This window comes from Cyprinus carpio, chromosome B17, assembly GCF_018340385.1.
Source record: "Cyprinus carpio isolate SPL01 chromosome B17, ASM1834038v1, whole genome shotgun sequence".
NCBI lineage: Eukaryota > Metazoa > Chordata > Actinopteri > Cypriniformes > Cyprinidae > Cyprinus > Cyprinus carpio.
Genome location: NC_056613.1, coordinates 1,416,913 through 1,489,001, shown reverse-complemented (window position 1 = coordinate 1,489,001; position 72,089 = coordinate 1,416,913). Strand labels below are relative to the sequence as shown.

Sequence of the window (72,089 nt, the reverse complement as noted above, 5' to 3'; positions counted from 1 at the left end):
CAGAACAGGCAAAGATAAGATTCCAGGCAGTCTCTCCACACAGGATAAAGATGCTCTCACACAGGAACGAGTGAGCACAAAATCAGTCATCAGAAGGAGTAACAACGTGTGCACGGCCAACACGCAGAAAAGAAAAGCAAAAACAAAAGACACGTGCAGGAGGAGTGACAGATCAAACCTGCGACCTGACATATAATTACAGTACAGTATGTGATAATATTCACTTTATATATTGTTGCATGTGTTAAAACCCCCCACATCTTTTCCAAAGTATAATACAAATGGTTTAGAATAGGGGGAGTTATATCAAATCACAATGTACACACATTCAAATATGTGACCCTTGACCCCAAAACCAGTCATAAGGGTCAATTTTTTGAAATTGAGATTTATACAGCTTTCTATTGATGTATGGTTTGTTAAGATAGGACAATATTTGGTCATGATACAACTATTTGAAAATCTGGAATCTGAGGGTGCAAGAAAATCAAAATACTGAGAAAATCGCCTTTAAATTTATCCTAATGAAGTTCTTAGCAATGCATATTACTAATCAAAAATTACGTTTTTATATATTTACAGTAGGACATTTACAGATTATCTTCATGCAACATGATTTTTACCTAATATCTTAATGATTTTTGACATAAAAGAAAATCAATCATTTTGACCCATAGCTATCGCTAGAAATATACCCCAGCGACTTAAGACTGCTTTTGTGCTCCAGGGTCACATATAAAGTCTATACAGATAAGGCCTATATTTGTAGGACACAAATCTCTTTGAAATTGCTTTGAAAGTACTTTTCAGTATTGTATTGAGTTTTAATAGAGCATGAGCTTACTGCTTCTTGTGAGCGAGAAACTAAATCTTCCAACAGGTGACACTCAGAGACTCAAATGTCAAATCAAAATTCATCAGTTTTAGAACAAAAAAATAAAAGTCTGTGATGTGTCTCATTTAGATTGAAATCAAAGTGTGTGTTTCTATACACACACTGAAATTAAAATTAGAAAAGAGAAAGAGTTTACAGCTGTGTGAGTTAAAGAGAGAGATAGTTTTTCACTCAACTGTGTCTCAGTTTCTCTGAAGAGGTTGACTGATCTCACACAGAGACACTGAACTATCATAATCAACCCCAAATCCAGCATAGAGAGGTTCAGTGAATGTGGTGTTGAATGTGTGTATGTGTGTGAATGTGTGTGTGTCAGAGATGCTGTAGAAGGACAGAGTGCCGGCTGACCAGTCCAGATACACTCCTACTCTGTTAGAGCATTTTAAACTGAGAGATAACAATCTGCTCTCACTATTGTGTTTGACAATGAATCTGTTCATTACACAGTACAGACACCAGGATATTTCATTGTGTCCAAACCAACAGTCTTCCGTTCCTTTCCTCTTGATTCTTTTATATGCCATTGATATAAAAATATGACCACTGCTCCATTTAACCTCCCAGTAACAGCGTCCAAACAGACTCTCTCTACACAGAACCTGAAGACATTCATCAAATCTGTCTGGATGATCAGGATACGGCTGCTTCTCTCTCACATATGTCATCTTTCTGTTCCTCTCAGACAGAGTGAGATGAGTGTTTGCTGTGTTTGGATCCACAGTGAGATCACATGCATCTGAATACAAAAGAGATTATAACATTTATAACAAAACAACAAGTTAGCTAACATACTTATAAGAAAAAAAAAAAAAAAAAAAAAACACGAACAACCACGTAATGCAAGTAAAAAGTCTGAGATTTTTTTTATATTTTTTTTATTTTTTATTAGAAAAGTAAACAAAAACCTGGTTATTCCATGGTAGTGATGCCGAACATAATCATTAGTGTACCTGACTATTGAGTATCCTTTATGTTTGTTGTGATGTTAATAGAGCATTAAAAACCCCATTGTAGTACAAAATGTCAGCAGGAATCTTGCACAGATTTTCTACATCCATTTTCTACAGATGCAGCATTTTAACTGCAACACTTATACTTCGGCTGCATATGATGAGAATACTTTCTTATATTGTTATCTTTCTTGAACCAAGAAATTATATTTTCTTCTCCCGTAATGTAAAAGGCTTGCACTGGCTGCTGGGATCCTCAGAAAATGACACTTTCTTGTCATATAGTCAGACATGCACTCTTAAGCCAACAGAATTCAGGCTAAGAAATTTACATGCATGGCGAAACTGGGGTAATGCGCAAAAGCCTAGCAGCTGTATTGATCGGTTTCTGCCTAAGCCATTTATGACCTTTACCCAATGAAGGAAATCACGCAATGGCTTGAGTTGTCACTTTTGATCAATTTTAGTCTTAACTGAATATTTGTTTTGTAAAAACCTCACATTAATCTAAATATAATTTCATTATAGAAACACAGATCAGGCGTAAATCTGAATCAATCTATGAAATCAGACAATGCATAATTCAGAATTAGAATCAGAATGAGAAAGAGTTTAATTGCCAAGTGTGTTTACACACACAGGGAACTTGTCTTGGTGTTGGGATTCAAACGGGTTAATGACTAAATAATGATTTAATAAACCCCACAATCCAAAACGTTACAGTGTTCAGAGGTAGTGTTGGGTTAGGTTATAGAAAACATTGTTTGTTTAATATAAAAACAAAAGAAGACTTTCTCTCTCTGTGTATGTTTGTGTATGTTTGTGACCTACATTTCTGCAGTCCTGGTTTAATCCTGATCTCTCCTCCATGATCCACACTACAAAACACAAGAGGTCAAAATCATTTTATATAACCTTAAAAAATAGCAAATACTTTAAAACTGATCTCCTGAAATCAAATCAAAATACACAAATTAAGTTTTAAAATCAGCAGTTTTTTGCAGAGCTCCAAAATAAAATGTTATTGGAGGTAAAATATTGTTTTGGGTGAACTACAGAGGTGTGTAGAGTACCCAAAAACTGTACTCAAGTAAAATTAAAACTACTTATAGAAATATTTACTCAAGTAAAAGTAAAAGTAATAGTCTGAATAGTTACTTGAGTGAGAGTAAAAAAGTATTGAATACAAAAAAAACAAACAAACAAACAAACAAAAAAAACTACTCAAGTAGTTGGTTATTAGTTACGTTGGATCATACACTGTATATAGTCTATTTTTATTTAGATATAGATAAAACTTATGTAATGTGTGTGTGTATATATATATATATATATATATATATATATAAATATATATATATATATAAACACACACACACACACACACACACACACAGACACACACACACACACGTTTTAATGGGTTTTTTATGTAATTTATTTCAGTGATGCAAATCAGAATTTTCATCAGCCTTTCTGTATGGTCTATATTTTCTGCTAGTCTTCTGTGTCACATAATCCTTCAGAAATCATTCCAATATGTTGATTTATTATCAATGCTGTTCTTTTTAGCTTTCTATTCATCAAGGAATCCTGAACAAAATGTCACAGGTTCTAAAAAATATTAAACAGCAAAACTGTTTTCAACACTGGTAATAAATCAATATAGCTGTCACGAATCCTGTCCATGAACTTCTGTCAACTTGTCACCAGGGGTCACCCTCCCATTATATTGACTCTCACACCACACAGACTGTTACACAACACCCTGGACTACATTTCCTATGCTCCATTGCACTAATCACAAGTTCTAATCACAACTTTACGGAGCCAGTTTCCTGTCCTAGTTTTCTGAATCTAGTTTAGTCTTGTTATACCAGTGTCTTGATTCCAGTCTGTTTATCTCATCCTGTCTATCAGCTGCCTGCCCTGGAATTATTAGTTTGTCTTGGACTATCCCTTTCATCTTGCTGTTTGGACTGTGTTTGCACCTTACTATAACTTATTTTGTCAGATTACCCCTCTGGATACTGTTAGCTGCCAATCGACCATGCCCACTTTGGATTACTCTTGTCTTGCCCACAATATACCTGTGTGCCATTGACTGACCCTTGCCTGTTTTGAACATGTTTAAGAATAAAGCTTTGCAAATGCATCCGCACGCCTCTTGTCCCAGTCTCTTCATAACAATAGCCAATTAGAATGATTTCTGAAGGATTATATGACTCTTAAAACTGGAACATCTGATGAAAATTCTGATTTGCATCACTGAATTAAATTATATTTTAAAGGGTTACTCCACCCAAAATTAAAATTTTGTCATTAATCACTTACACCCATGTCGTTCCAAACCCCGTAAAAGCTTCTTTCATCTTCAGAACACAATTTAAGATGTTTTGGATGAAAACCAGGAGGCTTTCATTAATTTGTGGACGTGCGTTCACAACAATATCATAACGTAAGCGTGTGGTGGTGCTGACCCAGATCCGGCGTGATGACGTCATTACGCCAGATGTGTGCCAGCGCCGCCACACATTTGTGTCATGATACTTTCGTGAATGCACATCCACAAGTGACGCAGTAGAGATTAAAAAGTGGAATAAAGTTTTTATTTTTGTTTTTTTTTTGCACAAAGAAGTATTCTTGTAGCTTTGTAACTTTACAGTTGAACCACTGATATCACGCGGACTACTTTGTCGATCTTCTTGGTACTTTTCTGGACCTTGAACTTGGTAGTTACCTTGCTGTCTATGGGAGGGTTAGAGAGCCCTCAGATTTCATCAAAAATATCTTAAATTGTGTTCCAAAGATGAACAAAGGTCTTACAGGTTTCGAACAACACAAGATTGAGTAATTAATGACAGAATTTTTATTTTGGGGTGAACTAACCCTTTAACATGGGTTCGGCAGGGAACTGAACGAATCATTCAAACTGATTCGGGAACCAATTCACTGGTTTGCCAACTGGTTTGATCAAACCTTTGAAGAGAATAGACTCAAAATAATGACTCATTCATGAATGGGCATCGCTCATTGCCTGGAGAAAAGTAGATGGCGCATTTGGATCAAACTGAAGCATTTTTTCACTAAAAATTGACTTGAGTAAGAGTATCTTTAAAATAATAGTTAACCAAAAAATATACTCATGTTACGAAGTAAATGTAACTCGTTACTACCCCCCTCTGGTGAACTACATCTCCAAACTCAGGCAGATGTCTCTTATGATTCTTTGAGGGATCCTCAAGATCCTCTTCTTAACACTTAAAATGATACTTAAAATTCCTAAGACACTTATTTCTCTGCATTTTATCACGTTTTTATGTAAGCTTTGCATAAATTAATACAAATAAAAATGGTAATTGCAATTTTTTTTTATCTCATAATTCTGACTTTTTTCCTCGCCATTTCAAGTTTACATCTCACAGTTCAGACTTCTTTTCTCAGAATTGCGTGATATAAACTATAAACTTGCGAGAGAAGGTCAGAAATGCTATATAGTTTATATATCTAAATTCTGACTTTATAACTCGTAATTGGGATTTTATCTTACAGTTCTGAGAAAAAAGTCAGAATAGTGAAATGTAAACTTGCAATGGTGATAAAAAAAGTCAGAATTGTGAGATAATTAGTCGCAATTACCTTTTTTATTTTTCATTCAATGGCAGAAACAGACTTCCATATCTTTTAGTCCCTCTTTTAAATGGAATGACAGGATGATTAAGTGTTGAACATACCTGAGTTTGTCCAGTCTGTAGTTTGGATCAGAGAGCAGCTTGACTAATGATTGTCCTGGGTGATTGTAGCTCAGATCCAGCTCTCTCAGGTGTGAGGGGTTTGAACTCAGAGCTGAAGCCAGAAAACAACAGCCTTCTTCTGTCACCATACAGCCAGATAATCTACATTTAAACACATAAGACCCAATAGATAAGGACCAGAACAGAGAGCATCTTTAATTTCATAACCAAGTGAATTTTAAACCGTTTTTTTTTTTTTTTTTCTTTTTTTTATTTATTTATTTACCTCAGTATGTTGAGTTGACAGTGTGAACTCTTCAGTCCATCAGAGAGCAGCTTCACTCCTGAATCCTGTAGGTCATTGTTACTCAGGTCCAGCTCTCTCAGTGAGTTTGATGATTGTAGAGATGAAGACAAACTTCCACAGCACTGGTCAGTAAGATTGCAACATTTCAACCTAAATTGAACAAAGAATAATTATTCTCATGTATCTTTCCAAAACATGCAATTCATTGTTTTTTTATTTCATGATTTTAATTAATCAGTAACGACTGCCTCATATTTTGAAAAACACTACAGTAGCAAAAATTGATATGTCAATTTACTGTATCTCAGGGGAGTCTGAACTTGGTACTGGAGGGCCGATGTCCTGCAGAGTTTAGCTCTAACCCCAAATAAACAAACCTGAACCAGCTAATTAATCTCTTATTAGGCATAGAAACTTTCAGGCAGGCATGTTAAGGCAAGTTTGAGCTAAACTCTCCAGGACAGTGTCCCTCCAGGACTGACTTTGGACACGCCTGCTGACAGAATTACATTTTACTGCAAATCACTGACCTCAGTATGTTGAGTTGACAGTGTGAACTCTTCAGTCCATCGGACAGGAGCTTCACTCCTAAATCCTGCAGGCCATTGTTACTCAGGTCCAGCACTCTCAGCGAGTTTGATGATTGTAGACATGAAGACAAACTTTCACAGCACTGATCACTGAGATTACAGTAAGCAAGTCTATGACACAGAATGAAACATGGTTCAGTAAAGAGATGGTAAGTTGTCGCTGAACCCTGACAGATATACATGTTAATCGTTATAAGTGGCGATACATTTTTAGGTTGTTAGGTACAGTGTGGAAACATCCCATAGCTGTTTTAATCACTGTAAACATGATGAAAAAGGTCACCTTTTCTATTAATCTAAAGAATGATGTGTTCCTGGAAATGGGCTGAATTTATATGAAAAAAGCCATTATTTTGTTTTTATTCCCATTTTGTCAATTTTGTAAAAGAAAAAAAGAAAGAAAGAAAGAAAAGGCCTAACTATATAAGGTCAATGCACAATTTTTGTTTGTTTTTGCTTTGTCATAATGTATGGACTGTAGATCTGTGTTAAAAAAAAATAAGTGAAAAAGAAAGAAAGAAAGAAGTGTTATTATTTTTTTTGGTATGTGCATTTTAAAAAAGTTTAATTGGTATTGGTTTTTTTTTTGAATGTGAAGTATTGGAGGGTTTAATTTGTTTTTGCTTTAAAAGTCAAAGAAGGAAATACTAATGATAAATTTTGATGTAGAAAAGTCTGAACATTTTTTGCTGTTCCTGACTCTGGACTCTGTGCATAATCTTAGGGAAGTCTAACATTTATTCTTAAGGTCATTTCAGTAAATATTTTAATCTGACTTTTACAGTCTCTATGGCACAACCTGCTTTTAAAATTGCTGTAGTTACCCCAGTACCAAAGAAGACAAATATTGATTATGAAAACCTTTCTCATTTTCGTCCCATATCCAATCTTCCTTTTCTTGTTAAAATTTTGGAGCGAGTGGTTGCTTCTCAGTTACTTTCTCATTTAACTGAAAACAATCTTTTTTAGCCTTTGCAATCTGGCTTCCACGAATTTTATAGTACTGAAAGTGCTGTGGTAGAGGTGGTCAAGGATTTGTTAATTGCTTCAGATTCTGGTAATCTTTCAATTTTGATAAACCGAATGATCTACAGTGCCGCTTTTGACACTGTAGATCATTCGGTTTATTTACTCGGCTAGGAACTGTTTTTGGGGTCTGTGATACTGCACTTAATTGGTTTAAGTCCTACCTCTCTGATTGTAAGCAATTTGTGTCTATGGGTGGATTTAGGTCTAAAACTGGTGCTGTGCAATCTGGAGTCCCTCAAGGATCTATTTTGGGCCCCTTGCTTTTTAACATCTATATTTTTCCAGTTGGTCAGCTTTTGAGATCTCTTGGTCTAAAATTTCACCTTTATGCAGACGATACTCAGATTTACATACACACTAAACCTAATGACACTGTGCCTGTTGATTTTATTTCAATATATATTTTTAGGATAAAAGAATGGATGTCACAAAATTTTTCTTTGTCTTTTGATTTTATAAACTGAGGTTATGCTCACTGGTTCACCCCACCAATTACGTAAAACTGGGTCGGTTACTTTGCCTGTTGATGGTTCAGTTATGGAGTTTAAACCAAAACTAAAGCATTTAGGGGTGATTTTCGATTCAAAACCTATCACGATTTTTTGATCAATTTTGCGATTTCGATTTTAATCACGATTTTCATACACACAGACATGCTTTACAGTCATAAATGCATTCAGTATAAATTTGAAACATATTTCCAAAAGAAAACCAATGAGAGCTTTATCAAAAAGTTGTAACATGCCTCTAGAACAGACAAAGGTCAAAATAATCACTAAGCAAAGGTGTTACAAAATGTTTAGACATATGGCAAAATAAAATAAAATAAAATCCGTGTCCATGGCTTTTTTTTTTTTTTTTTTTTTGCCATGCATTGGTCATAGAGCTCATTGTTGCGGTGCCTCAGGTGCTGAAATATATTTATTGCCCAAGGTTCACAGGTACTCCATCTGCAGTTGCGTGTACAGTATGCGTATGCGGTTCAGAAGCAGCACAGCGAGAGCGCGTTACTGTAAGGCGAAAGCACATTCGATTTGGTGAGCTGGCTTCGAATCTCTCCGCTCGCACGCAGATTTCCTTTGCTTTGTCACAAAACAAGACATGCATGCTCAGATACACCCTGCTCTGGTGTACTCTCTCTGGTCTCCGGAGAGAGTACGCGCACTTAAAACATGTCTCCTCTCACTCACTCACAACTCTCTCTATGCTCATGCGCTAGATATTCATTCTTTTCGAACCTCTCGATTAATAACCTTTTCTGTTCACATCTTTTACCGCGTGCAGTGTGAACGTTCTGATCCATTAACATGGGCTCGGAAAAAATACGCATCTCAGACAGAGTGTGTGAACCTGGAGTTAGGCATATGCCCAGTCTGTTCTGTTCTTGCGCTCCACTTAATGCGCTGCATTCTGATTGGAACGGATAGCATAGGCTACTGCAGGAGGTCTAAAGCGATTTAGAAATCGCGCACCCTCAAATTGTGATTTTATTACGATTTCGATTAATCGCACAGCCCTAGTTAAAACCTAATTTTTTCATCTTAGAAATACAGTATGCTGTCTTTTTTCTGTTGCTGAGAGGTTGATAAACACTTTTGTGTTTACCAGGATTGATTATTGTAATGCCTTGTTCGGCGGGGGGGTCAAAAGTTACCTTAAACAAATTGCAGGTAGTGCAAAATTCTGCTGCTAGAATCCTTACTAGAACTCGGATGAGAGATCATATTACTCTGGTCTTGGAGTCTTTACATTGGCTCCCTGTTAATTTTTGGGGTTGATTTTAAAAATTTGATGCTTACAAGGCTTTGCATGGGTTGGCACCTCCATATTTGTCTGTGCTTTTAATTCCTTATACTCCAACACGTGACCTTCGCTCATCTGAAACTGGCCTTTTAACTGTTCCATTAACCCGTTTAAGATTGATGGGCGATAGGGCTTTTTCTACATTTAAAGGCGCTATAGAAAATAAAGTTAATTATTATTATCATTATTATAAGAGGAAAACTGCCTGTTTAACTGTAGGAGTTTTATATTAATTATATGAGGAAAACTGCCTGTTTAACTGACATGATTTTATGGAAAACTTTTACTAAACTGGCACATTTGCAGAGGTGTTCATAAAAGGAAGAACATATTCACTTAAACTAAAATACAGTTTCATCTTCAGTATCTTAAATACTCACATAGCTTTTCTGCAGTTCACCACAGCTGGTATCAATCTTCTTCTACCCTCATCTGATGTGTTGTATTTCCTCGGATCAAACTCATCCAGTACCTCCTCTGATACCTGAAGCATGTAGGCGATTGTTGAGCAGTGAGATGGCGAGAGTTGATTTACTGAGCGAGTGTTTGATTTTACAAACTCCTGAATCTCTCTGTACAGAGTCTGATCCTTCATTTCCAGCAGACAGAGGAACAGATTGATGCATCTGTCAGCTAAGAAAAGTTGATCACCCTTGATTGAGTCTTTAGTGTACTGTGTGATTCTCTTGATTGTCTCTGAGCTGTTCACTGTGTGTGTCAATAAATCCTTAATGAGTCTCTGATTGGACTCCAATGAGACACCCAGCAGAAACCGCAGGAAAAGATCCAGGTGTCCATTTTTACTGTTTAAAGATTTATCAACTGCTGCTTGTAGCAGCTCATACAGAGAGATTTCATTGTTTTTAATTTTTTTCTTTTAGTATTTGTTACAGGTTGTTTTTAGTGATTTTGTTGAACCTTTTCCTCAATTCCATATAAAGCAGATAGAAACTCCTGAAAGCTCAGATGAATGAAGCAGTAGACTTTCCTCTGATGAATCACAGATTCCTCCTTAAAGATCTCAGTGCAAATCCCAGAATACACTGAGGCATCAGTGACATCTATCCCGCTCTCAATCAGGTCCTTCTCGTAGAACATCACATTGCCCTTCATCAGCTGTTTGAAAGCCAGTTCAGCAAGTTTCACAATCATATCTCTGCTGGACTTCAGGAGTTTCTCTGGATCTCTATGTTTTTTTTTATGATTCTTTTGTTTTTATTTGAGTCAGCAGGAAGTGGATGTACATTTCAGTCAGAGTTTGAGGGATTTCTGCACTGTCATCTTGTTTCAGGAGGTTTTGAAGCACAGTGGCTGAGATCCAGCAGAAGACAGGTATGTGGCACATGGTGTAGTGGCTTTTTGATCGTCTAATGTGTGAGATGATTCTGCTGGCTTGATGCTCATCACTGATTCTCTTCCTGAAATATTCCTCCTTCTGCGGCTCATTGAATCCCTGAATTTCTGTCACACGGTTGATGTATTTTGAGGGGATCTGATTGGCTGCTGCTGGTCTGGAGGAGATCCAGATGAGAGCAGAGGGAAGCAGCTCTCCTCTGATGAGGTTTGACATCAACACACCCACTGATGAAGACTCATTCACATCACAAACTTTCTCATCATCTGAAAACACCAGTGTAATTCTGCTTTCATCCAGACCATCAAAGATGAACACAACTTTACACTCCTCATAAATCTTTGGGTCCAGATCTTGAAGTTCAGGATAAAAGTCCAGTAGAAGTCTGTGAAGACTGTACTGATGATCTTTAATCAAGTTCAGCTCTCGAAATGGAAGAACAAACATGAAATCTACATCCCGATTGGCTTTTCCCTCGCTCCAGTCCAGAATGAACTTCTGCACAGAGACGGTTTTTCCAATTCCAGCGATGCCTTTAGTAAGAACAGTCTTGATTTCATCTTTCTCCTCATGTCCTGGTTGATTTAAGGGTTTAAAGATGTTATTGCAGCAGATGGAAGTGTCTTGTGTTCTGTGTGTTTTCTCCATCTGTAAAACCTCATGTTCTTCATTCACTCCTTCACTCTCTCCCTCTATGATGTAGAGCTGTGTGTAGATCATCTTCAAGAGGGTATGGTTCTCTTCTAGTTTGATTCCTTCAAATAATCTCTCATACTTCTTCTTCATGCTGGTTTTGTTTTGGCCTTTGACTCTCTGCAAGACATCATTCACTGGTTGGAAAGAATTTTGCTGCATGCCATCAGTCTCCTCCAGTAATGTGTCTCTCTGCAGGGCTGCTGCTTTGATATTCTGCTTGCTAAATTAATAAATAATAATAAAAAAAGTATAATTAACCTAAACTGGTCTAAATAACTGTTGCCCCCAGCTTACTTGGTTATCTTAAAGGTAAAATACAAGTACCCCAATACTAAAATACAAAAATCCAATCATTTAAACTCATCACTTCAATGTTTTCACCACAATCTCTAATGTATCTTGTTGCAGTTGAAAGAATATGTCATTGAAAGTTACACTGCAGCAGTTCAATCATGTTCTTACTCACTCGGGGTCAGAAGTCACTGCTCCATCTCTAATATTAGGGGGGTTTCCAAAAGATTTGTTACTCTTCAGAGACACGCTGGGTTCTAGACATACTTCTTTATGTTTCTGAACAGCGTCCTCCTCTGCAAAGACACATGGTAAAACACCTAGAACCAAAGACACTCCAAACTATTATTAAAATAAAAAAATAAAAACTATTATTATTATTATTATGTTGAAAACACCTAAATAGATTTAGTTCAGGTTTCTTTAATGGATAGAAAGTTCAGAAGAATAGCATTTATTTGAAATAAAAGTCTTTTGTAACATTATAAATGTCTTTACCATCAGTTTTGATCAATTTAATGCATCTTGGCTAGCTAAAAAGTATTAATTTCTATAATTCATAATTGAAGAATAAATATATAATGATTTAAATAAACTGACTCCAAGCTTTTAAATGGTATAGTGTATAATGTTACAAAAGCTTTTTATTTCAGATAAATGCTTATCTTTGTATCTTTCTATTCATCAAAGAATCCTGAAAAAAATATACTCAGTGGTTTTAAATATTGATAATAATAATAATAAATGTTTCTTGAACAGAAAATCTGCATATTAGAAGGATTTCTGAAGGATCATGTGACGCTGAAGACTGGAGCAATGATGCTGAAAATTCTGCATTGTCATCTCAGAAATAAATTACATTTTGTAATATATTAAAATATAAAGCAGTTATTTTAAATAGTAAAAATATTTCACAATATAAGTGCTTTTGCTGTATTTTGGATTAAAAAATAATTCAGGCTTGGTGAGCAGAAGAGAATTATTAAAAATAATAATAATAATAAAAAAAAACATTAAAACTTACTGTCCAAAGACTTTTTGACTGGTAGTGTATAATGAAATTTTAAAAACCTTTACATGAATCAAAATGGGACAGAAACATTAAAACAAGACCGTTCTTACTAAAGGAATTGCTGGAATCACTAAAATTAGGGGGGCTGCCAATGGATTCGAAGCTCTTCATAGACACAAGACCATGTTTTTGAGATGCTGCTTTATATGTCTGAACAGCACCCTCTTCTTCTACAAAGACATAGAGAAAACAACAGTCAGAACACAGGACACACCAATCTACTGCAATGGCATCTTTAAAACCTGAGATGACCCAGAATACAAGGAAGACATAATCAAGCTTTTCTTACTAAAGGCATTGCTGGATTTGGAATCACTAATGTTAGGGGGGCTGCCAATGGACTCAAAGCTCTTCATAGACTCAAGACAGGGTTTTGGAGATACTGCTTTATTTGTCCGAGCAGCACCTTCCTCTCCTCTTCTCTCATTGACACTCATTGTAGAGGCAACAGTCCAGGAACTCACAGAACAAGATTATGTAACAAATTACTTAAGATATACTCAAGGAATATTAAAAACATATAACACTTTGGTGCCCTTTAAAGTGTATTGTTAACATGTAACACTAATAAACACACAATACAATAATAATGATAATAATAATAATAATAATAATAATAATTAAAAATAAAAAAGATCCTATTTGTATAACATGCACAAACAAGTTGAGAGGGTTAAAGTTCTGTTTATTTAATAAGGTCTTTGTATATAAAGTAAGGAAAACAGATTTGTATAATTACCTGTCAAAACCAGATGCCTTTTTCAGTCCAGCAAAACTCAATACTTTCAGACACTGCTGCTAGAAGAAACTTTGATATTCTTAAATCTTATATTCGAATGTGAAACATTCTATTTGGATAAATTTTCACAGCATAGTTCTGTTATTTTTCTGTATTAATACAAAAGGCACTCACTAAATATAGATTAATACACATAAAAATACACTGACATTACAGTAGTCAATGAAAAAAAAAAACATTAAAGTGCAGATTCAAACAGTAAATGAATATTATTTTTTTCAAACCTACCTCAGTCCAATCATTAATGAACCAACCATCGTTCCATTAATCTCTAGACAGCAGCATATCAACTAAAAGCTGTTCACATTTCTCTTGTGATTTTCATAAATGAACTCTGAACAGATTTATATTTTTACAAGCTGCTCAGCTAAAATTTAACCATAAGATAAGGCTGACGTGTAAAGTCGATGTTAGGTCAAGGTGCTCATTAGGAAGACGCATCAGAAAATCAAATCAAGAAATCAAAGCCATCTCGACAGATTCTACACAGTCACAGATAATGCCCTAAACAAATAAAACATGAAATCATAAAAAATATATATTCATTTATTAATAGCCTGTTTACTAGGTTTTTTTTTTACTGCCCACATGGAATTAAAAGGGATTGAATGGTGACCATATCAAAACTAATGTAGAATACCATTTAATAATAATAACAACAAAAAATAAAATAAAGAGTTAAAATAGAAATATGTAGCCACAAAACCTTCAGTGTTTTATGTCAAACAGTGAATACATGATTAGCTGTGTGTTCATAAGTCCACATTATGAATGTCAGAGTTTTGCTTCATAGATAATTTTTAAATAAGGAAGAGAAACATGCATAGCTGTGTGGGCCTCATACAGTATAGGATATACTGCATCTATTTTGATACCATTTTGTACTTTCAACTGTTTTTTTGCTCATAAACCTGCTCCATGTAAGAAAATGAAAGCACTAGCAATTTGTCAATCATGTTAATAAATGTTTAACGAATGAACATAATTCTGTCCGATGTAAATTTGCTCATAAGACAAACAAGCATAATTAAGACCATGACACATTTTCTATACACACATTAAAGTGAATATGAATTTCATAATGTGTTTGTGTGTGTGTGTGTGTGTGTGTGTGTGTGTGTGTGTGTGTGTGTGTGTGTGTGTGTGTGTGTGTGTGTGTGAAACGCTGTAGAAAGACAGAGATTTTTGTAAATTCTATCCAAACACAGTCATCACTACTCTTACTGGTTTTATGAAAGGAAATTTAAAAAAAAAAAAAAACTTTTAAGTCCAAGTGAAGCAAATTTATAGAATCAATATGTTCTGTAAATTGTTTATATATATATATATATATATATATATATATATATATATATATTTATTTATTTATTTATTTATTTATTTATTTATTTAAAAAAATAATCAGAATGGTAAAAAACTAGGTATTTGTGGTACCTGTTATACACATAAATATATATAAATTCAAAACCTAATGATAGTAATTATATCTAAAAACACTCTTTTAAGCAACTAGGAATACATAGACCTAATTAAAGGCCTGTACTAGCAACTAGTGGCTACATCTTGCTATTACATAAGAATTTCTTTATTTCTCTTCCTTCCACGCATTGGATTTTATGTAGCTACAATTGCTCTGTTTTTAACTTGAGCACTGTATTAAGATAAAATAATATAAAATATTTTTCTAATATTGTTTTATTTTATATAGAAATAATGGTGTAAAATTTAGAGGTGGATATTGTCTAGTAGCCTACTATGAAATATAGGCTACTACAAAATATTGACGAATACATATTATTTAAACAACAAAACAATTATTTAAACAATATATAGTACATTCATTACAAACAAACATTAAGCTTATTGTTTTTAGTTAGTTTTGCCATCTTGCATATTTACTTTAAATCACCGATGTTATGAGGTGATATTCATGGCTCCAATTTAATCCATTAAAATGCTTAATAGCACATTCAAGTCTTTTGACCTGTTACAATATTTTATTGTCAGTGATTTAGTTTACTGATACAGTTTTTTATGTTTACTTTATGTTAAAAGCTATGAGGATTAAAAAAAAAAAAAAAAAAAAAACGAATCCAGATTAGAAATTCTAATTTAGAATGTTGAGCAACAAGTTCTCAACTATGATGTCACAAAGATTCTTAAATTCTCGTCAGCACAGGCTCTCCACAGAGTTCACTAAACATCAGATTACTTCAGTCAGAGTTTGATCAGTTTGAGCTGAAGTTGGATTGCTGTGATTTTGAGCTAGAGGACATGGAGCACAAAATAAGTGACACAGCTTTTAACGTGTTTGATGAAGTTCGCTTACGGGGCGAACACACTGACGTCATCATCAAGGTTCAGGACACAAATTTTAAAGTGCACAAGATCATCCTTTGTGGCTGCAGCCCTTATTTTAGGTGAGGACAGACACTTTCAAAGTGTTTTATATGTGAATATCATTTTCAGAAAAGTGTTTCATCTTTAAATTTGCTCTACAGGACGCTTTTCTCCACCCAGTGGATCAACACGGAGGAACAATTCTACGATATTCCAGGAATGTCCTCAAACACCATGTCTCTTATTATTCAATACGCATACGCAAGACCAGTCCTCATTACTGAAGAGAACGTGCCAGAGCTCTTAGCAGCTGCTGATCAGTTTTTAATCTCAGATCTTATAGATGCCTGCTGCCAGTTCTTGGAAGCAAACTTATGCCCAGAGAACTGCATTGGCGCCTGCATGTTAACAGAGTGTTTCCCCTCCTGCTCAATGCTCCACCAGAAAGCAAGGCTTTATGTCCTGCAGCACTTTGAGGAGGTGCTGCAAGTATCTGAGGAGTTCCTGGAACTCCCGCTGGGACACCTAGAGGAGATGATTGCTCAGGATGAGCTGAACGTCAAACAGGAGGAAATGGTTTTTGAGGCCATCGTTCGTTGGATTGGACATGCACCTGAAAACAGGAGAAAACACATTGCTGTGCTTCTTTCAAAGGCAAGACAGAGATACAAATTCATCATGTTAATCATAGTTTTGCCTTGTGCATTATGCTTTAACGTTACTGTTTTTTAAACCAAGACTCCAAGACCAAAACCCATTTTATGTTTGTGCATATAGTTAGATTTTTCCCATAATTCATTTACTTTGCTTCAGGTGCGAATGGGGTTGATGTCACCAGACTACTTCATGACTGACATCAGAAACAATGCATTGGTGTTGGAGAGCGAAGCATGTTCGGACATTGTCATCAATGCAATGAAGGTCATTTTTGACCTCCACATGGAGGAACCCGCCAGCTCAGAGCTCGTTAATCAACTGACACGCCCACGTTTGCCCTATGAGATCCTATTGGCCATCGGGGGGTGGAGCATAAGCAATCCCACCAATGAGATTGAGGCATATGATGCGAAGGCAGACTGTTGGGTCAACGTGACTCAAGAGGATGAGCTTCCCAGAGCCTATCATGGCTCGGTGGTCCTGGATGGGTTCGTCTACTGTCTTGGTGGCTTTGACAGTGAGAATTATTTCAGCAGCGTGAGGAAATTCAATCCCATCACTCAAACTTGGCAAGAGGTGAGCATTGTTTCCTGTCCAAGTTTCAGTTAGTTTGATTTTACTACTGTATTAACAGTTGTTGTGACTATAGCTTGTGTAAAGGTTTTGGGAATAAAAGTGCTCGGGCAGTGTTTCAAATACCTATATCTAGATAGCATTTCAGTACATCATGGTGCATTTGAAAAAATGTTGTTTAGGTTGGCAACTCAGATTTTAAACAGCCAAAAATGGCTGTGATGGTACCATGGCATCAGATGGTAAAGTTACTGTACTTTGATATATACACTTTGTTAATATATTTATATGGTATTTAAATGGTACAGTAAGGTACTTGGTAATACCATGGAAAAAAAGGAAAACTATACACATATTTAAAAATGATTAAATTAATCAATTAAAATATGAAATGAAATGAAATGAAATGAAATTAAATTAAATTACAAGTAATAAAAAGGACAAAACACAACAACATTATTCAAACTTTAACTCAAATTTAAAATGGAAATGGAACATAAAAATAAAATAAAAAGTGAATTTAATAATTGATGATAATAATTATAATTCAAAAAAACTGAGACTAATTGTGTCTCAATACTAAAATAACTCTAATTTGGAGTAAATACATGGCTTTTTGAATGACAGTGCTTTTCAAACACGAGCTGCCTAACTAGACAGTATTGCACAGTAATGATGTTTATATAGGCAGCTTGTTTGTTTTGATCGCAGTCATGATATGCAGGAGAAACAACCAGTCAAGTGATTCGTTGATATGTGCATTACACAACAGGTGGCCCCCATGTATGAACGGCGATGTTATGTTAGCGTTGCTGTCCTGGATGGCCTCATTTATGCTATTGGAGGTTTTAATGGATACGGACGACTAAAAACAGCAGAACGCTACGACACAAACACCAACCAGTGGACAATGATGGCATCCATGACTGAACGGAGGAGTGACGCCAGCGCCACCTCACTGCAGGGCAAGGTAAGCACCTTTACTCATGACTCCACACTCTACTGTTTAGAATAAGTATTGCTGAAGACATCTCGGACTCTGTCAGAGTGTCATACTGTATTTGTGTGTGTTTGGCAGGTTTATATCTGTGGTGGTTTTACTGGGGTCGAGTGTCTCTTCTCAGCTGAGAGCTTTGACCCCGAAACCAACCAGTGGAGCCTCATCGCTCCCATGAGAAGCCGCCGCAGTGGTGTTGGTGTGATCACTTATGGAAATTTAATTTATGCTGTGAGTACCACTGTTATTTTTGTATCAGTGATGTACTATTATAATTTTTCATATTTGTTTTTTAATTGTTTTAAATTTTAAATTTTCTTTTCTCATTTTACTGTTTTTTTTTTTTTTTGCCTTATTTTTATTATTTTTATTTTTAAATATGTATATTAAGTTTTAATTTTTAGTTTAAGTTTTAGCTACTTTATTACTTCGCTTAAATAAAAAAAAATGTTGCCTTTACAGTTAGCTGAAATAATTTGTATTTAATTTTTTCTAGTAAATGTTTATTTTGTTTCAAGTATTGTTTTGTTATGGGATTAACTTTAGTTTATAATAACACATACAGATACATACATAACAAATAATACATTATGCACATACAGAAATATGAAAATACAAAATATGGTGTTTTTTTTAATTAAATGAAAATGTTAATTTTTTTCTGGTTTCAGTTTTGTGTTTCATTAGTTTAATTATTATTTTTAGTTTTGTTAGTTTTTATTAACTCTGAGTATTATACATACAAACAAAACATGGTGTTTTAAACTTTTGCTTTTGCAACAAACTGAAATAAAAGTATATTATGGTTTTAATTCTAGTAAAGTTCTAGTCTAATTCAGTTTGGTTTAGTTTAGTCATAATAACACTGGTGAGTATTATACATGTGTACAAAAATACAAAATATGGTGTTTTAAGGTGCCACAATGATTGACTGTACAAATATGGATACTAAGATATGCATGCATGGGTGCATTTAAAATAAAATATTTTAGATTTAACATTTTATATTTACAGATAAATGCACATTTCTGTTTCAAGGTTGGTGGTTTTGATGGTGCCGCTCGTTTGCGAAGTGCCGAGGCCTACAACCCTCTTAATGACAGCTGGCATGATATACGGTCCATGATTAACCCACGCAGCAACTTCGGCATTGAGGTGACATTTAATGTGATTCTGCTGAAATAGCAGTTTTTGAAGTTTCTCATTGATACATATAGTTATTTGATTGGCTAAACTTTAGGTGGTGGATGATCAGCTGGTTGTTGTCGGGGGGTTTAATGGAGTCGGCACCTGCCGGGATGTGGAGTGTTACGACCGGATGACGAATGAATGGTAAGGTTCACAAACACTACAGCTCATTAATCATTTCACACTGCATGATGTTAGGCCTACAAGTTAATTATGACCTAATTGTTCCAAAAAGAAAGAAATTGTTCATAAGTTGAATTTTTTAAATGGAGAGTTTTGATTGTTATTGAATGCCCATTTTTCCATCATAATGTGATGCATTTCTGAGACAAATGGGATGTTAAATCAGAAATAAACTGACAGGAGTTGAATTTATCTGAGTAGAATTGATTGGCTTTTGAAAAGTGTCTTTATGCAACTTTATCTACCCTTTTCTGCAAAGGGATGAAGTCTGCAGCATGAGCATTTCCCGCAGTGCTGTAAGCTGCTGTGTGATATCCGGGTTACCTGATGTCACACAGTATGTGGTGGATCGAGACTCTTTAGAGACATCGGATGAGGAGTCTGACAGTGACTGATCGACCTCCAGTGGATATCTGACATTCGAATGAGAATGACCACTGAAACATCACAGCAGATGCTATATGATATAAGTAAATGCAGTTTAAAAAAAAAAAAAAAAAAAAAAACGTGTTGGATTGTGCACTTTAAACTTGAGGAATCGTTTCTTCATTGGAAAAGATTTGGAGAAATGTAGCATTCCATCAGTTGCTCACCAACAGATCCTGTGCAGTGAATGGGTGCCGTCAGAATGAGAATAACAAATCACAATAATCCACAAGTAAACCACACCATTCCAGTCCATCAGTTAATGTCTTGTGTGTTTGTAAGAAATAAATCCATCAAGGATTCTGGCCTAAATGCTGATTGCATGATCCACAATAACGCTTCCTCTGACGGCACCCATTCACTGCAGAGGATCCATTGGTGAGCAAGTCATGTAAAGCTAAATTTTTCCAACTCTGTTTCGATGAAGAGACAAACTCGTCAACATCTCGGATAGCCTGAGGGTGAGTACATATGTTCACAATTGTTATTTTTTGAACGCACATATTTTTTACAATCAGGGATGCTGTAGTTAAGTGGTTAAAGATCAGAGTTGATCTTCAAAACCGGCAATGGGGTATTTAAAAAAAATGCATGCAAGAAGTGAAAGAGCAAAAATATAACAACAAATGTCTTGTTTACCAAGTAAACAGTTCTTTCTAAAAGCTTTCTCTTAAAGTCTCTTAAAGGTTTCTTTAATAGGATTTTAAATTGACTAGTTTCTAATATTTTATCTCTTGGAATTACAAGAAAAATGTCAAGAGTTGTGAAATAAAAAGTTGCAGTTTTTAATTAATAAATACTTTTTTTATTCATGCGGTTTATAAACAGGCTTCCATGGGAAATCTTCCATTGTTTATATCTGTCAGTATTTTCTGTTTCTGTATAGTGGACTGAATATGTTATTAGGTGGAAAATATGTGCTGACATTCACTATATCATTTAACAAAAGTGTGGTACTGAATATCGGTATTAAATGTGAATTTTGGGTCTGACAGATTTCTTGCACGATATTTTGCCTAAATATATTTTGCAGCCTCTTTCTTGACTTCTGGAAATGTCTTAAAAAGGGCTCATTTCATTTAGTGATCTATAAAATACTGCAGAAATTGTAATGCGTGACATTTCTCCACTCTTCACTACAGTGTCGATTTACTTTAACCACTTACAGCATTTGAAACCAAACACACCTGTCAGAGAAAAATAACATTACTTTAGAGCAGATTTTTGCTGTTTTAACTGATATAAGTCCAGAGTTTTATATAAAATATGGCACTGATACCAAAAACATGGTGTGGGTGATCATTTATTCATTTTTCTTTGAATAAATAACATTAATAAAATGTATCAGTAAGACTTGCCATCTATCCTACATTTTTGATTCCCTGTCAGTCATACAACATATTAGATGGTTTAATATATCAGATTCAATTAACATCATTTAATTACTGACACAAAGTGTAAAGCTGTTTATTCTCCACTAAAGGATTTACAACAGTGTAAAGAAATTTAAAAACCAAGTAGCATTTAAACTGAAATTATAATTCATAGGATCTGAATGCCCAAAACAACAAATGCCCCGTATCCATGTGAAGCAGATTAAACATAAAATCACAAATAATACCAGAATAAATCAACAATCAAAACTTATATATACATATTCAACAACTCGATCTGCATTAGAAAATCAACGCTGTCTGTAATCTGTAATATCACACTGTGAAAAATCACTTGAGCTGAGCACTTCACCACCAAAGTGAGCAAGAGACGCTATTCTACTGATTATGAAACATGCAACGCTTAATTCAACCACTAAAGCAAATACTCGGACAGAACTGACACTGCCACATCAACAAAGACAATGTGAGGATGCATTTTAAAAGCCAATGGCACGAAAATGCATCTAAACAGACAGCAGAAATAAAGTGCACTCACAAAATCCTGGTATTCTACAGCACATAAACACACTTTTAACATTTATCATGCATGACAATGCCAGTGACAACACTGAGGTGAACATTAGAAAGAGAACAGCTCTATGGGGTCTCACATGCCACACACACAAGTACAAACAACGGTGTACGGGAAAGATTTCCTCATGGTGAAGTAAAGGGATAGAGAAATGCCTTTATCCATATTAATATTCTATATACTTCTGTTTTCCCAAATGCAATGCAAGTTGCATTTGAACTTTCCAAGAAATGGTTTATATTTGAGCTAGTATCAATACAGAAATGTTCAACCAGATTGTCACACATATACGATACGGTAAGAAATTAAACTAGATAGGATGCCACAGTATTTTTCTTGGACACATCACTTGAGGTCGCCGCCATCACCCTGGATGGTCTTCTTGATACGCAGCAACATTGTGGTCTGCCACTGGTCAAGACGGGAGATCGAATCAAACTCCTTCACCTGGAGAATTAAACATATGATTTATAGATGGCGCGCCAAAATGAAAAAAAAAAAAAAAAGAGTTAAATATACAAAATATTCTACAAATCACACAGTGATTTAAAAACATAAATAAATAAAAAATAAAAATTAATTATTTGAATCAAATAAAATAAATCAATTATTAAAAACTTGAATATATTAATTTAAAATTTAAACTAATTTTACTATTTTTATTTTAGCTCATTTTAATTTATTTTTATTTTAACTTGATGTACTAAACTAAAAATATAAACTAAAATTAATTAAAAAAGTAACTAAAAATTTCAATGAAAAGAGAAAATTATATATATATATATATATATATATATATATATATATATATATATATATATATATATATATATTATATATAGATAACTATTTTTAAAAGTTTTCTTTTTTTTTAAATATATGTATAGACTTTCAGAAAAAGCCAAGAAAAAAAATTTTCCGCTAAATTTAAACTATTATGTAAGCCAAAATTAAACACAACAGCAACAATGTAAAAAGTAACACAAAAATATCAGTATCACCCAACATTAATGTACTAAATAAATTTGTATAAAAGGTATAAACAAAATAATCATTTTTGTAATTAGACTTTTGATTCAAAACCTCATAGCTACTGCGATATAACCTGTGACAATTAACCCCAGTCACTCTTATACAGTCTAATCATGCAAAGCACCGTTCATTTAAGCCTTTATAAACTTACGGCTTCAGTGAACGCCTCATTGTTCTGCTCCTCATGAGCCTCCAGTAGTTTCTGTAAGGAAAGACAAAACCATCAATGCAAATGCTGCTAAATGTAACAACCACATTACTGCACTCGGTATGCACTGCTCAATTTAGTATGCATACTGACTAAATGTCTTATTATATTATTTATGTTTACCATTGCTAATGAAATTAGACAAATGCACTTACTTTCAACAGCTTACACTCTCTTGAATCAGAGAATGCCGGAAACATCCCTTCATACTTTTCAATGGCAAGCTGAAAGAAATCAAACAGAATATTTATAGGTTAGGAGAAACTACTGAATTCATCACGGCTGCACATTTCTACAATGCAACTGGCCAATGAAAATCTTTGCTGCATTAACGCCACTAGGTGTCAGTGCAAGACAAGACAAACCAGCTAAAACTACCCAGTGCTCTTTTAAAAACAAGAAACTATAACAATGTTTTAATTAAATTAATAGCCTACAAATAGATAACAAGTTAAAAAGACTGACCTTTGCGTTTAATTCATCCACTATGAAGTGGCAGAGAGCTGCTTTCCAGAAGTACTCTTTGGCGTTGTATTTCAGCAGAGGGTTGTCCATCGTGCTGGTTGCAACCTGAATGTGAAAAGACCTTTAACTTTCTTTCCCTCTGTGCTCATTTACAGAGAGAAGATATGATTAGATGTACAGTGCAAACATGAAGGTGCGCTGGAAAGCATGCTGAAATCTTTTGCGAACCGCCCTTATTTTTCATACGAGTCTGCTCCAATAATGTTACATGCTCCATAAATGTCAAACAAACTTTCTTGCTAATAATACAGTTTTGCTTCCTCCTGGCTGGTGCACTCAAAGACAAAAATATTTATTTGACATGAATTTCTCATTCTACAGTAGGGTTAAAACTCTTGATCTTTTGGTTAATAAGCCACTTCATTACCTGTAGCTGGTCTGCAGACATTCGACTTCTCGTTCTCAATCTCATTTCCCTCCAAAATCTAAACGAACTCCAAAACACATGGAACCCCTAATCTATGGAGTAAACTCTAATAGAACCTCAAATAAATCTAATCAATTTAAAAGGAAACTAAATTATACATTAAAAAAATAATATTATTAATATGTAAAAAAATTATTTGGAAAATACTTTGTTTCTGCTACATTACATTATTGCATTTTCATTTCTACTCACTATAGTATTGTATGGATTATTTATTTTATTTTATTTTATTTTATTTTATTTTATTTTATTTTATTTTATTTTATTTTACAGGGCTATTAAAGCAACCTAAACCATTATTATTTTTTTTTTTTATTATTATTTTTTTTTGTTAAATGAACTTTATCTGAAATAAAATGTAATACAAATTTTATTTCAACTAACTGCAAGGAAATGTTTGGCTTTAGTTTAACTTGATGTACTAAAATAACTACATTTAAAACTAAATATAAAATTAATTTTAAAAAATGACAAAAACGCTAAAAGTTTACCAAAAAATTTGATGAAAAGATAAAAATAAAAACTAATTCAAATTATTGAAGTGATTCAAAAATACTACAATAACACTCAATAATAATAATAATAATGTATTTATTTATTTACATTTTTAATAGAAACAAATAAGTAATAATTAAAGCTAACCTGCTCAAAGATCTCGATGGCTTTGGGATACTGCTCGAGCTGAGCGCTGTACGAGCCCACCTTCAGCAGACACTTATTAGCAGAGCTTAACGAGAACACATAAAGCAATACAGATGAGCATCTACAACCCACAATAAAAGGAAATGGAAGATAATTACAAATACAAAATTTGGATTTACACAGACAAACCTGTTTGACTCTTCGCCTTTGTAATAGTCTGCGGCCTGCTCGTAATGGGCGATGGCCTAAAACAACATCACAGCCCAGTTACAGTGACATCCAATAGCATTTCTGGGAAAACGATGCATGAGAAAGCATCTAATAGATGCTTAAAGGCAAACAGCACCTTTTCGATATCCACTAGCTCGGATTCATAGATCTCTGCAATAGTCATGTGATGCTTTGCAGCGATCGTGAACCTTCCCTGTCAATCACACACACAAATGAGAGATTAAATGTTATGTAACATTTGCATGTTCAGTAAACAGGCACATTCAGGTTAACAAACCATATTGCATAATATGCATTAATTTTATGCATCAATATGTATACATGAAAGCAAAATCCTAGTCTCTTACCATGTCTGTATAAATATCGATGGCTGCGTTTAAACAGTTGATAGCCTCTGTGTGATTCATTCAAACAGAAGGGAACACAATATCAGCAGTGAGTCAAACGTAATGCTTACTAAACAGCTCTTCAGGAGCTCATCTTCACTCATAATCTCATTCAATCAATTATTAAATCAAGCAACAAAACTTAATCCAAGGAATTCACATTCTGGTGTCAATGTAGTACAGATATTTTATTTTATTTTAGTATTATTGTGATAATTCATGCATGCACATATTATCACAACGATACTACAAACACATTCTATAAATATGTTTTCTTTTTACTTTTTAGTTATTTTAGTTTTAATTTTTTTGTTATTTGTTTTTAGTCATATTTCTTTATTTTTGTTTTTTTATCTATTTTTTATATATATAATTATTTTTAATTTAATTTTAATCTAAATCTATTTATATAGTATTTATTAATTTGTATTTCAATGAGTTATTTTAGTACTTCAACATTGTAAAATTGTGACAATTTTTGAATTTTTAAATATTTAAATGTTTATTGGAGTTTTTTTTATTTTTTTTATTTTTTTATATTTTTTTTAATTTTTTATTTTTTTTGCTTTTAAAATGCTTCATGTTTTCCCTACTGTTTTGTAATTGTGAAATTTAGTAGCAAATAAATAAATAAATAAAACATATTGCATTTAATGTTTATTTTATTTCAAGGAACAAAAATGTTTTTTTTTTTTTATTTTTTTTTTTTTTTTTTTAGTTAACAATAATTACCCTGATCAAAACACACAATTTATCACATTGATATTGTTTTTTTTTTTTTTTTTTTTTTTTTTTTTGTTTTTTTAGCAGCGATTAAAGAAACTCTCTCACCTTGAGGATCTGCCTTCTTATAAGCATTTCCAGCATGCAGGACAGCCGTTAAATGAAAAGGGGCGTAACGAAGACTGGTGGCTGAGTCCAGTTTGTTCTGCATCTGCATGTGAAGTCTTGCAGCTTGGCAGAAAGCACTGCCTGCAGCTACAGCAGCAAAACACATCAATCTTTAGATCAATGACAATAATGACACAGAGGCAGAGTGAATGCTTAAAATAGATTAAATACAAATCAACGCACAATGATGACAATAAAAGTGTAATGCAGTTAGATCACTTAAAATAAAAGTGAGACATTTGAGCTTAAAGTTGACTGTTTTTTACTTTGAATGTGGCTTTTTGATGATTTTATTGTGGCTTTTAAATGGATTTATTATGTAATTTGAATTAGATTAATAATTATTTAGTTTTAAATGAAGTATTCTAGCGTCCTTATGCATACCACTCAGTTTTGGCCATCTGTTTATAAGACGAATGTTGGCAGCTCTGGCATACATTTGACAGTGCTCTTATTTACAGAGGCCACAATCTCATGATCAAGCTGGAAGAAAGAGAGCCGGGCTCCTCAACCTTACTGATTTGCATGTACTTGTAAAACCTGTGTAAGTTTTACAGGTAGTGGTGTGGCAGCACACGCTTGTTTGGAGCAGACACAGACAGCACTCCCTCAGATTGCTGCAGTGTTCTTACTGCTTCTCGCTAACAAGGTTGTGTGGTCAGAGAGCCCGTCTCAAGGTCTTCCTCGTCCTGTTTATCCCCGTTGATGATGTAATGAAGCACAGCGCAGCAGCAGAATCAGCTGTGTTGAGATGATATAAGTGTGGGGTGCAATAATTGTTAGAACAGTAAGTTTGAACAAGAAGCTTTGCAGTTGTTTGACTTGTACATGTCTGTATTTATTGTGATGCTAACATTTATACAATTCTTTTGTAATCATTTAGAACAGTTTTCTTCTTGTTGTCAGTAAATAAAATATAAATATTTGATCTATTCATGTATTAATTGCTTGACTGAAAAAACTGATGTATCACATCAACGGCATTAGTATATATCATGTATAGCTATGTGACGACAGAAAATACATTTTGTTTCTTTTACTAAAATGTAATTTTAAGGAAAACAAAATTATATAATTATTGGTGTGGCATTTATCATTATTATTGCAATGTACGTGTTGGGGTGAGGCATTTAGATGCAATTCTTATGGGGTAATGTTAATTTTTTGAGTAGTAATACTTACATTTTTTAGGAGTATAAAAACAACAATCTTCTCCAAAGGTGAGATCGTCAAGCAGCAGATGTTCGATGTTTGTTGAGTGTAAGATATTGCAGAGGAGTCATTCTGACCAAAGGTGAGAAACGAGTACTGTTCGGGACTGTTGAGATATTAGTGATTGCTTATGTGAGGTGGTGAGTGGACCTGTAGTGGGACCTGTCCCTTTTTATTATTATTGCCAACAAACTATTACATAAAAGATCATGGTAAGACGGTTGTATCTAACAATAACAATCATAACGCCAAAAACAGTAAATAAAAAAATAACGTGTTCATCAGATTAAGATACTTATACAAGAAAAAAAATTCACCATAAATAATTGAAAAAATATTCGAGATAACGATTTTGGGTTTTCTAATTCTATAAAAAAAAATCAACATTAGTGGAGTTAAAAATATAAAAACTTTAAATTAACAGTATTGGCTTATACTACAATCGTCATTATCAAGATCCAAATACATTCATTAAACCTTCACTCATATCTTTTAAGTTTTTTACGGCTCGTTTTAACTTTGTAGGTCACATGATCAACATAGCGGATGATGAATATCCAAATCGCATTAATGGCTTCATACACAATACGCATTCAGGCTGTAAAGTAGTACTCTACTTTATCGCTCGTTAATTAGGTCCTTATTGAAATTAAGTGCCTAATTAAAGGGTATGCAGGTTTTTCGAAGGCAGCGCCGACAAAATCTCGTTTTGACATCTCGCGTGGTTCTGTGTGATTTGGACAACTTCAAGTTACGCCTCTTTCGTCAAGTTACGCCCACTTCAAGTTACGCCCCTGTCTTGCAGTCTGCGCGCGCTCTTCAGGGAGAAACTGCGACACCATTTGGTTGAAAGCGTAGCCACGCCCTCTTATTATCATACACGCAGCGAGAAACGCATGAAAATTAATAAATACAGAAATATTTCAATTACGAAAACGTATATAGGCTATAAAGTACGTTAATATAATAGTTAAAATATATAATATATAAATTAACAAATAAAAAAATAAACAAATGGGTAAAAAGACGTATTTGGAAAGCAATGTATTATTATAACATGAATTTTCTAAATTAAATGGCATTTAAATGTAGTTTAGTAAAGTAAACTAAACAAACAAAGAAACAAATAATATTAATAATAATCTTTACTCGATGTTCTCGGCTATGCGCATGTACGGAAGTGGCGTCATATTAGCGCCAAACTTGAAGCCTGATCAAACGTCACTCACTGAGAATGTAAACAAACGGTGGCTGTAGTAAGTATTTCTGTTAGTTAGATCGGTTGTAATATATTTCTTAAATAAAATATGTTTTCATTTCTCTCAGTTAATTTCATGTTAATTCTTCTAACGTTAATTCGAGCCGTTGTAAAGTAAGTGACAGCAGTAGTCGTATTCTGTATCTGCTTCATTAATTTGGCTCATTCTAGCACGGATTTCACTGATATATAGATTTATTTTAGTCTCCTAATTGTTATATTATTAGAATATTACACAGTATAATATAACTCATGTTAGGTTTTTATAATAAACCAACAAACCGCTATTTTAAGAGGCGTGTGCGCAGTTATTCAAGCAGTAATCATTCTTTCTTTTTTCTGATTATTATTAACAATTATTAGCAATTATTAACAGAGCCTACAATATTCGTAGTATCCAATGCCAGAATTTCTAGGAAACATACAGTATGAGTAAATATATAAATAATTTTGTATTTAAGAAATGATAATCTATTACTGATTTCTTTTTGTTTGTTACACTGACATGTGCCTTCAGAGTTTCTGTGAGTCTTAAAAAAAAAGGCTTATTTTGCACTTCCACAAATTAAGGCCTTGAAAGTCTTAAATCAGAGCAGAAAGCCTTTAATTCAAAAAGACACGGAATTAAATTTTGCATGCAGGTTAAAATCGTCTTGAGTATTTGTGTTTTCAGGTTCAAATATTTAAACAAATATCTTCAAACAAGATACATTAACGATTGCAAATGTAAAATGAAGTCTTGCAAAACTGAACCAAATTATTTGTTGTTTTTGTTTAAGCCAAAAACAAAACAGGGAATGAAAACTGGTTTTCATTTGATTGAAGTAGATTTTTCTAATTGCTAAATATTTCTTCTTGATTTAATCATGAAATCACTTTATTTTGAACTATCTATCTATCTAGAAAATTAATGGAGATCTATTGGAAGCTGTATTTTTAAACTTTGAAGGTTTGCTAATACAAGACATTTATTTTTAGAGACCATATTGATTTGTTGTTTCATTCAATTATTATTATTTTTTTTTACTTTGTCTTAAAAAAGGTCTTTAAAATGTCTTAAATCTACCTTCATAAAACAGAAAACCTGTCCCACTGTGATATTTTCACATTTCCTGTTATGTTTAAACATTTGTTATTGACCTGTTAAATACATGTCTTAAAATATTCTTGTGATTTGGATTTGTTCCTCCTCCTATGTTGAGAAGATCAAAGTGTTTGAGCAGTACCTCACATCTCAGATTGATCTTTATGATAAGGTATCAGAATTCATAGCATGGTTTTTCCTAATTCCTCTCATTTAAAAACAAAACATTCTTCTCTGATTTTTTTTTCATCTCTCAGGATGAGATTGAAAGGAAAGGCAGCATTTTGGTGGACTACAAAGACCTTCTGTCTAATAAACTGATTTCACACACTCTATCCGATCTTGCCAAAGATCTTAAAGAAATGCCTGAGAAGATACTGGACTGCTTGGGTGTCGCAATTCATCAGGCGGGTTTGTGTTATGCATTTACATAAATGTGAGTTTGACACTGACTGCTTTTAGTCTATGTCAGATTCTCTTAATATCAAGCTAAAATTAGTTTTTGTTTTCCTCCACAGGTGCTTACTGTGGATCTGGAGAGACGTGCAGCAGAACTGCTTCCTGCTGGTCTACGGCCCATAATCATCATCCCTCACATCAGAGCCAGGTGAGACTGTTAACTTCTATATGAAAGCCATATCTAATTTATTCACAATGCACATTGTTTCAAATCCGCTTTACAGAAATGCACGATGTTAGTATTTATATTAAAGTTGCATTTAGCAGATTAGATGGGCAATAATATTGTTTACACTAGTTGGGATTTTCTATATAGCCCTACGTCAGCAAACTCTATGCATGGGGATAAAGTTAGACATACTTATGTATTCAACTTTTTATAAAGAGTTGGGTGATTAATATAGTTACTTTCTTTTCAAAAAAAAAAAAATCAACTCTAAAAATGTTTTCATTTACTGTTTTGATTATTTCTCTCTTTTAGGGTGTATAACTACGAGCCACTGATTCCTAGGAAAAGTCTAAGAGCGAATTTGTACGGCAAGTTTGTAGCGATCAGAGGCACCGCGGTGAAAGTGAGTAACATTAAACCGCTCTGCAGTAAGCTGGCGTTGGTCTGTAACAGCTGTCTGATGGGAAATACACCATACCCTCTAAGGTACAGCATGCTTCCAGCTTCAGACAAACATTACTTGTTTACTAAATGATGTTAGTCAAGTTTTGTGCAGTTTCACCCATATATATAGTAATGCAGTGGAATAAAAACTCGGTCAGAGCAAATTAAAGATAGAACAAAGGATAATCTGTAAACAATACACATAAAATTGGATTTATTGCAAATAGTAAGTAGTAACTATAACAGACGTTTGCTGTATTAAGTGATGTCCAGCATTGTTTATTTTTAATTATTTTTTCCCTTTCAGTGTTTACAGACAGAATGCCGTGGTCACGCGTTCCCTTAAAACAGAAGTTCACCTTTAACACAGTAAAGTATGTAAATGTATAACTATTAAAATTTACCTGAGCAGAACACATTTCTTCTTCCTTTTTTTATACAGATGTTTTTAATTTTTTTTCTTTTTTAAGCTTTCAGTGTAAATGCTTGTAGAATATTCTCATCATCAAATATATTCAGCTATCTTTTCTTAAGCATCATTTTTTTTTTTTATTCATTTCTATTATTCTGGTGAGTGTTTGCCAGTGTTGATTTAGTATTATTTATATACTATGATATTATGCATTAATATTTTGGATTAGCTGTTATTAATGTTTTAGTTTTTTGACATTATTATTTTTTAATAAATAATAAATAGTATTTATTTTTAGTAATTGTAGTACTTTAACTTGAAATCATCAAAGCACAATTTCTATTTTTCATTTAAGTTTTTTTTTAATTTCTAATATAATAGTAATGTTTAATTTGAGCTTTATTTCTATTTTTATTCTTTTTTTTTCCAAACAATAAAAAATGTGCACAGTAACAACCTTGGTGTGAGAGGTTTTAGAGAGCACCATGCCTCATTGGTTTCCCCTGCTGTGCTCTTCTCAGGGTTCAGGAGCTGATGTCAGGTGACCAGCGTGAGTCCGGTCGAATCCCGCGCACCACTGAATGTGAGCTCACGCAGGACCTCGTGGACAGCTGTGTGCCTGGAGACATGGTCACCATCACGGGGGTCATTAAAGTGTCCAATAAAGAAGGTACGAGACATTGTCCACACTGTCAGTGCAACGATCTTTAGAAAGCTGGTAGATTCTGATAAGGTGCTTTTTTTATTAACAGTTGATTGATTCTCATGCATTTAGCTTCTCAGTAGCAAGGACTTAACGGAAACAATCATATTACAGTCCGGCAAAGTTCTGCTAGTGCTATTTTTGCATCTGACCTCAATGGGCCGTACAAACAGGACAGCCTCGGGTGGCCTTCTGTCTGATTCAGTTGTTTCATGATGGTCACATTCACCGTGTAGAGAGGATCTGCTATACCTCTCACATAATATGATTATTTAGACTGAAATTAATATACTATATCCATTTATTTATTTATTGGAGTGCCTATTTACACTAAATGTAATCCTCATTTGTAAGTCGCTTTGGATAAAAGCGTCTGCTAAATGACTAAATGTAAATACTTTTCCCCTTTTCTTTTGCTATTTTCACTTTGTGTACTATCTTAGATTAGAGAATGTCCAATATTATTTTTATGACCCAATATTATTTTGTCCAATAATGATAGTTGAAGGTGAACAGACTGCTTTTTATACTATTACTGTGTCCCGGATCATCATTTTACATCATTTTATTCAAGACTGCTCTTTCCTGTTTTATGATTTTTGATTAATTCCGTTTTCAGGAAATGGCAGAAACAAGAAGGACAAGTCTATGTTCCTGTTGTATATTCAGGTGAATTCTCTCAGAGCGGCGTCTGATTCTGAGGGCCAGGGACCTTCAGTGGAGTTCTCCATCAAAGATCTCTACGCCATTCAAGAGATTCAAGCGCAAGAGGACTTATTCAGACTCATAGTGAAGTGAGTAAACATCTAGTGAACACAAAGCCAGTCATGCCATATTACAAAAGAAAAGGCTAATTGACTTTCTTTTAATTGCAGCTCTCTTCGTCCTGCCATTTATGGCCATTTGTTAAGTGTCCAAATATTGTGTTCTTATGTAACTTGAATTTGTTCGGATTGATGTGCTTAAACAGGACACTAGAGGAAAAATCATTGTTTTGTTTTTTTTTGGCATACCTTCGGTGTTAAAAGTGTTGCCTGTGTCCCTCTAGAATGGGAAGTGTGCTGCTGTCCAGGTTCGATCTGGTCTTCATCTTGTTGGACACGCCTAATGAGGACCACGACCACCTGCTGTCCGAACACGTGAAGGCCTTGTGTGCAGGAAAGAACGGTGCGGTCAGCAGTGCTGTGGTCACACGCTACAGCACACATTCTGGAGGTGTCCTCGGAGAAACCCCTCGCTGACACACTCAAAGTAATGCCACTTCACTGATTTATTTCTTAACCAGTTCCACTGAAAACCCTTTATCATAACAGTTACCCCAAATACTCCACCCCAAAATGAAAATTTTGTCATTAATCACTTACCCCCATGTCGTTCCAAGCCCCATTAAAGCTTCGTTCATCTTCGGAACACAATTTTAGATATTTTGTATGAAATCAGGGAGGCCTGTGACTGTCCCATAGACTGCCAAATAAATAACAGTGTCAAGATCCATAAAAGGTATGAAAGTCATCATCAGAATACTCCATCTGCCATCAGACGTGCGATCTGGGTTATATGAAGCAACAGGAACACTTTTTGTAAGCAAAGAAAACAAAAATAACGACTTTATTCAAAAAGACATGCACTAAAGGTCTGATAAATAAATAACATTTTGATTTCATGGGGTCTAAATAATAAATTCAGGGTCTCTGCATGACAGTCAAAAAATTTTTTCTCTTTCTCTGCAGGCCAGAGCTCATGTTGAGCTTAGAGAAAAAGCTACAGAAAGCTACACAGAGGATGTTGTGGAGATCATGAAACACAGGTGACTCATAAACACTGCACTTTATATAGTTACATGGGTCTAAATAAATCTGCATTATTCAGTAACAATCACAACACCCCATTTTATATATAATTTAATAATAAAAAGGAAAAAATACTAATTTTTGCATGGTACTATCTTCATTGTCATTAATAAAAAAAAAAAATTATATTTCCTCAGTTGTTTAATTGATAAAAATTGTTAATTATTCTTTCATGCAACAGTAATTGTTCATGTGTTTCTGTGTTCAGCTTGGCGGACACTTACTCTGATGAGTTTGGCCGTCTGGATTTTGACCGCTCTCAGCTGGGCTCTGGATGAGTAACCGCTCCAAAGTCAAGAAATTTGTCACGGTGTTAAACAGACTCGCTGAACACACAAACAAAAACACATTTGAGTTCCAGGAGCTACGACAGCTCGCCAGAGATCTGCAAATACAGGTGAACTTCATCTACATTAAATAGCATGCTTTCAGATGATGCATTCATTTTTTTAATGCTCTTTCCACTTCTGCTTTCTCAGGTTGTGGATTTTGAGGGCTTCATCGGTGCACTCAATGAGTGCTGAAGAAAGGGCACAGGAAGTATCAGCTTCAAACCATATAAACCAGCCATCTCTTATGATGTTTTACACTCTTATTGTGTCATACTGTTTCATTTGTTTTTTTTTAATGCAACAGATATTATATTTATAACATACAGCATTGCACATGTTTACACAAATGCTTCAGTATTTTCATGTTATTAACTGTATATTGTTTTCATGTACATAAATAGACTCTTATTAAGTATTAAATACATTTTTATTTAGACATAATTGTTTTAAATAGTATTTTCCTGTATATAATATGTACAAAATCAAACAGTAACCACATTTATGAACATTTAAAACAATGTTTAAGTAGTTTTATGACATTAGCTGTGTCCTTTCAGTAGATTCTTTTGAGTTCAATACTGAATGTTTAAGTCTGTTTTATACTATTATCGGTAACAGTAAAATAACCGCACAAGAACCTACATGTGTGCAGCTGATAAATTTAATTGCAATAGGTTAAAAAATAAAAGAACATTCAAATGCATATGAATGCTGTATTCCTTAAAAAAGTTGCAAAAAGCCATCTAAATACATTTTTTTTTTAAATCTATCAAAATGATAGATACTGCAATCCTATGTTAACTACTATTAACTATTATGACATTTAATATTGCATTTATTAGCTAATAAATTATATATTATTCTAATTATATGTTCTAATGGTTTAATTATACTTATACGCTGATAAATATGAATAAAAATAAAAGTTACAGTGCTACAATTAAAGATGCACCATTACAACGCTAGAGATGTTTTTACTACAGTGAAAATGTGGTAAATTGGTATATGTGCTACCACCAAAATCAAAAAATATATATTATATCACTTAATATGTCGCAATCAGATGCTAATTCCGTTTATTTTTTGTGTATCATATTAGAGTGCGTTCCCTTTAATTCCCCGCCCCCTTTTGGCAACTGTCGTAAACATTTAGTTCGGAACACGGCAGGACCGAAACGTGTGAAACGAGAGATATGAATGTCTCAAATTTAAAGTAAAATGAACTGATTATTTTGGAAATATGCTGCTGGATGCTCGGTTAGACAGTTCGGAGATATCTATCGTCTAGTTTTGTTGAGATAAAGCCGCTGACATGTTTTTGGCGGCTTGTAGGAAGAGCTGGTGGAGCTGTGCTAGAGGACACACACACAGACTGACTGCCAGCACTGCTGCCACCTGCCACTACAGATGCAGAGACAGATCACCTGCAAACCTGCCGCTGAGAAACACTACACCACCTCTATCTTCTCTATCACCTCTTCACAGAGAAGTCAGTCAGAGATCAGAACATCTCTTCTCAGTTATATGTGGATCTAAAGTATCTAAACATCATCTGCTGCTGTCTAGCAGAAGTTTCAGTCTGTATGGTACCAATAGGTCTTGTACTGAAGCGTCTAGAAAGCCTGTTTTGGAAGAAAAATCCTCTGAGAAGGGTGAAGATCAGGCAGCCTCTTCATCTGCAGCTGATGAGGGACATTTCCAGTTTAAAGAGCTGGTGAGTGAGTAAATTACAGCAAGGGTTTCAAACAGGGGCCACAAGTTCAGAGAAGAACAGTGTAGAAATGTGAAAAAAGATTTATTTAAATAAATAAATAATAAAAAATATTAAATAAATGAACAGTAATAAAATGTAACATTTCAATACAACAAAAATGAATTAAAATGAACAAATAAATAATACATAAAACACTGGTAAAAAAAAAATATATATAAATATTTTTAATTTGTTTACTATATAGAATACTAATTTAAATTATATTAGTCAGTTTTAGTTACTTTTTGTCTTTATTTTCAACACTGGGTCTATTGGTTTATCATTTTGATTCAAGTAGTTTGTTTGTGAAGTGTGCGACCTTTACTGCAAAACTAATTTTCTTACTTTTTTGTTAGAAATGTTATGTTTTAGATGTGCAATATACTGTATAATTGATTTTTTTTCTCACCCCGCTGACAGATGTTTTTTTAAGGATAAACCTGCTTAACTTTGATGTATTTTTCATGAGCCGAGACTTTTTATTTTGTGTCATTTTGCATCTTTTTTTTTTTTTTTGCAGTGAAAGATGCACACTTGAACAAAATATTTGACAAATAATTTGTACAGTTTGAAATGATAAATCATCAAATTTAGCGTTGATAAAAAAAAAAAATGATTGTTTCACTTTGTGGTTGTCAAACACTAGTGGATCGTGTTCATAGTTAACATGATTGTCTAGATATTTGTTCTGGAAAACAGCCAAAATACTGATAACGAATATCTGTTTTTATTTACATTAAACCAAATGTGCTTTCTCATTTCTGTTGCCCAAGGAAAGAGTGAATAAAATACTTTTTCCTCTTGCATATTCATATTGTCATGTAATGTTGTTTATTTGCAGTATGAGAATCCATGGACGGTCCCTAATTACCTCTGCATGGCCCGGATCCTTCTGTCTCCTGTCCTGGGATACTTAATCATGGAGCAGTACTTCCACGTCTCTCTGGGGCTCTTTGTTTTGGCCGGAGCAACGGATTTGGTAAATTAAAGAAAACGTGATCTGTGTTGGTTAATCATTTTATTTTACGTCTTTAAGCGGATGTTGTTTTATTGATCATTTGTTTCTCTTTCAGTTAGACGGCTACATCGCACGTAACTGGCCCAATCAGAAGTCGGCTCTGGGCAGTGCTCTGGATCCATTGGCTGATAAGATTCTCATCAGTATTCTTTACGTCAGTCTGACATGTGCACAACTCATCCCAGGTGAGACGAGGAGATCATTTCTGCCATTACTGACCAGCAGACCCAGATTTAAAGGCACAGTACACCCAAAAATGTCAATTTCCTGTTAATTTTACTCACTCTCAGGCCATCCCAGATGTAGATTTTAGTAGAATATTTTTAGCTGAAACTGTGGTTCTTGGTGATTCATAAATTGCAAGCCAGAGTTTGAGAGTCAAATAAAGCATATCAGGCAACACCAAATGAACACCCATGACTTCTGATGATATGTTGAGGTCTTATGAAGCGAAACAATCAGTCTGTGCAACAAACCGATCATTTTTTACGACATTATTACCTGTAATCCAGAGCCTCAGAGAAATGTTCTGGAGTAATGTCCGGTTCGCCAACGAATCATTCTTATGAACCGATTCTTTTTAATGAACTAGTTGAACCAGTTCACCAAATCGGACTGAAACGCAAAGATCAACAACGGTTTTATGGTTTCTCATTATTTATGTAAAGAGATGAGCTGATGAAGACTAGTTTATCCACTTTATATGCGTTAAGCATGTAAAACATCCACGTTTCACATCATTATTTGGTGATTTAATAATATAATTGTGTATGTGCAACATCATTGTATGATTACGAATCGGTTATTTAAACAATTCATTAAAAGAAAGAATTTTTTTGAGGCTTTGAATTACAAGTAATAATAATATTGTAAATAAAGTTCAGTTTTTTGCACAGACCAATCGTTTCAGTTCATAAGACCTCAATATATCGTCAGGAGTCACGGGTATTGCATCTGTGTTGCCTGATATACTTTTTTTTTAACTCTCAAAGTGCCAGAAGCTGCTAACTTGCAATTTAGTAATCACCATGGACCACAGTTTCAGTTAAAAATCTTCTTTTCTGTTCTGCCGAAAATAAAAACCACCTACTGCATGCTTGGGTCTAATATGACTAAAAATGTTTAATGTTTTTGAAAGAAGTTTCTTCTGCTCATCAAGCCTGCATTTATTTGATCAAAAATACAGAAAAAAATGTAATATTGTGATATATTATTACAATTTAAAATAATTGTTTTTTTAAATTTATTATACTTTAAATTATCATTTATTTCTGTGATGCAAAGCTGAATTTTTAGGATCATTATCACATGATCCTTTAGAAATCATTCTAATATGATGATTCATTATCAAAGTTGGAAACAGTTCTGCTGCTTAATATTTTTTCAGAACATGTGATACTTTTTTTCGGATACTTTGATGAATAAAAAGTAAAAAAAGAAGCTATGTTTTTAAAATATAATTGTTTTGTTATAACAATATACACTATTGGTCAGTAATTTGGGGTCAGTAATTTTTTTTTTTCTTTCTTTTTTTTTTTGAATAAAATCAATACTTTTATTCAGCAAGGATGTGTTAAATTGATAAAAAGTGATAGTAAAGAAAATATATTATTAGAATATATATTATTAGAATTTTTTTATATTTTGAATAAATGCAGTTCTTTTTAACCTTTTATTCATCAAATATATTAGACAGCAGAACTGTTTCCAACACTCATAATAAATCAGAATATTAGAATGATTTCTAAATGATCATGTTTTAAGAATATTAGAATGGTGACACTGAAGGCTGGAGTAATGATGCTGAAAATTCAGCTTTGCATCACAGGAATAAAATTATTTTTTTTAAAGTTATATTCAAATAGAAAACTATTATTTTAAGTTGTAATAATATTTCACAATATTACTGTTTTTTCTGTATTTTTGATCAAATAAATGCAGGCTTGATGAGCAGAAGAGACTTCTTTCAAAAACATTAAAAATAGTAATGTTTCCAAACTTTTGGTCTGTACTGTACATCTTGGATGAGTAAATGAACAGAAAATGTTCATATTTGGGTGAACTATCTCTTTAATTCAGCAGAACACATCGTACACTTAGCGCAGGAAGAACCCTCTTGAGGAAGCTGCGGTTAAGCTTCACACTCTTGGTTTAGTGGTGTTCTTTCTATTTCCCTTTGTGAGCTTTGAACAGCTTTTCACTTACCAGCCCACAACCATTAGGCTACATCAGTTCATATTTAGTCATCCAAGATCTCAGAAAACACAGTGCATTAGAAGAGATAAATCAAATAGCTGTTTATATTTCAGTTGTTGTGGATAATTAGGCAGCAGTATCAGCCGTGTGAGTGCTCTTGTGTTTCCTCACAGCTCCACTCACAGCACTCATCATTTCCAGAGATGTAGCACTGATTGCTGCTGTTTTCTATGTGCGCTATAAAACAGTTCCACCTCCAGTAAGTCTTCAACTTTCAATCATTCTCTTGCTGCTTTATTGTCACACTGTGACGGAGTGCAAAAGTAAAAATCAAAAGCATGCAAGTCATCTGTCTACATTTTTGAATAATGATGTATTGAATAATCACTGAAATTCACAAATAAATATTTGTGTATAATATGCATGCATATTTTGCAATAAATGTTAGATGTTGTTTCTACAGTGCGTACACAATTAACATCTTTAATGTAGTTTTATTTATCTGTCATTTTGAATTATCTTGTCATTTGCAATGCTTCATGGGACTGTAGTTCTTGTTTTTATTTATGTTTTTTTTTTAATTCTTGTACCTTTTTTTTTTTTTTTGTTTTTTGGAATGTTTGATTTTGATGTTTTTCTTGTGCTTTTTAATGATTTTCTATGGAAAAACAAAAATAACTGGGGAAAATGATTCTGGATCCAAGGCCAGTGAAAAACTAGTCAAGAATTGAGTTTCATTGTTACGCAGGTTTATTTCATGTGTATCTGTGTGCTCTGATATAAGTGTTTTACAGGCCATCAAATAATAATTTTTCACATGCTAGAACTTGAAGGCACCTGAATTATTAATGCTGTGTAATGAATCATTTCCACGTTATTTATCTTATTCTCTGTGCAGGTAACACTCAGTAAATTCTTCAACCCGTGTTACACCACTGCTCGGCTGAAACCAACACTCATCAGCAAGGTGGACCATTCAAGCTTTTTAACAAATCATAAATATTTATCTTTTTATTGTATAAATTAAGGCACTATATATTATAAAAAAAAAAATATATATATATATATATATATATAATTATTATTTTTTTTTTTTTTTTTTTAATGTATGTTTTTTTTCATTTTGTTTTTATTTTTTTTTTTTTATTTATTTTTTTTTCTTTTTTTTGTTTTTTTTAATTAGTAGTAGTAATAAAGTATTTTGTATAATTTGAATTCATAGAACTTTAATACTTAAAACTTTTTAAAATGCTACAGTACACCTTCATAAGGCTCTATTATTGTCAAATTAGTAATAAATTATTAAAGTTTTATAAATTGATTATTTTTTTATTTTTATTAAAAAAAATGCTGGTTATCAAATGAAGGCAAAAAAAATTATTCTATTAAAATATAATCGTATGAAAATTTAATTTAACACTTCCTTGATATTCCCTAAAAAACCTTTTAATAATTATTATTATTACTTTAAGAAACACATTCCACTGTACGATAGTGATACATTTTTGTCATCATGAAAATGATTAGGCCCTAAAATATACATGTTTCACAGTTTTAGTAATGTTTGCGTTTGTATTTATCATAGATATCAGATCTGAATGACTCTGAACTAGGAATGCATTCGTATAGAAATGTTTACCAATGCATGATAGCAGATTATTTTTTTATTTTATGGCCAATAATAACCATTGTGATGGTTACTATTCTAAATCTATATTGTTTTGAGTTTGAAAACAATATGTTGTTAAAATAGGAAGACCGTGTGTGTTTCAGATCAACACGGGCGTGCAGTTGTTTCTGGTGGCGGCGTCTCTGGCTGCGCCGGTGTTTCACTACACTGACAGTGTTTTACTGCAGTCACTGTGGTGAGCTTTCACTGCCTCAGTCACATCATGTGACATTGACTCATATTCTAATGACTGAATCCAGTTAAATGAATGAGGGTTGTGTTTGTTTGCAGGTACATCACCACACTGACGACCGCAGCATCCGGTTACAGCTACTATCATTACGGTAAAAAGACCGTTGAGGTGCTGAACAACACAAAGTAGTCGTACAGTCATCTGAGATTGAGCTTTGACCAAGACATTTGGATAATCAGTCTTTGTGCAGGATGGAAATGAATGCCACATCTTGCTTTTGTAATTAAGACACTTTAGTCTGTATAAAGTCGAAAACATTATTTTTTTTGATTACAGTATTAAATTCATGCACTGTCGTTTTTGATTCGTATATTTTTTTTAACTCCACAGGAAAATTAAAAATCACTTTTAATGAACTTTGGGTCAATTTTCTGATTAAAAATGGACATCAAATACACATTTGTGCTTATGTGATGTGTTTAAAAACTTGACCACACTTCTATCTTTTTCAGTCACCGCAATAGATTGTCATTTCTTACCTTTCTTACCAATTCATTCAAAATTTTTGCAGTGTGCAACGTTGTTTCGTTTGAGGAGAAATGTAAAAAAAAATATATATATATTTTCTAAAAAAATTGAAAATAGTATAAAAAAAAAGGTGAAGTATTTATATTAATGTTAGCTAAGAGTAAATTCCAAATTGCACAAGACTGTGAATTGCAAAGTAAAAAACAGAAGTAACAAAGAGCAATAGAAAAGTAGTCTGCTTTTCTGTTGAAGTAGTTGATTTAGACTGACCTTAAAACTATAAATAATATCAGCATTTAAGTAGTCATTAAATATTGAAATGGAATTTGTAACTATATTAAACTAACATTAACAAATAGTTTTCTATGCACTACTGTATTTTTTCTTTTCTTTTTTTTTTAACACTTACAACTTTTTTTTTTAATTGTTTGAGGAAATCATATATAATTTAAAAATCATGCAACTCTGCATTAATTCCATTGTGTTCCATCTCTGTTTAACTGAAATCTAGACTCAGATTCAGGATTTTATAATGCATAAAGCGTCAGAAACAGTCGTGAGTTTCTCAGGACGAGTTGAGGAATGCAGAGATCGAGTGGGAGGATGTTAACCAGTTGCATGCGGCTAATATCTGACAAGGTTTCACACGTTTGACCAGGCGATAGTTTCCCTCGCACTCAGATCTGTTCATTCTGCTCAACATCTGCACTTGTGTTAAACGTCTGATGAGCTGTATAAGATTAGAGCTTTAATACTTGATTGAAGGTGTCATCGGGTAAAATTGAGCTGTTTAGGATTGTGTGTGTGTGTTTGTGTGTGTTTGTGTGTGTGTGTGTGTGTGTGTGGTGTGTGTGTGTGTGTGTGTGTGTGTGTGTGTGTGTGTGACCCTGCACCACGCTCACCCCGCACAGACGTCTTTTCCTCCTGCATTTTTCACTGACAGTCTCCCTGATAACACTTGACTAATGTGTGCTGTGATGACAGGATTCTCTTCCCCACTGTGGGTGATTTTACATCAAGTGTTTTTAGGTAAAACTGACATTGTATAAATAGAAGGCAAAGAGTGAAAGTGTGCAGCTGTGATCTTAAGGTGCTGTTTCTACCGATCCGACCGAATGACCTTTTGGTGTGCGTATATGTAGTAATATTAAATCTTTATCAGTTTTGAGATGTTACCACATGAAGTCTTACATCACCTGACGTACAAAACAGAGTAGTATGACAGCTATAACGTGTTGCATAAAAGGTTTAAATCATAAATTTCTGCTTTCCGGCTGCTGTTTAGGGGGCATGTGGTTCTGGTATATATACAGTTTTGAGGTTTTAGACATTTTTTCCTTTATGTAATGTAGGGTTTTGTCAAAAATTACAATTCAAAATAATATTAGTGATACTATAAAATCAGGATATGTTCATATCCTCAATATAAAATAAACAGATTTATAACAGTAGTAGTAGTAGTTGGGTTTTTATAGACATCTCAGATTAATTTACATTCACTTGCAGTGAAAGAATGCCAATGTAGTTATCATTGCAATAATGTTTGCATATTGATGCTGTATATTTTAGAGCTCAATGAGTAATACAAGCATACAGTGACCCAAAACGTATATTTGTGCATGTATAGGTCATGCATAATTTGTATCTAATGTAATAACATCAAAAAATATAATCTAATATAAAATTCTATATATAATCATTACTTTGTTTTACTTCCTTATCACTGAACATAATACTTCACAAATAAAGCTGTCAATTAATAATTATAAAATTAATTACATTATTAAAATACATTCAGACATATTTAAGTTTAATTCATGAGTCCACCCTTTGAATAAAAACAAGACCTTATAGCTGTTTATTATATAACTTTCATTTCATAATACAGTAATATCAGTTGGTGGTCTCTTTGTGGTCAGCATTTTGTGTTCTTTGCTCAACAGAGGGCAGCATTGCTTGATTTTGGTCCATTTCAGCAGCCCTTCTCTTCTTCATCTAACTCACTGTACTGTAGTACTGTACATGCAGCGCATATATTTTAACCCATGTTCAATGTACATTAAATTCATTTGTGTGCATTCAATGCAACTGTGTTCTTTTGTAAATGCAGAATATACTGTATTTATGTCACAGTGATTTATAGGTTTTGGTGTATGCTAATCCATAACAATATCAACATCTAATTATTTCAGCTGCATTCTTTTCTTTAGATGGCACATCTAGAGTGTATTAGATGCTAACACAGTTAAGTGGTTATAATATTCCTACAAAAAGTTCTGAATTAATGTGTCTTATGTGGTGTAAAGGAGATCCTTTTTAATTTGTGGTTACACAGTAAACAATAACTGTAGTGTTTTGGCGGTAGCTATGGTGAATATGGTCATTTTTGTGCAGCGCTCACTCATTGGACCTGCATAATCATAACCACATCCACAAACATCTGCATGCCCACTCACACGCTTACAAGCAGAAACGCTCACCTCGTGACCCGAGCCAGAGTTCACGCTCAAGGCCTTCAGCTCTTCAGAGTAATATTAGTCACTCAATCAGTGCTTGTTGTGAAGGTCAGTTACTGGTGCTTCATCTGTCATCTGAAGATGTTCATATGTGAATGAAATTTCAAAACTAGGGAAAGCATTTCAGCAAATAATAACTTAAATTTGGGTCTTTTTGGGGCCATATGTACAACTTTCCTGATGCTTTTTTTGTAATTTTAGGAGCTCAGCAGCATCTGTGACTGTTCATTTTTGTTGTGTGGAGAAGAGAGCAGTGTGAACAGTATTGAAAATAATCAAAAGAAATCAGAGATTTGATATGAGGTGAGAAATTACCTACATATTAGCTAAAGTATTCCTTTAATGAAAGCTATAAAATATTTACACTAAGGTTTTTTTCTTTTTTTAGTTTTTTTTTTTTTTAAGAAATTAGTACTTTTTTTCAGCAAGGATGCATTAAATTGTTCCAAAGTGACTGTAAAGACATTTATGATATTGCAAAAGATGTATATATCAAATAAATGTTGTTCTTTTAAATGTTGAATTCTTTCAATTCATGAATTAATCCTGAAAATAAAAATATAGCACAGTTTCCACCAAAATATGAAGCAGCACAATTGTTTTCAACATTGATAATAATATCAACAGTAATGTTTTTGAGAAAAAAATAAATAAAAAATCAGGCTGCATTTGTTTAATCAAACATACAGTAAAACAGAAATATTGTGAAGCATTATTATCATTTAAAAATAGCTGTTTTATATCTGAAGTAATGGTTTCCACGAAAATATGAAGCAGCAAAACTGTATGAATTTGAGCAGTAAATCATCATATTAGAATGATTTCTGAAGGATTATGTGCCACTGAAGAATGATGCTGAAAATTCAGCTTTGATCACAGGAATAAATTACATCTTAAAATGTATCCAAATAGAAAACGGCTATTTTAAATTGAAATAACATTTCACATTTTTACTGTATTTTTAATCAAATAACTTGATGAGCAGAAGAACGTCTCACCGACTTCAGACTTTTAAACAGTACTGTATATTTCTCAAAAGCAGCCTTCAGGAACACCATCAAAACTTCCCTCTGCGAAGCACCTGTGACCGAGCGCGGCAGGAAAACACACACATTCTCCATAATAAGCGTATTGTTTGGCTAACAGTTATTCTTTATGGACACAATGGGCAAAACTCCCAACTTCTGCAGCTCAGACGCGGCGGTGGCTTAGTTTGCATCCTCAGAAACTGGAAACCTCAGCGCTCTTATTGTCTTTCTAAACAAAATCATCTGGCAGCGCTCCCAAAGCCCTCCGGCCGCAGACACCTGCCTGTGGTCCTGAGCGGGACGTGTGTGTACAGTGGCACTGCGCGAGTCAAGCTTCTGCATGTTAGCGGCCCATTGAGGAGATGTACTTTCCCTCCGCTATTTTAATAATGTGTTCATCAGCAGCACTTGAAAGCGATGACAGCGCGCCCTGATGTGTTTACACACCTTGCCCACATTGCGTGTCCCAGGATGCATTGGGACGTGTGGGTTTGGACACAATGGATGCTTGTCTTTTTGTTTTAGAGTCCGGCACGGCCTCCTCACGCTTTTTCTTTTCTTCTGTGGGTGTAAAAACGCTTGCCCTCACATGTCGGCCTGTAAATCCTCGGATGCGTTGCATCACTTGCAGCGATGATTATATCCTTGCCTTTCATTCAGATCTTCCCTTTCAACCTTTTGCAACAAGATAATTCTGGGCCGAGTGTAGAAAACTTGTGTGAAGGAATGTAGTGATTCTGAAAAATAGACATTCAGCTGATTTTTCACTTCAGCACTTTTCAGATTGCTCTGTGATGAGATGAGATGACCCTTGACGTCCCTATTTAGCTATTTCCCGATTTAGTTTATTATTATAAGCATTTTATGTCATGTAAATAAACACCAGGATGAATCTTAATTATTCGACAACTTTGATGTTCACATCCCAGGTGACATTTCAAATTTATTTTAGTTATTTTAGTACATCAAATTAAACAAAATGAAAATGCGAAATGTTGCCTTCGCAACTGGCTGAAATATATTTTTTTATTATTATAAAAGATTCATTTTATTAGATTTTACAATATAGTATTTTTTAAATACATTTAGTTTATTTTTAGTTTAATATTTTTAATAGATTTAGTCAACTATCATAAATCATAAACCCGATTTCTTTCTTTTTTTTTTTTTATCAATATGTTTTTTTTATTTTTAGTCACTATTATTATTACTATTTTATTATTATTATTTTAAAATTTTTATTATTGTTTTAAATTATTTTTTTATTAATTTTTCTATACATTTTTATTTCAGTTTTAACTATTTTAATATCTCAAGTTAAAATGAGAAATGTTGTCTTGACAAAAAATAATAATGTATTGGATAATATATATATATATATATATGTATATATTTTTTTATATATATATTTTATATATATATGTATATAATTTCTAGTACCAATTTTTTATGGTTTTAGTTTTAAACAAGGATGATAAGAATTTTTTTTTAAAAATATATAGGGGTTTTTTAATATTATAAGTTTTGTTTTAGAAAGAGAGAAATTAATTAAAAAAAATGTGTTTTTGTTAAATGTATGTAACAAATTGCTCATAAATCATGCTTTCTTGGAAGTATTGTTTTAATCAGTTTTTATGTTTTTCCTGTGTCCCTTGAACTACAAGCCTCAGTGACGTCATACTCTAGGAAGTGACATCATTTTGGTGGGAAAAAAGCAGCATAAACATAAGTATTAGCAATGGTTCTACAGAACACCAATGACATGCATACAAACACTGAGGATTCATAACTTGAGGATGAAGATGACAACTATTTCTCATCTGAAAGTTTGCATTAATCAATGCGCAATAAAATTATGTGTTTGAAATCTTTAAACATGCAGTCACTTATTGTTGCCCCCCTAAAAATCTCTCTGAACACCTCAGATCTTTCGCTGACAGTTAAGTGTGGCCATAAAGTTGTCAAAACATTGAGTTGGAGGTCTTTAAATACAGAGCAGATGCAGTAATTATGGTATAAGTAGGGAGCGTCTCACAGTAGCAAACCCCACAACACAGCTGAGACATCAAACACCGCCGCGAATCGATTTTACACTGGCAGCTCAAATGAAAGAGAAATGCTGCTGCTGATGGACTGATCGCTCATGCATTTCAGCCTGATGTTCTTAATGCATGTTACAGTTTATTAAAGAGAGAGTTCACCAGATCCGTAAGGCTTACTGGATGAGCTGCGTTCAAAGCTGCTGTAAAATGTCATTAAACAGATTACAATTATCCCAATTAACTATTACTTGGTGGAACACCCATATGTCAAAAACATTCATATTTTCTTTGATCTATATATATATATATATATAAACTACAATGGACTTCAAAATATATATATATATATATATATATATATATATATATATATATATATATATATTTTAATATAAATAATATTAAAACATAATTTAGATATATTTTTACCAGAATTTATGAAAATGTTTTGTGCTGTATGGATTTAGTTTAACTGTTTATTGAACACGAATGTTTAATCATATTTCTATTGCCACGATTCACCTCTAATTATTCAGCTACAATCTAATCATGGCTTAATCTGCCATGTGCAAAACATTCTCTCTTAAATGTAAAAAAAATAGTGTTTTTTAAACAATGTTAATCAACTCATGTTTCCTAAAGGAAAAGTGTTATTTTTTTCAATACTGAAATTCTAACATTAACCAATGGCATGAGTTTGGAGGCGGGACTAATGGCAACCTGTTGCAAACAGTCATTATGTTTGCAGTTCTGTTTGTTGCACATTACATCAGTGCTAAACTGTGTGTGTTCTGTAATGAATTGTCTTTATAAATGGTTATCAGTTTGCTGGCTTAGCCAACCAACTTTAATCTAAACCCAGAAAAAAAAAAAAAAAAAAATCACAATCCACAAAAATTAGCTGAGTATCACAACCGAAGGCATCTGTTTCCACTAGCGCGGCGGAAGGGTGGGTGCTTCATTTAGTGGCAAAAAACTACAGCCTACTTTATCTTTAAATAGCCTGCGGCTTTGGGCTGGACGGATGTGTGGCTTATTGTTGTATCCCAGATTCCATGAATCTAGACTACAGCTTCTGTCCTTTGAAGACAACAAGTGTACAATTAGAAGGGAATGTTTGCAATGCTCTTCTGCAGCCCCTGCGTGCTGCGCAGGACCCAGATGCAGCAGATACTGCACCGAACACCGTGTGTTCAGCCTCGACCACATGAAAGCGCTCTCTGACTCATTAACCTCCTGCTCTTTCAAAGCCTTTGAAACTGATAATAATTATAATTTACTGCAGAGAGAAGCAGGCAGGACTTTTGCTGCAAGTGTCGGCGCTTCTGAACGCTGCGGTTTATCAGGAAAGGGGAAGTGCTGGAGCTTTTATGATGAGACATGATAGAACTGAAAGTATCTGTTGATTCATAATGATAAAACACACTGCTCGAATCCAATACAAGTTTAGAATGTGTTGAAACAGCATACTGTATGCATACATATTGTGAACTCTTTTATATTCTTATTCTTCATTTTCTTGAATATTGGTAGCCAGGATGTTTCTGTACCCTTCCAAATTAATTCTGCTACTGTCATCACGCATTACGTTATCATTAAAATTGAGAGGGTCTGTTCCAAAAACAAGCCATGCATGCCCACCTCCTCCATGCTTTACAGATGAGGCTGTATTCTTAGGATCATTTGCAGTTCTCTTGTTTCTCCAAACTTTTGCTTTCCCATCACTTTGATAAAGGTTCATCTTTGTCTCATCTGTCCATAAAACTCCGTTCCAAAACTCTGCTGGCTTTTGCAAACTCTAATCTTGCCTTTCTAGTTTTGGTGCTGGTCAGAGGTTTGCATCTTGCTGTAGCTTCTGTAATTCTGTGTTAAAGTCTCCTGCGGACTGTAGATTGTCAGAGCAACACCTTAGCTTTCTGGAGATTGTTGGTGATTTTACAGACATGTATTTTAGCGCCGGCAGTTTCCAAACTCGATTGCCCTTTTGCTCTTATTGACTTCCTCTTTTCTTTTAGCATCCAGATTGCTTGCTTTTCTCTCAAAGTCAGCTCCCTCGTCTTCATCCTGGTTTGTGTGTGTCATCATCGAATGCAAGACTCAGAATGCAACCAATCAATATAACAGATACAACACATTCCCTTCAATATTTCTATTGCAACGTTTTAAAACATATATATAAAAAACCCACACACAATGGAATTTAAATATATAGTCAATATAAATAATAATAAAAAATATTTTACCTCTATTTTACCTGTATTTTAACGTAATATATTGTGCTGTATGGGTTTAATTTACTTTTTATTGAACATTGATCTTTAATCCTATTGCTGTTGCCTGGGCTTTTCAATTTTTAGATTCTGTATGCAGTTTATCAGGAAAGGGGAAGTGGTTTATGATGAGACATGATAAAACATTATCTCTTTAATAACTTTGTCATTTTAGGACACTGCAGTGCATTATGGGCTCAATGCATGCTTGCATGACATTAAATCTTGCTTATTTGTCCTCTAAGAGCAGGAAATTCCAGTTTCTACCGATGAAAATGTTTGACAAATTCACACACTGTGATACTCTTAGCAGTAGCCACAGTCATCTGTGATCATTTCCTACCCAAAAGAGACCGCAGAAAAACATCTGTCCGGTTTAATGAGAAGAACAGAGCTTGAGCTGCTGTATCTACTAGAAAGCACCGTCTCAGTATTAGTCATGTGTTTCCTAAGGCAAGTATCACTTTATCTGTTACTCATACTTAATGTTAGTAATGGGATCGGACCTCTAAGATTAAGTGTTAAACTTTGATGTGTGATTCAACCTGAAGTTTTTTGGGATCCAGACATGAATGATTCCTCAAATCATGTATGCTATTCCATTTTTACCTGCTGGACCGTATACTATTATACTTTTTATTTTATTTTTATTTTAATTTTAGTTAAAGGTTTATTAATTGCATTGTTTTTGTTATTTTTATTACTTTAATGTTTTTATTTTTATTTTATTTTTTGTTTTATTTTTTTTTTAATATATATATATATATATATATATACAGACACAATATTTAATATCTGAAATATTTTTCTTTTTGGTTTTAAAGTTTACATGCACTTGAGTTTCATTGAGATACTATTATTTAAATTTTATTAATATTTTTTTTCTTTTTGGTTTTAAAGTTTACATGCACTTGAGTTTCATTGAGATACTATTATTTAAATTTTATTAATATTTTTTAATATTTTTTTTATTTTAGGTTTAGTTCGTTTTTTTATAAATGGTTTTTTATTGTATTGTTTTTTTTAGTTATTTTTCTTAAGCTAAAAAAAAATTGAGAAATGTAGCTAAAATACTATATTCTTTTTTGTATTTTAGTCAACATTTTTGTAATTTCAAGTAACATTTTTTTTTTTAAATGGCTTTTAGCTTTATTTATTTATTTATTTTAGTTAACTGTAATAACCCTGAGACCCACATTAAAGGACCTGAGCCACATCTAGAGACCAGAAGATCACAGAGATGTGAGGTAAATAACCATGTAGCATACTACAGACAGTATACTTCCTTTTACCCTAATCTGAATAATTTTTATAAAAGCTAATAACCCAGATTTAAAAGCTGAAACTGTCGTGGTAGAAAAGCTAAACTCCTGGTGGAAAACTATAAATGGAAGTTGCACAGAAATCCACAAAATTCCACTGGTCAGGCCGAGCTCAAGCCACAGAGATCAATGTCACACACATTGACAGCTGCGGTCCGGGGTCCGCCGCCTGTGCCAGTGTGCTGAAATAAAGGCCGCCTGTCCAACTCCCTCCATCCCTACCCACAATACTAACAGCGGGAAAGATCTTCGTCCAGTTTGTGTTGGGAATAATGCAGTTCCAGCAACAGAAACCTACTTACTGTACGTTTATAATAGTTTACAATGATGCTAAAGACAATTGAACAAACAACAAAGATTAACAAAGCAGAAAAATACAGAATAACTGGTAATTTGTTTGTTTTATCTATAAAACATGATTTTAAATAAGTATGTACTCAGAATATGTTTTGTTACATTAAAATAATAAATTTTTGCTCACCGTTGGTCTTATATGTTTGGGGTCTTTTTCCACATGTACATGTCTTTATATTTACTTGATCTTTCTCTTTCACTCTTATAAGTTTCTTGTAATTCAGTTGTTGAAGCATAGTGCTCGCAACAGCAAGGTCATGGGTTTTTGATCCCTAGGGAACAAAAAATGGTACATCATATAATACATATAACTCACATTGGAAAAAAGGATAAATTATGTATGTCCATGAATATTCAATAAAATGTTGATGGACGTAAATAATGGACATAATATGAAATAAGTATAGGACTTATTATTAATTTATTAATTTATTTGTTATTTATTTATTTTTGGTGATTATTATTTATTTTAGGTTTCAATTTTTTAACTATTAAAATTTTGATGGACATACATATTTATAGAGCTTTTACATTTTGCTACACATTTTGCATGTGTTGCAATTATTTAAGCAAATAAATAAATAAATAAATCTGCATGTACAATAATAATAATTTGGAAAGTGATAGAGAATTTGCTTGGAATCAAAACCATAACCACGGCATTGTTTGAGCTACATGAAGGTGTTTTTAAATAAAAACAAAATTTACATTTGCATGCCTGCATTTGACTGATGCTTTTATCCAAAGTAACTTACATTGCGTTGCATTGAAGGTGTACATTTAATCAGTTTATGCATACACTGGGAAACTAACCCATGACCTTGTCAGTGTTTGATAAAGCTACAGATTCAGCAAGTGTTGCAATTAATTGAGTGTAACTGAGTGCATGTAGAATAATAATAATTTGAGGAGTTTATGAGAATTTGCAGGGAATCAAACCATGCCATTGTTTGAGCTGCAGGAAGGTGTGCTTAAACAAAATCAGCTTTTCCCAGTTTTGCATTAAACAGAAAATTATGATGAAGATGTTACATTTGCATATATGCATTTGATAGATGCTTTTATCCAAAGTGACTTGCATTGCATTGAAGGTGTACATTTTATCTGTTAACGTATTTCCTGGGAATCGAACCCATGACCTTGCCACTGTTCGATGAAGCTACACATTAGCCATGTGTTGCAGTTAAAAAGGATGTATGCTTACAGAATGTTACTCATTTGGAGAGGTAATGAGAATTTCCTGGGAATCAAACCCATAACCATGGCATTGTTTGAGCTACAAAAATGTATGTTTAAAAAACCATTTGTTCCCAGTTTTGCATTAAACAATAAGTTATGATAAAGATGTTACATTTGCATATATGCATTTGATAGATGCTTTTATCCAAAGTGGCTTGCATTGCATTGAAGGTGTACATTTTAACAGTTAATGCATTTCCTGGGAACTGAACCGATGACCTTGCCGCTGTTTAATAAAGCTACACATTTGGCTAATGTCGCAATTATTTGAGCTAAAAAATAGAAACTGCATACAGATTAATACTCATTTGGAGAGTTTTGAGAATTTCCTGGGAATCAAACCCATGATCTTGGCATTGTTTGAGCTACAGAAAGGTAAGTTTCAACGGGATAATTTGTTGCCAGCTTTGCATTATTCACTCAATTTCCACTCGACCAACAGTTATGACAGAATTACAGCAGTTGCATAGGCCTACTATATATGTGTACTGTAGGTCAACAGTGTTGTCTTTACCTTACAACATTGCACCTTTTATTTCTGACAATAAGATGTTTGTCTTTAGGTTTAAGGACAAAGACAGCGTTCAACATAACGTGGCATATGTTCAGCAGGTCTTTGTGAGGGTTTCAGGCCTCCGTTGACGGATTGAGAGGAAAATGGAGTGGAAGGTGTTTGTCAAAACGTATGATTGATTGGGTTCTGCACATTGTTAATTATGTGTGGTGGTCCGGGTCACCCAAAGACATGCTGCTCAAACAGCCAGAGGAAATGCAGATGACGTTCAGCAGGCCGCTCGTAGATAAAGTGATAAGTGCTGCTTTTCAACGCTTCCTTTTAATCACTGCATTATTGATAAACGCAGTGTAAATCCTGTCAGACTAGCTTTCAGCACAACAAACGTATAGTTTATTGCCTTTAAGGCATACACCATATGAGACTCTAGATGGTTTGAGATGATAAACAGAACTATATATTTGTCACTTTTGTGTATTTGGTTGAATCAATGTAGCTGAGGCCTTTGAGCAAAAGATCCTCTGCAGTGAATGGGTGCCGTCAGAACAAGAGTCCAAACAGCTGATAAAAACATCACAATAATCCACAAGTAATCCACTCCAGTCCATCAGTTAACATCATGGGAAGCCAATAGCTGCGTGTTTGTAAGAAACGATCCATCAAACCGTTGCTTCCAGCCAAAATAGTCCAAAAAAAGTCCATAATCCATAACGCTTCCTTCAGTGAAAAAGTCCATCTATTATTGTCTCTCACATCAAAATCCAGCCACATATTTGTTTAGAGCTGTTTTGGACTGTTTTGGCTTGTAAATGGTGCTTGATCTGTGCAGATTTCTCTCCTGATTCAGACCAGACCACTTTTTCACTGGAGGAAGCATTATTTTGTATAATGGACTTGTATTTTATCCAGAAGCTTCGGTTTTAAGTTTTAAATTATCTTAATGATGGATTTATTTCTTACAAGCATGCAGCTTTTCCTTTCACAAGACATTAACTGATGGACTGGAGTGCTGTGGATTACTCGTGGATTATTGTGATGTTTTTATCAGTTGTTTGGACTCTCATTCTGACGTCACCCATTCACTGCAGAGCATCCAATGGTGAGACACTGATGCAATGCTACATTTCTCCAAATCTGATGAAGAAACAAACTCATCTGCATCTTGAAAGGCCTGCAAATCTACATTTTTGGGTGAACTATTCCTTTTTAAATTGCATTGTATGTGATGTTACTGTAAAATACTGTCAAATGTATAGTTATTCAAGAAAAAAACAAAAAACTATGAATTACCATCTAATTTACAGTGAAAAGGACTATTAAAAGTCACATTACATATGATTTTATTTTATATATGGTTTTGTTACTTGTTTTTGTTATCAGTAATGCACACTTGTGTTTTGTGATATATAGGCCTGTATATTAAGTTTTTTAGTTCATATTTATAGCCTTGTTTTTAGCCTTGTGTTTTGTTGTGTATAAGTTCCAATATGCCTTTCCATAATACCCGAACCATTGTCACCATATTTTCAATTTCTGGCAACCACAGCTACTGTTTGTCCATAAATGTAACAGTTTATGTTTTAAAGTGAGTCCCAAACATTAACTGATGGCAAAACACATGGGTAGAATGTATTTATTTTCATCCTAATGATTGTTTCCACAGGAAATGCTGTGCTTACGGATCACAATGTGTTCAGAAATCAAGCAAGGCTCGTGTAAAATCTCTCAGGAACGAATCAGTAAGTCGACTTCTTTGCTTCTCAAGATAATTGCAACACATGCTAAATGTGTAGCTTCATCACATCAAAACACTGGGAATGATTAGGAATGATTTTGGGTCTTTCCAGCAGCAACCGCCCATTGCTGTCTTGCACCGGTCAGCTAAACGCTACATCATGGTCTGTGTAACTGATGTGTTTAGCAGTGATAAAGGTTGTTATCTTCTTCATCCACCTCACAGATGACCCAGCGAGGGGCCAGACACCAGATGATTGTTTGTGGCATTGATGTAACGTCTAGAAGAGCTTCAGTCTGTAATTATGTGAAGTGCTCATGAAGGAGACAGACACGGTGAAGATGAATATTCCCCGAGCATGTTGGGCAAAGACTGATGAAGAGCTGTCTCTGTAAACCATAAAAGCATTCAGAAACATCCAAACCAAAGATCACGCAGATCTCTTGAGCTGGAGTTTCTCCACCCTGAGCATTAAACAACAGCAACGTTTATGTGGTTAACTCCTGTGTGTCGTGTTGCAGTGTTGTAGCACTCAGATATATACTTGCATGACCAATACTTATTTATGCTGTAATTTTACTGAGCTTATGTCTTTATTTACTTTCATTGCAGGTCTGGTTCTCATATGGTGGTTAGTAACAGAGATACACACTAATATCTCATTGAAGACACCGGGTATGTTCAGAATGCCATACTAACTACTGTTTTTGCAAGTAAGTAGTAATCCAGTAATCATATTTTGTGTAAAATTGTGGCAATATAGTAAGTCATAAGTCAGGAAAGAGATATTAAAATTGTGATGTATTTCTAGTTTATTCATCATACTGAAAATGGAAGGATCATGCATGGAGAAAAGGTTGCATACTGATAAAATAGTAAATGCAGTTAATTCATTTACTTTCATTTGAAGTCCTAAAATAACTAAAACTAATTGAAAACTATATGGACATATAAAAATAAACTAATAAAAATTACAAAAACAAACACTTTAAAATTACTACTATTTTGACTAAAATTAAAGTGAAAGCAGGAAATCTCATTTAAAATATCAACAAAAACTATACAAATATTTTAATGACAATACAGGCACAAAAAGATATTATTTACAGATGTTATGAAATATAACTCACACTTGACCTCTAGGGAGAGGTGGGTGACAGTCATAATTTGAAGGGGAAGGTAAACAGTGAAAGATGAGCTTTTTGTGGCTTAATTCAGTCAAATTCCCCATTACACAGAATATATTTTAATATCAAGTGAAACATGAGGTTTGAAAAACGGTTGTAAGCTTACGTTTGTTAGATTAATTATGTTGGAGGGATTATGTGGGTCATGTTTTTTTGTTTGTGTGTGTGAAGATCAGGAGGGAAAGCTCAGAGCACAACGTGTGTTTGTGATGAATGACGGGGTGAACACAATGTCATGTTATTCAAACGGCCGTATTTCATATCCTGACTAGACCACACAGAATATTGTGTTTCCAGTGACAATGCTCGCGCTGTAACCTCACTCCGCACTAGTAACGGTTTCTCCAGTATTAGCATTTTGCATGTCATGTATTTAGCATATATGTGTTTTTAACAATTGCAGCTTTTTTTGTCTTTTGTTTGTAGATAGATGAAAAAGTTTTCCAAAAGGTAAGCAACAACCTTACATTATAATTATTATTATTATTATTATTATATAAATATTGAATATATTTATACAATTTCTATATTTTAGTATAAATATTTATATATATATATATGTACTGTCAGTTTACAAAACTTGTTATTTCACCTACTATATATTTCTATAATTATTTGTGTGTGTGTGTGTGTGTGTGTATAATATAATTTAGTTTATTTTAAATATATGGTTACTTTATTATTATTATTATTATTATTATTATTATTATTATTATTATTATTATTATTATGCATAATCATCTTTGTTTTTTGAAACATTTTTATTTTTATTTTTTATATTTTATTTATTATAATGTTTTATATAATTTTAAATATAAATTTTTATATATTTATTAGTAGTAGTAGTAGTCTTTATAATATTATAGAAAACATTTAATGGGCTAAATAATTTATATATTTTCAGCTTACAAAACATATAATTTCATTCCCATATACATTCATAATTACAAAAAATACTTTTATTTTTAGATTTTTGTAAATATATGTTGTTTATTTATAGTTGTTGTTACTTATAATCACTATCTTTTATTTATTTATTTATTTTGTTTGTTTGTTTGTTGGTTGATTGGCTGGATACTGTCGACTTGAAAACTCTGTTCTCCAGGGTCTGTTTACAGCTTCTTCTCTTCATTTTTCACTCAGTGGAGTTCAGCAGATGGAATGCTGCCCCAGAGTTCAGCCAGGAACCTGTTATCAGTAACGGCCTGATGCATCAATCCATTGTGTCTCGTCAGAGTCTTTACATGACTGTAGGAATGTGTCTGATGAAGAACATGGACGCTCTGATGCCCAGGAAGGATTCGGCACAGACCGACTGATCAGTGTGAAAATAATCACAAATCACAAGATCATCACAAAAACCACACCACAACATTCAGAGGTTAATCAGAGTAGAAGAACTTGTCTGTTTAATCTTACATGGAAAAGACGGATATCTTTAATATTTCCTCTAGTATTTTAGTAGTGATGTCTCATATTGTGCTTTAGAACTGATACCAAGGTCTACAATCAAAAGCTTTCTTAAAAACTATAAAACACAAACATTTCTTCACATCAAATTCTTCCAAGATCAAATGATCTGAGCTGCTTCACATTCGTTTTACAGCTCTATACTCTTACTGTAGGACTACTATTGACTAACTTTTGTCCTTTTTTTAGGAGTTGATTATTAAATTCGACTTAGAATTCCTAAATTTAATCACAATAACTCAATGAGTAACTATCAGTATTTAAAAAGATACATATGTCTAGTCTCTTTCTTTCTCTTATTTATATTTTTCTTTTTTCTTTTTCATATGAATATGTATTTGTTCTGCTATTAAGGAAAGGTTTTTTTTATGTATACCATATATTACATTATTACATTTAAGTACCATAATATTTACATGTACATATACTCCAAGGTACTACCATGTTTTTTTTTTTCATGGTACATTCAAAAATATAAAAAAAACTGGTATTTTTGTGAGTTCTTTTCAATTTGTTAAATAATTTTATACTGTAAAAAATATTTTTTGAAAGTTGTAAATTAAACAAAAATTATAGGATTCAGTTTTACAAGAAAATGCTATTTCAGATTTTCTAATTTAAAATTTCACATATAATGCTATTTGCCATTTCTTTAGAATTGTTTGTGAAATTTACTAGAAATGTCTAAGTGAAAATTGTTTATGTGTAACTATGTTTGAATGTCAAATACAACACAATCTGATCACCTTAAAAATACCTTTACCATATGTTTTGGTGCTTATTTGTGCTTTATCCTTGTTTTTGAATTAAAATGAATAAGAACACATGTTAAAACAATTAAGAATTAAAACAAAAAATCTATGTCAAAATGTAGCACTTTGTGACAGTATATCAGTCTGATAAACATCAAAGGGCCATTGCCATTCATTTGCATATCAATTATTTGACCCCCACAGTCCATCAGTGGATCGTTATCTCCACCAATCACCTCACAGATGTCAATCTTCACTCGTCTGGCTGCTCATCCGAAGCTGATCAGCAGCTGTTTAAAAGGCCCTGTCTGTGCCTTGAGTTCTGTTTGACTGTGCTGCTCACATTAATGATGCTCTGTGTGATTCCCAATCTCTTGTTTTTAATGTTAAGTCTGTCTTCTCTTACTTTTATAAACACAGAAAATGTTAACGTGCAAGAAAAGCTGTTTTTAAGTTCGATGGGTCTCTCGAGTCGCCCAAAACCTTCACATCAGGCTCCAGTGCCGTCTCTGCTGTGGAAAATGTTCAAGAAGGGCAGCAAACAGACCTCGATGTCCGACACCGATCCATGTGTGGTGTCCGAGTATGGAGTCAGAGGAAATATTGTCAGGTTCATCCAGGATCAAGGTGAGGCCTTGAATTTAGGTCTATCTTAGTATGCAGTATATTATATCCTCCTCATAGTTTCAACGCGTTTTTTTAATACAATTTTGGTAATGCCTTTTGTTTTTTTAATTTTAAACATTTTTGTTAAATAATTGTAATTAGTTTAGTTCTTTTCATGTCATATTTTGTAAAACCCCTTACAAACAAAAGCCAGTTTCTTTATGATGTCATCCTGGAGGAAGTGACATCATTACTGTTGGTCAGACAACTGAACTGCACAAATACCAAGTACTGGCAGTATATTTTTCTGTAAATCAAGTTAAAAAACTTTAGGAATTGAAATATTTCCTTAATGAAAGACACTGTAGGCAAAAATGTTTTTTGCACTGCTCAGTTTTGAGATTTCAGGCTATTTAGCTTTTCATAACACATTTCAGACTAGTGGGAAGAAAACATGCTAAATGCACATTTAGGTGTTATTTTAATGAACATCTATTTGCATCTGTAGATTTTTAATGTATTTTTAGTTTTTTTGTTTTTTTTTCTCCTCTTCAGCAGCACTTAGACACAAAAAGTTATAATTTCCATGCATATTCTGAGGGTTTCTGTAGAGGGATTTGTTTATATATTCACCTAATTTTATTACTGAAATTTATCTATTTGTATCGTTAGATTTCAATTACAATGCATATCTTTAAAGGCAGTTTTCTCAAAATGAGTTTTCTTGAATTCTGCAACTCTTACACTGACCAACATTTACAGTTTTATTCCTCTCTCTCTATTCTCAAGGTTTCTACAGAGGGTTTGGTCATCAGTCGTCTGATTTTATACATTTTATTCCTAAAAAGTAGTTTCAGCTAAGTAGTAAAATGTTTCTTTTTTTTTTTTGACAATTTTCTGATTTGTTGTAATGAAGAGATCCAAAATCCCCTCTGAGAAAAAAAAAAGAAAAATAAACACTGTTCTGGAATTATGCAAATTAGTGCATGTTTAATTAGATGCTGTCTCATTGGAAAGCCTTAAAATGTTTGAAATTTTTAATGTAATCAATAAACCGGGAACGTATGGTAAGATCTATTAATTCTACCCTGTTCACCTGTCGCGTCTTGCCTTAAATTACAACCTTTGTTACAGAGTTCAAAAGGTTCTGCAGAACAGGAATAACCTACTTGCACCATAACACAAAGCTTGTTTTTCTCCAAACAGGTAGTCTGATATCTGCTCCGGTCGTCCACTGCTTTAATTGTGTGAGAAAGCATCTGTTTTTCAACATGTCAGTGCTGGAGGATGTTGAGCAACTCTCTTTCGCGCAGCTGGAAATGAAGTTCAAACAGGATCTGGCTCACCTGGGACCGCATGTTTTCAGCGTGGACCTGTACAGGGTTTTGAGGACCACGCTGAAGGGAGTGACTCACGACTCCAGCCGTAAATTACTCCTGTCTCAGTCGCTTGGGCCTGGTGCGCACGCTTCTGTGCATGTCAATCTGACCGATCTGGCTGAAACCTGGAGAAAACCAGGTAAGAACTACGGGATGCAAGTTGAGTTGCAGCTCAAGCACTTGAGCAATGTGCTCCAGGAGCATGCATATGTGAAAAACCAACATTCAGCTGTGCAGTTCGCTCAGATGCCAGAGTTGTACACGTCTCTGGTGGTGGTGTCGTTGAATCCGCTTCAGTGCAGGTCCAGGAGAAAGCGAAGCGCTGCGTATTACTTACCTGTGACGCCCAGTAACGTGTGCAAACCCAGAAGGCTTTACATTGACTTCAAAGACGTGGGTTGGCAGGACTGGATCATTGCACCTCAGGGGTATTTGGCCAATTACTGCCACGGAGAGTGTCCTTTCCCTCTGAGTGAAAGTTTGAATGGGACCAACCACGCCATCCTGCAGACGCTGGTCCATTCGTTTGATCCTAAAGGGACGCCTCAGCCCTGCTGCGTTCCCATCAAACTGTCCCCCATCTCCATGCTCTATTACGACAATAACGATAATGTGGTTCTGAGACATTATGAAGACATGGTGGTGGACGAGTGTGGATGCAGATGAACTCAAATTCATTTTAAATGCTGAAGTCCATATCTTTCTCAAACATATTAAAATGGTGCTTTATACTTGTTCAGTGATAATGTGGACATTGAGGACATGGTGGGAAAATGTGGATGCACGACCTGTAATTTTTTTTCAAAAATAAACTTCTTTTTATAATAAATATATTTTTGCTTTTCTCTAACATGGTGTCAATGATTTTTAATATTTTAGAGCAGTGAAATATTAATGTTTTAATGATAAATGGGACCTGGGTTACAAACAGTTTGCAGCCTTTCATATAAGGACAAATGAAATTGCACGTCTTAAATTAGAGTGTTTTTGGTGAATTTGGCCCTCCAAACTAAAATCTCTTTTATATTTGTTGTGTAAAAAAGTGAACACACACACAAACTTTAGCTGAGATTTAGGTAGATAAAAAATAATAATAGATCTATACATGTTTACATATAAAATATTGCTTACATATTTTATATGAAATTACTGTAGGCTACAATAGTCGAAATATGAGGTGGATCAAAACCTTTCAAAGTTGTCCAAAAACCAAAACGGCGTTCTTGTCTCAGGGCAACTTAGATTAACTTTTGCAAAGCAAGTTTACACTTGTACATTTGTTGACTCGTACAAATGCGTTTTCGTATTTGTCCCATCCTGGAAAATATTGAATAGGCTCTTTTAATGGCAGGTTCCCTTTGTGACCTATTGCCCCATTTTATGGTTATATATGTTTGTGTGTGTTTTTATTGACTTTAAGGTTTGTGTCTTCACATAAATGAACTTTTACCCCACCCTACGAAATATTGGCGGGAGAAAAAAAGTGTGACAACTAGCCCCGGTCTCCTGCTTCACATTAACCGTTGTTGCCACAAGTTGGCGCACTGGCTCTGAATATGAGCGCTAGGTAGTGAGCGTCTTTTTTCATTTAAAGTTACTTATAAACGTTTGGGATCTAAATGTATTCTTAGTGATAGCGTAATGATGAATTGAATTCAATTCAAGAATAAATGTAATTATCAAGTATGTTTTATCAAATTTAATAAAGCAATCAAATATAGCAGGAACTTCCCATTTATATTTTCTCCCTGTTAATTAAATAGATGAACTCTGAACAATCCAAAGGCGCGTTTGTCCACATGAATCCATTCACGTCCAGAGCTGATGAATTCTGTCATGACATCTTTAAACAAAGACACACGACTGAGAGAGAAAGAGTGAGTGAGAGAGAGAGAGAGACGCTGTTGCACACTTGCGCACTGCGCGTAAAGGACACACACGTACCCAAACCCTCGCCGCGACTTGTTTCGCTCCTAGCAAAGGAAGAAACTTTTGTTTTGTCAATGAAGTGGACTTTTATACGCGTACTTCCCTCCGTTTCAACACCTACGGCTCGTCTTTGTACAGCGGTGACGGTAGAATATGTGTAAGGAGAGGCGGGCGTTCCTGGTGAAGTCTCCCACTGTTTTCTGCAGATAAACAGATTTTCTTTGGTGATCTGTAACATGGAGCTGAGTGAAACGGGGAATTATAAAAGAGGAGCAGATTTATGTGAAGACCCCACCAGACTGCGCTGATCATCTCGTGTGCCATGAACAGAAGATCAACTGCGCTTTGGAGTTCAAACTGGACTTTATCTGAAGCACTTGCACAACTACGGGGAAGAAAGCGAATGCGCTCGATTTAATCTCTCTACTTGCGTTTAAGGTCGAGTGTCCGCGAGTTTTTCTCTTTTTTTTCGTTTAGTAGTACGACTTTCACGCTTTGTGTTATTTTAAGAGCGCAAATCTACTATTATGACAGGCTTTGGCTCGTGGAGCTTCTTCTATCCAGATGGATCTAGCGCAGGTCTGCGTTCCTCCGTAAAGCGGCTCTCAAGGTGGCTCTGATGCACGAAGGATCCTCCAAACTCTCACAATGGCTCGATCAAACACGGAATATGGTCACATCTCCTGGCCTGAGCCCATCTGATCTCGTTCGTCACTGATCTGGCAGGTTTAGCGCGATGATCATGGTCTCCTCCGGCTGCGCTCTGATGGTTCTGATGGTCACTCAGGTGTTCTTTGGAGGCTCCAGTGGACTCGTACCCCAGATCGGCCGCTCCTCTCTGTCTCAGGATGTCCTACACGCGTTTGAACTTCGACTTCTGAGCATGTTTGGACTCAAACACAGACCGAGTCCCAGCAGGTCTGCGGTGGTTCCGCAATACATGATGGACTTGTTCTCGATGCACTCGGTGAACGCGGAGCAGAACAACAGCAACAGACCCAAGGGCTCCTTAGGGAAAGGCTCGGAAAGATCTGCCAGCCGCGCGAATACGATCAGGAGCTTCCACCATGATGGTAAGCAAGTGTTTACTTCAAGAATTCTCGCTCTCCACCTTCTCGAAATTCCTGCTTTCCTTTCTTATCTGCTGTATCCTGCGTGTCTGACAGGAACTGAGGTTATCTACAGACTGTTTGATGAGGAAATGGTTTATTTATACAAAGTTTGATGTTCAGAGCTCATTTTCTGTAGTCTGTAGTCCCAGAAGTTTCCCAAATGGCAATATATGTAAGTTACTATATATATATATATATATATATATATATATATATATATATATATATAGCAGGCTACCTGTGGTGCAGCTACAGGTGCATTTTTTTTTCTTCATTGTAGTTTTTGTCTTTTTTTTTTATTCTCATCTCACTACCTACTTTATGCATTCATACTGAGTAGATAAAATATTTTTTAATTGAATTATTTTAATATTTAAGTGATTGGTTTTAGTATTACTGCTACTGTGAAGAGCAAAAATATATATATTAAAAAAAAAGTTTTATGTAAATGATAAATGGATGACATGCACTGAACTAGAAATGCCCTTTGTGTTAGTTTACCACCTCTTAAGTAATCATGTTGTGTTAACCGTGATAAGTAATCACTTTTTAAGCATTTTAAACCAGTGTGTCCAGTAAGAGGTCAGTAAAAGTCACATCCTGTCAATGAGTGTAAACAAGAAGTTTGACAGAGTACAAGGAACTGGCATTGATTCAAATAGCTAAAGCTTCCCATAAATGTTACGATTGGTTTTCTTCCAGAATCCATGGAGGACCTGTCCAGTTCGAGCGGAAAGACGACTCAGCGTTTCCTCTTCAACTTGACCTCCATCCCGGGCGAGGAGTACGTGACGTCAGCGGAGCTGCGGATTTTCCGAGAGCAGGTCGTGAGCAATGGCAGTGAGGGATTTCACCGCATTAACATTCACGAGATCATTAAACCGTCCGGTTCCTTTCAAGAACCCATCACGAGACTCCTGGACACTAGACTGGTTCAGCACAGCTTGAGCAAGTGGGAGAGTTTCGATGTGAGCCCCGCCGTCACGAGGTGGACCGCAGATGGGCATCCCAACCACGGCTTCGTGGTGGAAATAGTTCACCCAGACCGCGTAGAACAGGACTCCAAAAGACACGTCCGCATCAGCAGGTCCCTGCATGAAAGAGAGGACACATGGCCCCAAATGAGGCCCCTGTTGGTGACCTACAGCCACGACGGGAAGGGAAACGTGCTGCACTCTCGCGAGAAGAGACAAGTGCGGACAAACAAACAGCGGAAGAAGCACAAAGCCAACTGCAGGAGACATTCCCTCTATGTGGACTTCAGCGACGTGGGGTGGAACGACTGGATAGTCGCCCCGCCGGGCTACCATGCCTTTTACTGCCAGGGCGAGTGTCCGTTTCCACTGGCAGACCACCTGAACTCCACCAACCACGCTATTGTTCAGACACTGGTGAACTCGGTGAATAGCAACATTCCCCGGGCCTGCTGCGTTCCCACGGACCTGAGCCCGGTTTCGCTGCTCTATCTGGATGAATACGAGCGGGTGATCTTAAAAAACTACCAGGACATGGTCGTGGAGGGCTGCGGATGCCGCTGATGCCTGGACGTCTACAGACACTTTATTTTTCCCAATACAAACTTTATTTATAATAAAGTAAAACACATATTTTGGAGAAGTATATAAAGATATATTTATGTTCACTATTGGGAAAATAAATATTTTAATCCGAGTCAAACAAACTTTTTCTGATGTACGTTTCGATCCGCGTATGAAGTATTTTGTATTTATTTCTACCGCAATCATTTTTATTGAATATTTGGTGTAATAGTTGGTGACACTTTACAATCCCATTAGATAACATTAGTTGATGCATTAACTAACAATGCAAAGCAATACATTTGTGCACCATTTTTATTTTAATATGTATTAATACATGTTGAAACTAAAAAAAAACAAAGATCAATAAAAGTTTATTTTTATTGTTAGTTCATGTTAACCAATGTTAACAAATGGAAACTTATTGTAAAGTGTTGCCATATTTTTTATGCATAATCAAGGAAGAAAATAGCTTCTTCATGCAAAAAAGTTGCAATGCAAAATGCAATAGCTACTTACCTTTGGTGGAAATGCATTTAATGCAGTAATGCATTAAAATGCATTAAAATATATCGCAAAGCACTTACCATTGGAAATGCATTGGCCAAATCTGACCGAATTCAATCAAACGTTCAAAACAAAAAAGCATGCCGAGCTGGAGTTTGCAATGTAGACGGAGCCAGTGTTTTAGAGATGTGGCAGTAAATGTGAACGCACTTATTTCAAACCAATGTGACAGGTAGTTGACACTGAATGCTCAGGAAATTAGCCGGTGTGAGTTGAGTCCCACAGTATGAGCTCTTGAAATCGACCTATTGCCTGGAGACAATGACTATTGTGTTTCTTCACACAGGTCCTTATGCATTGGTTGCGTAAAGGTGGATTCCTCCAGCTTTATATTGAAGCCTCGCTAATTAAGAGCCATTCACTACATGGGACTCTAAAGTCAAGAGATAGGAAGTGTTTAATTAGAGGGACGTTGTTTCAAACATGAGGATTGCCATGTAATTAAGTTGCTCAAAATAAAGAGTACAGAATGCAAAACGTATACGCTGAGAGAAACAAATATAGCATGCAATTCTTAGCTTAAAAAGTCAAATGTCTATAAAAAAACTGAATATGAACCATGCTTCCATTTGTCACTACAGCTGTAGGTTATAGCCAAAATCAGATGCATTTCGATAAACGTGACTAGATATGACTCTAGCCTTATCTGGATTTTTATATGCAATTTTAAAATTGAAGGATATTCAGAGTACTTGCCCTTTAGCAACGTCTACTTATCCCGCATGAATCATTCTCCACGTTGGCCCTTGAAAATATAGTCTGTAAAGAAACAGAGCGTTTATTGGGTTGTCTTGAGGTTAAACGTACGTCAAAGGAATCACAACTTGACTTTCTTATGGATCATAAAGCAAGACTGTGGGAAGTACGGCTTTCCTCTCGCAGGCAGGTTTCTCTGAAATGTAACGTGTTACGCACCGCTGGTAAAAATGCCTTGATGTCGAACTATTTGAAAATGGACAGTTTGAGTTCATTAAGGGGTCGGTAACAGTATGGTGCTGGGCTATGGGGCATATGGACGCTTCAAATGAACATGTATGGTTTACAGATGTTGGGAAGACACACCCTACCTATCAAGATGGTTACTGAGAGCAATATGTGCATGTAGCGCTTCAGCTGCACAGATAAATCTATGGAAACATGCTTTAGTAGAGTTTGATTCTCATGACAACGCACAGATGTTATAATGCACTGGATTCCTGCAGCGTTCCAGAGATAAGGTGGCCAACAAGATCGTCGTTATGATTCCTAATTAGTGTTGAGATTGCTTTAATGACCGAGATAAGAGCACAGAACGCAGAGAACCGTCATCTGTGATGGCAGGAATGATAATCACCTGCTTCACATGTGATTCACAGCCAAGTGCATGGAGAAATATTGCGTTGGCGTGTGCCATGCCGCACTGTGACTTTGATCTGATGGAAGAATGATAACGGTTTATAAAGAAGCTTACGTAACAAGAGAATTACTTCTGGCTAATAATCATATCTGGTTTTCAAAACAAGTTCTTACTGCTTGTCACTGAAGTTTTGGTTGCACTTCATTACAAAAAACTGTTATATAAAATGCATTTTTAATGCATTTATTAAGCCTTGTATGAATAATTGTAACCACAGTTATGATACTCATCTATTTATTGTTACACCTTCAGAAAGTATAATGCATTAAAACATATGACCGATTTCATATGTAACAAGGAATCTTTAAATATTATTGTAACTTTGGTTAGAATTATTTATGAAAATGTATAATGCATTATACTGTACATAAAGGCCTTATAAGTAAAGATTGACTTGTGGCTACAATTGTCATTTCTGGCTTTCCAAACATTCTTACTGCTTGACATCAAACTTTTCAGTAACACTTTACTTGAAGCCTTTGTATATAATGCATTATAAAGGCGTCTTGAATGCATTAATTATGCACCTGTTGATCTTGTGAATAATTGTAACCACAGTTGTAATACATAAAATACTTCATCTAATCACCATTACAGATTTAGAACGTATAATGCATTAAAACAACCATTTCCTAGTATAACAAGGAATATGCACATATTATAATGCATTTCACTTTGGTTACAGTTATTTATTTAATGTATTAAACCTTGAATATAATGCATTATGCATATATCAAATTTTCTACCATTTTTGTTTATCTGCATGTATTGCGCTAGTTATATAATGCAGTGGTTCTCATCTAGTTAATTATGTTTTAAATATCATTTGATGGTTTCATGCTTCCAGGAGCTGAAAATGAACCTCTTAAAATGCATCATGTTTAGTAGAAACCATATTTATCTTAATATATAATGTGGATAACTTTTTCATTTGATGCGGTTTTATCCCTGTTTTTTGGGGATGAAGGCATGTTGCACAACCTGCCTGTGTTGCACCTGTCTAATTTTAATAATAATGACAGATGAGTTTGTGCTGAAATACTGTTTGAATGGACACATGACCTTTGAGATGAACCCATAAAGATATGGGAAGCGTTTTCTCCCATTTCAAAGCTGATAAGCCTGTTTATTTTGCTAGTTACTCTATGCATGTCAGACCAGTTGAGAACCACTGATGCAATATGAATCTTAGCATGCACCGTGTCACGTGACCCGCGGCTGCACATGTGCACATGCGACCGGCTTGGCTTGATTTCAGGCGAGTTTGATGGAGGGAATTTGTCCTGAAGCCTTTCATTTAGCTCATAACCGTGAACCAGGAACTCATCTGGACTGCATTTGCACCGTAGGGGCCTGACCACAGCGCAAGGAAATCATAGACTCAGAATTGCCGTGCTGCAGAGGCAGTGGCCAATTGCTGGTATTTTTATTTACTTCAGGAGGCAACGCGTTAATTTATATGCGTGCAAACATTAAACTTTGAATAGTCCTTGCAAAGCCAGCACCAGAAAATAGGTTCATGCCTGTGAGGGTATTAGACTCTTGCTAGTTTAATTGTTTGTTTTCATTGCCCAAGTGTATAAACTTTGCATGAGCCAGCGAGTGTGGAAACTCCTCTCTCATGATGCATTACGCGCAGCTGTGGAGATATTCCGTCATTTTCTAAGTCCTGTCTTGCAATGCCACCATTTCTGGACATGCAAACTACAGAATTATTCTGTCTGTACTGTATATTTACACAATAGCAGGCCATATGGCTTTATAAGGAGGTTGTACTGCAGCCATGGCAGCAGAATAAACGTAGTTTGACCCGAAAGTGAGAGCGCTGTCATTTTTATACTCGTAGTCTTAAACTAGTATAACAGCATTTGACTAGAAACGTCTGCGCTGTATACTGTATGTGCGATGGGGGAGGTTTGTGCTGGTTTCTTTCTTGTGGTCTTGGGAAGGAACAATACAGGATTAGTTTACCCAGAAATCTTCACTCACCCTCATGCTGTTCCAAACCCGTGTGACTGACTTTCAACAGTCTAAAACAGAAGAAATTTGGAAGGAAATGTTCAAAAATGACCGTTTCAACTTGGCTTTTTACTTGTGATGTAACTCATTTGTAAGTCACTTTGGCTAAAAGTGTCTGCTTATGAATAATTGTAAATATGATACTTTGAGTGAGAAACAGACCCAAATTTAACTATTTTTCTGTGCTGAGAAAAAAAATGACCAGTCTTTAAATCTTGTAAACCTCTGTTTATGCTACATTATCACCGAATCTTGGATTTAATCTTTCTGTCAAATTGTTTTCTTTCATTTAGCACAGTGTTTGTACTTCGTTTTGGAACTTATTTTTCACAGGCTTCATTGATCTGAATTTTTTATTTAAAAATGTTAAAAAAGCATTATTTGTTAATAATTTAATCAATATTCACTTAAAAACTGTTGTGCATCAAGTTCAGATCATTGAGGCCTATGATTAATCAGTTCCAAGAAGAAATAAAAATCCTGTGCTAATTGAAAGAAAACAAGTTGATAAAAAGATTGAATCAAATAGTTGGTAGTTACGTAAATAACATAACGAGAAATTTTGGGAAAAATACCCCCCAAATTATATATTTTTTCATTTGTTATTTCATTTTTCAGTTGTTATACCCTGTTTATATAGCACTTTATACAATATAGAGGGTTTTATAGACTCAATGCAAACAAAATTCACTTCTGCTGTAAAGCAGCTCTGAAAAGAAGGGTTGACAACATGAGGGTTGAGTTGTTTTTTGCTGAAAATCTTCCCTTCCACCACAGCTCTCGAATATCATTGGTGCATGACACCAAACAGCATTGGCTTTCGTGCATCTCTTAACCAAACATGCCAAGTTTGATTGCATGCATCCACAAATATGAGATGAATCTGGTAGTTTCAGATGGAATATAGTGCATTCAAACTGAGCTTTTTGTTAAAAATGTTGTTTTTTGTGTTGCACGGGAGTAAAAGGTCATGTGGGTCTGGAATAATGTGAGGGTGAGTAAATATTGACTGAATTTGTATGTGTCCTTAAAGAAAAGCGCAAATTTATTTAGCAATCATTGACTCCATGTGGCTTGTATTGATTTCTCTGAGCGTGAACTGATGTTTTTGGCCCTTGCGACTTGTAGGAAGCGTGTTTACATTCCAGCGGTCACAGTAAAGCCGTGGGTTTGTTCAGCGTCGTCTCCAGGTGCAGAGGGATCGCTCAGGTAATTACAGAGGAAATTCCCTAACCACAGTGACACAGCCGGGTGATGAGCTCTTACTGTGTCATTTGACTATTCTTACGCATAAATCCTCAAATACCACCCTGTGCATGAGTCAAAAATGCCTGTTTACTCACCGAACACACCCTTCAGCTGAAGTTACTCAAAGTAAGTTCTCTTTGATGTGCCATGATCTCGTGTCTGTGTACAGAGTGAGCTTCAAAACATCTGCATCGTTGCTATCTGTGTGCAACAGGATCTCGTTTGATATCTGCTGTGAACTCTGAGACTGCGAGAGAAAATGCTATTTAGCATTTTTCTAAATTGATAATTTCAAATAACTGCCCTTTTAAATAATTTAAATCATGTAAAATATATTTTTGTATTTTTTTCCATTATAATATATAGTTTGTGTAGTTAATTTTTTTTTAGTAAGAGTTGTTGTTGTGGTTGTTGTAAATGTTTTTTTTTTTTTTTTTTATTTATTTGTTTATTATAATGCTAAAAATTTTTAGGTCTTAATTTAGGTTTAAATGCCAGATTTCAGAAGTAAAAATGCATTATTTTTACATTAATCATATTAAATAATTAGCCTTTTAAATAGTTAAACTAATTTAAAATACAGTTTTGTATTTTTTCCAATTATAATATGTATTCTCAACAAAAACATGAGTGAAAAAAAAAATTAATATGGTCAATGGCACAAATTTGTTAATTGTATTATTCAAATGAAAAAAAAAATAAAATCCAGGTATTTTGATTTCCATATTTCAGGAGTAGTAGTAGTAGTATATATTTATTTAATGCCATGTCAGCATCTTAGGCTATTTTCATGGCAATTTAAGAAGTGAAAAAAAAACATATTTTGCATTTTTCAAGAATAATCATTTGAAATTATTATCCTGTTAATATAAACATTTTTTTCATTATAAATTACACTGTAAGCAAGCAAAGAAAAAAAATAAGTTTGAGTGAAAAAAATGAGTTTATATGGTCAGTATCACAAACGTATTCACTGTGTTAGTGACCTAGAAATCTTAAATATGTTATTTTCTTTATACCGTAATATTTATTTATTTTATTAAAATGTCAAACTTTCCAGGTTTTAATTTTATTTATTTTTAAATTTTGAATTAATTCTAAATGAATAATTTTAAATGATTATTTTATTAAATTATTTAAAGAATTAAAAATATTGTTTCTATTTCTTTATTTCTTTTTAATAATTATCACCTAAAACACATGAGTGAGAAAGTTCATTTGGTCTTGTCACCAATGTATTTATTCTATGTCAGAATATTTAATATTTTTAAATCGGATCAAAATGGCAAAACCTCCAAGTTGTAATTCCAGATTTTCACTGTGGCCTCACACTTATAATCTAAATCTGCTGCATGCATCATAAAATGAACAGTTTCATTTTCCTTTTAAAATATGTGCAGTATTATTATGCTAAAAGCATGATTGCAGCCAAGTCAAGTTTAGCACCTTCAAATACGGTCATTTAGTGCAGATGTGCCGTAGCAGTGATAATAGTGCACAGCAGAGAACGTGATTCATGGGTCGGATTTCACGTGAAGACATTTGTAACGCGTCAGAGCGCATCACTGGCACATACTTGAAGCCTGCAATGCCTCGTGCGCTCTCCGACAAGTGCTTCTCCTGTAAAGCTGTCAAATTCCCATTCCAACATAAACATCTGATGTCACAGAGCAACCATGGGAACGTAAACAAATTATACACCCGGGCTTTTTTGTCACTGTCAAATTCTGGACACGCTCGCTCTGCGAAACTCGCACAGAAAGCATAACGTTATTGAGTTCAAACCTCACTTTTTAAAAGGCCGCCACTTGCCAAGGCCCCAAAGACCGTTCCAGAAGTATTGGCCTCTTGATCGGCTAGCAACAGGAACCCTCCACCATAACAAACACACCCAGGTTCCCTCCAGCTCCGACAGTCAGCTGTAGATTCAGCAGACCTGTAATTTCATGTGCAGTTGGCTGTCTCCCTGGAGATTTATTTTGTGTAAATACATGCTTTACTTCCACTGGGTCTCACCAGCAGATGGCAACCATTAGTCCATCTGACTTTAAATAAAACACAGGCCGATATAAATACTTCTGTGCCGACCACTTCGACGTGTGCGATCGGGTCTTCAAACCGGAGTCGCATAGAATACGAGCGCTGGATTTAGCTCCTAGGTTTTCTTGAGTCATGCTTTCCTGCATTTTGCACATGCCAAACTTTTCCAGAATGCATGCAGCACCCATGCCTTCAAATTATAAGATTTAGGGTCAGCATGACACCAAAATTGGCCTTTTTTTTTTTTTTGGCATGCACGGTCCTGCGAATGATTCACAACTTATTCCACATAAAAAAAAAAAAATGATTGTAATTTTTCATCAGCCTGCTCTACGACTTTGCTTTTGAGCTG

The 72,089-nt window shown here is 34.4% G+C and overlaps 6 protein-coding genes and 1 pseudogene across 6 annotated transcripts; 5 read left to right on the top strand and 2 right to left on the bottom strand.

Annotated features, from left to right (window-relative positions):
• Positions 1-487: 487 nt before the first annotated feature.
• LOC109053679 (NACHT, LRR and PYD domains-containing protein 3-like) lies at positions 488-13,834 on the bottom strand. Its single transcript, XM_042743167.1, is given in 13 exon segments — positions 488-1,631; positions 2,677-2,723; positions 5,580-5,741; positions 5,866-6,036; positions 6,417-6,587; positions 9,689-10,184; positions 10,187-10,524; positions 10,526-11,578; positions 11,825-11,945; positions 12,772-12,891; positions 13,011-13,180; positions 13,461-13,519; positions 13,749-13,834. Coding segments are annotated over 11 exon segments (3,381 nt in total). The 5' UTR covers positions 13,159-13,180; positions 13,461-13,519; positions 13,749-13,834; the 3' UTR covers positions 488-1,077.
• Positions 13,835-15,687: 1,853 nt separating this feature from the next.
• LOC109069322 (kelch-like protein 10) lies at positions 15,688-19,956 on the top strand. The gene is made up of 8 exons (XM_042743165.1): positions 15,688-15,940; positions 16,022-16,514; positions 16,674-17,093; positions 17,863-18,060; positions 18,169-18,318; positions 19,126-19,242; positions 19,328-19,419; positions 19,718-19,956. The coding sequence occupies exons 1-8, from the start codon at positions 15,795-15,797 to the stop codon at positions 19,851-19,853; spliced, it is 1,752 nt and encodes a 583-aa protein (XP_042599099.1). The 5' UTR covers positions 15,688-15,794; the 3' UTR covers positions 19,854-19,956.
• Positions 19,957-21,171: 1,215 nt separating this feature from the next.
• On the bottom strand, positions 21,172-26,315 carry LOC109069324 (beta-soluble NSF attachment protein-like). The gene is made up of 9 exons (XM_042743166.1): positions 26,135-26,315; positions 25,265-25,311; positions 25,033-25,110; positions 24,876-24,931; positions 24,687-24,771; positions 23,558-23,662; positions 23,248-23,316; positions 23,036-23,086; positions 21,172-22,299 (listed from the first exon to the last, which is right to left on the bottom strand). Exons 1-9 carry the CDS (start codon positions 26,298-26,300, stop codon positions 22,198-22,200), a joined length of 759 nt encoding a protein of 252 aa, XP_042599100.1. The 5' UTR covers positions 26,301-26,315; the 3' UTR covers positions 21,172-22,197.
• A 3,754-nt stretch (positions 26,316-30,069) lies between these two features.
• LOC109069325 lies at positions 30,070-34,555 on the top strand (annotated as a pseudogene).
• A 684-nt stretch (positions 34,556-35,239) lies between these two features.
• LOC109069295 (cardiolipin synthase (CMP-forming)-like) lies at positions 35,240-41,403 on the top strand. The gene is made up of 7 exons (XM_042743164.1): positions 35,240-35,831; positions 36,712-36,849; positions 36,944-37,073; positions 39,258-39,343; positions 39,983-40,051; positions 40,858-40,949; positions 41,045-41,403. Exons 1-7 carry the CDS (start codon positions 35,430-35,432, stop codon positions 41,133-41,135), a joined length of 1,008 nt encoding a protein of 335 aa, XP_042599098.1. The 5' UTR covers positions 35,240-35,429; the 3' UTR covers positions 41,136-41,403.
• Positions 41,404-58,221: 16,818 nt separating this feature from the next.
• Positions 58,222-60,717, top strand: LOC109069306 (protein DVR-1). The gene is made up of 2 exons (XM_019085936.2): positions 58,222-58,530; positions 59,716-60,717. The coding sequence occupies exons 1-2, from the start codon at positions 58,251-58,253 to the stop codon at positions 60,552-60,554; spliced, it is 1,119 nt and encodes a 372-aa protein (XP_018941481.1). The 5' UTR covers positions 58,222-58,250; the 3' UTR covers positions 60,555-60,717.
• Positions 60,718-61,542: 825 nt separating this feature from the next.
• LOC109075712 (bone morphogenetic protein 2-like) lies at positions 61,543-65,513 on the top strand. The gene is made up of 2 exons (XM_042743163.1): positions 61,543-62,890; positions 63,632-65,513. Exons 1-2 carry the CDS (start codon positions 62,554-62,556, stop codon positions 64,465-64,467), a joined length of 1,173 nt encoding a protein of 390 aa, XP_042599097.1. The 5' UTR covers positions 61,543-62,553; the 3' UTR covers positions 64,468-65,513.
• The last annotated feature ends 6,576 nt before the right edge of the window (positions 65,514-72,089 follow it).

Excerpts from the sequence above, each read along its gene's own strand:
- LOC109069324 (XM_042743166.1), bottom strand. The coding sequence starts at position 26,300 with ATGTGTTTTGCTGCTGTAGCTGCAGGCAGTGCTTTCTGCCAAGCTGCA. Across the intron at positions 24,772-24,875 it reads AAAGGCGAAGAGTCAAACAG|CTCTGCTAATAAGTGTCTGC; the intron begins GTTTGTCTGTGT and ends GTTCTCGTTAAG. Across the intron at positions 22,300-23,035 it reads ATGAGGCGTTCACTGAAGCC|GTGAAGGAGTTTGATTCGAT; the intron begins GTAAGTTTATAA and ends TTAATTCTCCAG.
- LOC109069306 (XM_019085936.2), top strand. The coding sequence starts at position 58,251 with ATGATGCTCTGTGTGATTCCCAATCTCTTGTTTTTAATGTTAAGTCTG. Across the intron at positions 58,531-59,715 it reads CAGGTTCATCCAGGATCAAG|GTAGTCTGATATCTGCTCCG; the intron begins GTGAGGCCTTGA and ends TTCTCCAAACAG.
- LOC109069295 (XM_042743164.1), top strand. The coding sequence starts at position 35,430 with ATGTTTTTGGCGGCTTGTAGGAAGAGCTGGTGGAGCTGTGCTAGAGGA. Across the intron at positions 35,832-36,711 it reads ATTTCCAGTTTAAAGAGCTG|TATGAGAATCCATGGACGGT; the intron begins GTGAGTGAGTAA and ends GTTTATTTGCAG. Across the intron at positions 39,344-39,982 it reads ATAAAACAGTTCCACCTCCA|GTAACACTCAGTAAATTCTT; the intron begins GTAAGTCTTCAA and ends TTCTCTGTGCAG.
- LOC109075712 (XM_042743163.1), top strand. The coding sequence starts at position 62,554 with ATGATCATGGTCTCCTCCGGCTGCGCTCTGATGGTTCTGATGGTCACT. Across the intron at positions 62,891-63,631 it reads CAGGAGCTTCCACCATGATG|AATCCATGGAGGACCTGTCC; the intron begins GTAAGCAAGTGT and ends GTTTTCTTCCAG.
- LOC109069322 (XM_042743165.1), top strand. The coding sequence starts at position 15,795 with ATGGAGCACAAAATAAGTGACACAGCTTTTAACGTGTTTGATGAAGTT. Across the intron at positions 18,061-18,168 it reads CCACCTCACTGCAGGGCAAG|GTTTATATCTGTGGTGGTTT; the intron begins GTAAGCACCTTT and ends TGTGTTTGGCAG. Across the intron at positions 19,420-19,717 it reads GACCGGATGACGAATGAATG|GGATGAAGTCTGCAGCATGA; the intron begins GTAAGGTTCACA and ends TTTTCTGCAAAG.